Source organism: Oncorhynchus nerka, linkage group LG24 (genome assembly GCF_034236695.1).
Source record: "Oncorhynchus nerka isolate Pitt River linkage group LG24, Oner_Uvic_2.0, whole genome shotgun sequence".
Taxonomy (NCBI): domain Eukaryota; kingdom Metazoa; phylum Chordata; class Actinopteri; order Salmoniformes; family Salmonidae; genus Oncorhynchus; species Oncorhynchus nerka.
The window spans coordinates 40,201,936-40,273,115 of record NC_088419.1 but is presented as its reverse complement, the minus strand read 5'-3'; the positions used below and the strand labels follow the sequence as shown (position 1 = coordinate 40,273,115).

General features: G+C 43.5%; 4 protein-coding genes and 1 long non-coding RNA gene across 6 annotated transcripts; 2 read left to right on the top strand and 3 right to left on the bottom strand.

The window, feature by feature from the left end:
* Nucleotides 1-1,776: 1,776 nt before the first annotated feature.
* On the bottom strand, nt 1,777-5,451 carry LOC135564390 (uncharacterized). Its single transcript, XR_010460981.1, has 2 exons — nt 5,355-5,451; nt 1,777-4,087 (listed from the first exon to the last, which is right to left on the bottom strand). It is a non-coding gene; the product is annotated as an uncharacterized LOC135564390 (long non-coding RNA).
* Nucleotides 5,452-16,348: 10,897 nt separating this feature from the next.
* LOC115107975 (ADP-ribosylation factor 6) lies at nt 16,349-19,227 on the bottom strand. 2 transcript variants are annotated; one of them, XM_029631806.2, is made up of 2 exons: nt 19,105-19,227; nt 16,349-18,932 (listed from the first exon to the last, which is right to left on the bottom strand). In XM_029631806.2, exon 2 carries the CDS (start codon nt 18,128-18,130, stop codon nt 17,603-17,605), a length of 528 nt encoding a protein of 175 aa, XP_029487666.1. In that variant the 5' UTR covers nt 18,131-18,932; nt 19,105-19,227; the 3' UTR covers nt 16,349-17,602. The 2 variants fall into 2 exon arrangements, with proteins under 2 accessions (XP_029487666.1, XP_029487667.1); XM_029631807.2 differs by having other exon boundaries at nt 19,109-19,227.
* Nucleotides 19,228-31,302: 12,075 nt separating this feature from the next.
* LOC115107974 (pre-mRNA-processing factor 39-like) lies at nt 31,303-49,370 on the top strand. The gene is made up of 15 exons (XM_029631805.2): nt 31,303-31,441; nt 37,829-37,977; nt 38,231-38,785; nt 38,933-39,058; nt 39,276-39,394; nt 40,358-40,525; nt 40,726-40,909; nt 41,415-41,522; nt 41,869-42,033; nt 42,515-42,641; nt 47,462-47,730; nt 47,880-48,064; nt 48,211-48,285; nt 48,445-48,547; nt 48,771-49,370. Exons 1-15 carry the CDS (start codon nt 31,429-31,431, stop codon nt 48,861-48,863), a joined length of 2,439 nt encoding a protein of 812 aa, XP_029487665.1. The 5' UTR covers nt 31,303-31,428; the 3' UTR covers nt 48,864-49,370.
* Nucleotides 49,371-53,751: 4,381 nt separating this feature from the next.
* Nucleotides 53,752-55,926, top strand: LOC115107973 (ubiquitin-like FUBI-ribosomal protein eS30 fusion protein). Its single transcript, XM_029631804.2, has 5 exons — nt 53,752-53,858; nt 54,535-54,616; nt 54,785-54,929; nt 55,439-55,494; nt 55,694-55,926. Exons 2-5 carry the CDS (start codon nt 54,542-54,544, stop codon nt 55,817-55,819), a joined length of 402 nt encoding a protein of 133 aa, XP_029487664.1. The 5' UTR covers nt 53,752-53,858; nt 54,535-54,541; the 3' UTR covers nt 55,820-55,926.
* Nucleotides 55,927-57,559: 1,633 nt separating this feature from the next.
* LOC115107972 (peptidyl-prolyl cis-trans isomerase FKBP3-like) lies at nt 57,560-63,585 on the bottom strand. Its single transcript, XM_029631803.2, has 7 exons — nt 63,451-63,585; nt 59,503-59,604; nt 59,289-59,387; nt 58,965-59,100; nt 58,747-58,814; nt 58,381-58,478; nt 57,560-58,078 (listed from the first exon to the last, which is right to left on the bottom strand). Exons 1-7 carry the CDS (start codon nt 63,553-63,555, stop codon nt 58,024-58,026), a joined length of 663 nt encoding a protein of 220 aa, XP_029487663.1. The 5' UTR covers nt 63,556-63,585; the 3' UTR covers nt 57,560-58,023.
* Between the last annotated feature and the right edge of the window lie 7,595 nt (nt 63,586-71,180).

Here is a 71,180-nt window from a genome sequence, read left to right as displayed (position 1 = left end):
TGATGAGATTCTAATGATGATTTGGAAAAAATCTCCTGAAAGGCATGAGCTCTGCTTCGTTTTTTGCGCAGGCTGTACACACTCCAATAGTCTTTCATTCACAATTTGACAAGCTCTTGATAATGCCTCGAATTTCACGGCGGCATCCCCTTTGTGGCCGTAATGTACCCAAAAAAAATCCATGCCTTTTGCGGAGTGCTGCGTTGTAGCCTTCTCCCTCAGTGTGCTGTGCAATCGGAAGCCCTCTCACTCACATCGTTCTCCGTCAAGTCATTGGGGTTTTGTCACAGGCTACAAATGAAGACAGACACATCCGGAACGCAACGGGGCTCATCTTTATCCAATTCCGAGGTGCGTATTGGAAGAACTGTCCGCATTTACTCTTCGTCAGCCAACAAGATGGTCAACAAGATGAGTAGGCCTAACGAACAGAAAAAGTACTAGCCTATGTCAATCTACTAGTACAAAAGTCGACATATTCTATTCTGTTTGAGAAATAAATATTCCATACATAGTCTGGGACAGTTGTGAGATGCGATAGATCCCAAATTAATACAACCACTAGCATCAAAACACATGTTTTTATGCAATGTGGCTGACGTAACAGATCCGAACGTTTACATTAAAATGTTGATAAACCACTAGGCTATTTCTTCACATTATACTACATAGTAGTAGGCTATAAGCACAAATGTTTCATTCGCGGAAAACACCAATTATGCATGTAATGCTTTTATTATAAAAGTGCATTTTTATGGTGGAAATTAGCTTCCCCAAACTTGAAACTCACGCGCTGTTGATATATTTGCCAGTTAGGCTCTACACTCCTTGTAAAGCGGATTAATGTGCTTCATTAAGTTATTTGGCCGCTTTGATTGTGATACAAACCTTAATTAAAACATTTAGGCCAATGGGCTAGCCTACATGAGGTGTGCGACTATGATTTGAAAAAGTCGCAAAAATAGACATCACAAGTGATAATATATAATTTAGTTATTTAACTAGACAAGTCAGTTAGGAAAAAAAATCTTATTTACAATGATGGCCTACCCTGGCGAAACCCTAACCAGGACGCCGCTGGGCCAATTGTGCACTGCCATATGGGACTCCCAATCACGGCCGGTTGTGATTACAGCCTGGAATCGAACCAGGGTCTGTAGTGACACCTCTAACACTGAGATGCAGTGCCTTAGACCACTGCGGCACTCGGAAGCCCATAATTCACAAGTGATAGGCTAATATTGTCACCCATCTGACTTTCCTTGATTTAATTTTTAATACATATACTAAATAATATATGTGTGACATTCATTTTGATTTAGAATGGACCATTATCATGCACCTGTATCAAAACAAGGGCAGCGGGAAAAAATACATGTCATCTTTAAACTTAAATAGCGAATGGAGGACACTTTTCCCCATGGTTTATTTTCATGCCAGCCAGGTAAACTGTACTCCTGTTGTAAATATAAGCAATGTGCTTAAAATCTCTTAAGGATCCGCCACTTTTTTTCAATTGACTAAAATGACATACCCAAATCTAACTGCCTGTAGCTCAGGACCTGAAGTAAGGACATGCATATTCTTGATACCATTTGAAAAGAAACACTTTGAAGTTTGTGGAAATGTTAAATTAATGTAGGAGAATTTAACACATTAGATCTGGTAAAAGATAATACAAAGAAAAAAAACATGCGTTTGTTTGTGTATTTTTTTTATGCAAGTGTAACGGCGTTCTTCGTTTGTAGAAAGAGAGTCGGACCGAAATGCAGCGTGTAGGTTACTCATGTGCTTTAATAAAGGAAATAGCGATACATGAAATAACTGTGAGAATACAAAACAACAAACGGACCGTGAAACTATACAGCCTATCTGGTGAATACACAAAGACAGGTACAATCACCCACGAAATACAACGCGAACTCAAGCTACCTAAATACGGTTCCCAATCAGAGACAAAGAGAAGCACCTGACTCTCATTGAGAACCGCCTCAGGCAGCCAAACCTATACCACACCCCTAATCAGCCGCAATCCCAAATAATACAAACCCCAATACGAAACACAACATATATACCCATGTCACACCCTGGCCTACCCAAACTATTAACAAAACACAAAATACAATGACCAAGGCGTGACAGCAAGAGAAAGGTCAAAATGTATTATTCCAGCCCAGGCACAATTTAGATTTTGGCCACTAGATGGCAGCAGTGTATGCGCAACGTTTTAGACTGATCCAATGAATCATTGCATTTCTGTTCAAAATGTTGTATCAAGACTGCCCAAATGTGCCTAATTGGTTTCTTAATACATTTTCAAGTTCATAACTGTGCACTCTCCTCAAACAATAGCATGCATGGTATTCTTTCACTGTGATAGCTACTGTAAATTGGACAGTGCAGTCAAATTAACAAGATTTTAAGCTTTCGGCCAAGATCAGATATGTCTATGTCCTGGGAAATGTTCTTGTTACTTAATGCTAATCACATTAGCCTACGTTAGCTCAACCGTCCTACGGGGGACCCACCGATCCTGTTTAATATTAGGAAAGTTGAGAAATAAATATAGTAGGCCTAGCCTATAGAAAGCTGATGGGATGCTTGTTTTTTTATTAGCGGCCATCACTCTGTTTTCTCTCGCAATTGCATAGCCTATAGAAATGTTGCACAACATGAGTGTTTGATTAGATTTTCGAATGCATTCTCATTGATGTCAGAGTGATTAGGGTGCTGAGTACCAGGTAGTTAGCTAGTTTGGTAGGCTACTAATGACCAGCAGCATCAGAGTTTGGAGAAGCTTAATTATGTGACTAAATGGTCATGTGGAATTTGACTTCCTTCATGACCACCGGTGTGGCGGTAATATGGTCACCTAGTCACACCCTTTATACACACATCCAGTTGATGTTTAGGTCTTGGAGGATGTTTTGAACCACACACAAAGATTTCAGTTTTAGATGCATTTAAGACCAGTTCATTATTAATAATCCATTCTGATACTGAATGACTCGTTATTTAGAATGTCAGTGATCTCACTGGCTTTGGGTGCTGACATGTAGAGTGTAGAATCATCCGCATACATAGTCATTCTAGCTTTGTGTAAGACCAGTGGCAAATCATTTGTAAAATTAGAGAATAGTAATGGCCCAAGACAACTGACCTGAGGGACAACTCACTGTACATACAGTGCATTCAGAATGTATTTAGACCCCTTTACTTTTCCCACATTTTGTTACGTTATAGCCTTATTCTAAAATTCATCAAATATTTTTTCCCCCTCAATCTATACACAATACCCCATAACGATAAAGCGAAAACAGGTTAAAACATAATTATTCAGACCCTTTGCTATGAGACAAAAAAATTGAGCTCAGGTGCATCCTGTTTCCATTGATCATCCTTGAGATGTTTCTACAACTTGATTGGAGTCCACCAGTGGTAAATTCAATTGATTGGCCATGATTTCAAATCTAATTAAATTTGATTTGTCACATGCGCCAAATACAACAGGTACCTTACCGTGAGATGCTTACTTTACAAACCCTTAACCAACAATGCAGTTCAAGAAATAGAGTTAAGAAAGTATTTACTAAATAAACTAAAGTAAAAAATATATTAAAAGTAACACAATAAAATAACAATACCGAGGCAATATACAGGGGGCATCAATGTGCGGGGGTGCAGGTAAGCCGAGGTCATTTGTACATGTAGGTAGGGGCAAAGGGACTATGCATAGATAATAAACCGTGAGTAGCAGTAGTCTAAAAACAAGGATCAACGGGGGGGGGGTCAACGTAAATAGTCCGGGTGGCCATTTGATTAATTGTTCAGCATGGCTTGGGGGTAGAAGTTGTCAAGGAAGCTTTTGGACCTAGACTTGCCGCTCCAGTACCGCTTGCCGTGTGGTAGCAGAGAGAACAGTCTATGACTTGGGTGACTGGAGTCTTCGAACATGTTTTGGACCTTCTGACACCGTATATAGGTCCTGAATGGCAGGAAGCTTGGATGCCGAGCTGTTGCCATACTAGGCGTTGATGCAACCGGTCAGGATGCTGTCGATGGTGCAGCTGTAGAACTTTTTGAGGATCTGGGGACCCATAGCAAAACTTTTCAGTCTCCTGAGGGGGAAAAGGTGTTGTCGTGCCCTCTTAATGACTGTCTTGGTGTGTTTGGACTAGAGGTCGACCGATTATGATTTTTCAACGCCGATGCCGATTATTGGAGGACCAAAAAGGCCGATACCGATTAATCGGACAATTTTTTTCATTTTTGTTTATTTGTAATAATGACAATTACAACAGTACTGAATTAACACTTATTCAATTTGGTTTAAATAATGCAAAAACAAAGTGTTGGAGAAGAAAGTAATATGTGCCATGTAAAAATGTGTGCCATGTAAAATATGTGCCATGTAAAAAAGCTAATGTTTAAGTTCCTTGCTCAGAACATGAGAACATATGAAAGTTGGTGGTTCCTTTTAACATGAGACTTCAATATTCCAATGTAAGAGGTTTTAGGTTGTAGTTAATATAGTATTTATAGGACTATTTCTCTCTATGCCATTTGTATTTCATATACCTTTGACTATTGGATGTTCTTATAGGCACTATAGTATTGCCAGTGTAACAGTATAGCTTCCGTCCCCTCCTCGCCCTTACCTGGGCTCGAACCAGGAACACATCGACAACAGTCACACTCGAAGCATCGTTACCCATCGCTCCACAGCGATGCAGCGCAAGGGGAATAACTACTCCAAATCTAAAAGCGCATGACTTTTGAAACAGTATTAGCGCACACCCAGCTAACTAGCTAGCCATTTCACATTGGTTACTTGAATTCATAAACAGCGCTGTGCTTGCGAAGAGCTGCTGGCAAAACACACGAAAGTGCTGTTTGAATGAATGATTACGGGCCTGTTGCTGCTCAGTCAGACTGCTCTATCAAATCAGACTTAATTATAACATAATAACACACAGAAATAAGAGCCTTTGGTCATTAATATGATTGAATCCGAAAACTATCATTTCGAAAACAAAACGTTTAGTATTTCAGTGAAATACGGAACCGTTCGGTATTTTATCTAACGGGTGGCATCCCTAAATCTAAATATTCTTGTTATATTGCACAACCTTCAATGTATGTCATAATTACGTAAAATTCTGGCAAATTAGTTCGCAATGAGTCAGGCTGCCCAAACTGTTGCATATACCCTGACTCTGCGTGCAATGAACGCAAGAGAAATGACACAATTTCACCTGGTTAATATTGCCTTCTAAATTGGATTAGTAGTTATAACTAGTGATTATGATTGATAGTTTTTTACAAGATAAGTTTAATGCTAGCTATCAATTTACCTTGGCTTCTACTGCATTCGCGTAACAGGCAGGCTACTTGTGGAGTGCAATGGTTAGAGCGTTGGACTAGTTAACTGTGCGGTTGCAAGATTGGAACCCCTGAGCTGACAAGTTGAAAATCTGTCGTTCTGCCCCTGAACAAGGCAGTTAACCCACAGTTCCTAGAGGCAGTCATTGAAAATAAGAATGTGTTCTTAACTGACTTGCCTAGTTAAATAAAAGGTATAAAAATATATATATATATAATTTAATTTTTTTAATAATCGGAAATTGGCGCCCAAAAATACCGATTTCCGATTGTTATGAAAACTTGAAATCGGCCCTAATTAATCGGCCTGTCTGATTAATCGGTCGACCTCTAGTTTGCACCATGATAGTTTGTTGGTAATGTGGACACCAAGGAACTTGAAACTCTTGACCCGCTCCCCTCCAGCCCCTTCGATATGAATTGGGGCGTGTTCGGCCCTTCTTTTCATGTAGTCCACTATCAGTTGTCCCCTCTCTTCCCACCAGCTGGCAACTCAGTCAAGATGATGTGTTCAGGCTCCACATGACATATGTGACATACAGTATATCTCAATAGAGACACAGAAGAGGCCAGATCGACTGGCTGGCATTTCAATGCACAGAATTGGAGGCGATTTTGTGTAAAAGGAGTCTAATTAAAATGGATCGAATTACAGGGGTTTTCACCGCATTGCCACTGCCCACTGATGAACCACCCCTTAACCAAGTCAACTGCTGTATGTACGGTATGTCAAACAGACACCAAAAACTTTTACATTGATCCACATCTCTTTTTCTGGTCACCCCAATAATTCTTCAATGTGGAATTGGAATCCTTGACTACAGTGTAGAACGCAGATAGCACCCAGGAGTGGAGTCACAGAGAGAGAGACTGTCTGGGAACCATATTTGGAGATATGATTTGAGATCTGACTGTGTGCCTTATTATTGTGATAGTAAGGAATGCATTACTTTTTGCTATCACTATGCAGCCAACTGTTGGATGCAGATTTATTTCAGTCCTAGAACAAGAGCACAGAGCAGCCAGTGGAGAGTTTGTTTTTGGAAACACACCTTTATACACACACACATTTACAGACACACCCATGCAAAGCATAAACATATACTCACATATACTCAATATACTCACAAAGCATATACTCACTACTACCATGTTTTAACTACCAGTCATACGTAACATAAACACACAGATCACACATTCCCCCGCTCTTTCTCAATCTCACATTATTTTTGTCATCCTCTCTCTCTTTCACACACACACACACACACACAGTAATTATGTAATGGCTCTGGAAAGGGGGGGTGAAATATTTTGGGCGGCGAATCATGCTCCACATGCATCATCAATATGTTTCCTGGTTGTGGTTCAGTTATTGGCTGCTAAGGCTGATCTGAATGATGAATGGGACTTAATTTGGCAGACTATGGGAGAAGTAGTAATGATTCAATATTCCCCTCTGATTTAACTCACTTCTCTTCTACAAAATGCCTAGCAGACTCAATTTCTAGTGTCTAATGCTTATGTCCCCCCTCATCTCTCCCTCTCTCTCATGCCATACAGCAGGTGTCAGGCGATAACCAGGGAAACAAGTGCAAACAAAGTAAAGGTAACAGTATTTAGCAGTGCAGTGCTCTCACCTCGTGGCTGAGGGCTCACTAACCTAACAGAGCTTTGGATGCTTTTGGCTGTTCCTTCATATTTTATATGATTTGGAGGGTTATATGTGTGTCAGTAGTTCAGCTGATATGATATGGAGGGTTATATGTGTGTCAGTAGTTCAGCTGATATGATATGGAGGGTTATATGTGTTGTCAGTAGTTCAGGTGATATGATATGGAGGGTTATATGTGTGTCAGTAGTTAAGCTGATATGATATGGAGGGTTATATGTGTTGTCAGTAGTTCAGCTGATATGATATGGAGGGTGATATTTGTTGTCAGTAGTTCAGCTGATATGATATGGAGGGTTATATGTGTTGTCAGTAGTTCAGGTGATATGATATGGAGGGTTATATGTGTGTCAGTAGTTAAGCTGATATGATATGGAGGGTTATATGTGTTGTCAGTAGTTCAGGTGATATGATATGGAGTGTTATATGTGTGTCAGTAGTTCAGCTGATATGATATGGAGGGTTATATGTGTTGTCAGTAGTTCAGGTGATATGATATGGAGGGTTATATGTGTTGTCAGTAGTTCAGCTGATATGATATGGAGGGTTATATGTGTTGTCAGTAGTTCAGCTGATATGATATGGAGGGTTATATGTGTTGTCAGTAGTTCAGCTGATATGATATGGAGGGTTATATGTGTTGTCAGTAGTTCAGCTGATATGATATGGAGGGTTATATGTGTTGTCAGTAGTTCAGCTGATATGATATGGAGGGTTATATGTGTTGTCAGTAGTTCAGCTGATATGATATGGAGGGTTATATGTGTTGTCAGTAGTTCAGCTGATATGATATGGAGGGTTATATGTGTTGTCAGTAGTTCAGCTGATATGATATGGAGGGTTATATGTGTTGTCAGTAGTTCAGCTGATATGATATGGAGGGTTATATGTGTTGTCAGTAGTTCAGTTGATATGATGAGTCATTTGTCTGTTTGTATGTATGTGTGAGTGGCCCTTGCTGAGCAACGTCAGTCTCCCGCAAAGAGCAGTCATTATATAGCAGATGGCTCAGTAGATTCTTCAAGGTTGATCGTTCTCTATGGGCCCACAGACAACAGGCTCCTCTACAGGCTACACAAGGAAATGTAATTGTTTAGTGTAATTTTACAAAAACAATTATGCCGTTGATTGGTATTTCATAATTATTTATTATAGACAATAGGCCACACAAGTACATATGCTCACAAACAGGCACGCATGCACCCACATACGCATACACACACAAAGTCCTTTCAGACAGAATAAGAGAGAGAGAGACAGAAAGCATAGAGTGAAGGAAAAAAAAGAGGGGGTGAAAGGAGGAGGACTAGAGCCAACAGGAAACAGCTTTGTGACAGTTGTGAAGAGCAGCAGTTTCACTCCAGTGCTCGGTGAAGTCACAGAAACAACCTTTGATCCCACAGCAGACGTGACCGGCGCGAGCCGATCTTTAAAGCAACGAGAAGCATGTCAATACACACACGTGTTCAATCAAAGTGACTCTCGTCGAATGGCACTAACATGGTTTAGTGTCCTTCTACTGTATAAAGATTTACTTAATAACCCTGAAACAAGAGAGAGTATACAGCAGTGGAAACTGCTGCCTTGAAATGATAAAACTGTGTGTTAATGCGTTACTCTGTGGACGTGTCTGGAATTTAAAATCTGTGGTCTTCAATGTGACCATTTACTATATTGACATCTAGGGGAAAGTAAGAGCTGCCAATGTGATGGGGGCAATGAGCTCACACACTGAGACAGACAAATATCCTTGTGGTTAAAAAGGACCTGTGGCTAGCCAACAAACTCTCCATTATAACATGTTTCCATAACAGACAACAGATAGCAACTACCAATACACGGTAGTTAGTTACATAACAAAAACAAGATATAACAAGATATTTCTTACTCTGCGTTGAAGATACTGTATCTGAGTGACCTCGAAAATGTTCTCTACCTCTCAACAAAGACATCACAGCACTGTTGCATTCCATCTAGGAAAACAGCCAGTATTGTATGGAATGTAAGACTCCCCTGAGTCATCACCAGCCATGCCTGTGGGACAACAACTGCAGACTAGGCTAGAGTCAGCTGGGAGAAACAGACTGGGGACTGTGTGTGTGTGTGTGTCCAGGCTATTTAAGGATGCAGTGTTTATGTGAGGGTCTGTCTGCAGCAGGTGTGTGTGAATGTGTGTGTGTTTGTGGATAGACCACAGGGAAAGCGACATTTAGAGTAATTGACTTCCTGTTCTCAGTTCCACAGTATCAATAATTTCATTCATAGTGAATAGAAGCCTCCATCGCTATAATCCAAGTGGCAGAGATCTGAAAACAACAATAATAGAGTCACTTTAGTTGGTCTTTGAGTGTATTAGTGTTATTGGGATGAAGGGAATCGCTGTGAATGATTACACCATTCCTCATGGTCTTGCTGAGGTGGCAGAATTCCTCTTAAACTCCTTCCGCATAATTGCAGTCGCTTTGCCAATTAACAAACACAAAACTGGACTGATATATTGGATCTGGATCGAGTAATTCCTAACTGTGGCTTTGATTGTTTTATTTTCAGAAGTACTCAAGTAGATTAGAGAATGTCTGTCTTTTAGTAGATGTAAGGGTTGATATCATAGTACTGTCTCTGGACCTCACAGGAGCCTAATTCCAATTCTCCTCTTTGGCTCATTTCCTCTGTAGCATTGGATTGATCCAATGTTTTATACTGTACCCTACACTGCAGGTGCACCTGAGCCACAGGTGGAGAATCAAGACTGGGCTCCCTTAGGACCAACATAAAAGAGTGAAGCTTCCTGTGAAACTGCATAGGGGAACAGGAAACACATCATTTCTTTTATATTTAGGACCTATAACAACACTTCAAAAATATATCTGTCCTTCCTCCCTTCCCTGGAAGTAATCACTCAGCATGATTGGATAAGCATTGTGTTCGCCTAACCAATCGGGTGATCAGTGATTCCAAGACTGCGTTTACACAGGCAGACCAATTCTGATATTTTTGTTCACTAATTGGTATTGTGACCAATCAGATAAGCTCTGAAAAAGATCTGATGTGAAAAGATTTGAAGTGATTGGTCAAAAGACAAATTTGTGGAAGAAATATCAGAATTGGGCTGCCTGTGTAAACGCAGCCCAAGGAAGCTAGAACGGAAAGGTACATTTTGTAATTAATATGAACAGGGCTCCGATTCCTCTCACATTCATTTAGGTCTGGCAGCTCGCATCACATCCTGTTTTAGAGGGCCAGGGGATGCATCCTTGCCTCAACATACTGCCACCAGATGCACTACGTCCTCTAGGCCCTGTATAATTGTTTGCATATGGTCAAAGGGAAAAGCTCTCTGTGACATTTTCTAAAGAGGCTAGTTGCAGCCTCAAGGCTGAGTGACTCTGTTAAAGCACAGCATGGTTGTTTTATAGAGCTGTGTAAAGCATCCACAGCTGACCAGACTGTGTGTGTGTGTGTCTCATTAGACTAAAGTGGCTTCCTGTCTTTCATCTGCAGTCATATAAAAAAAACTGGGTATAGGTGAAATATTTCACCTATCTTGTGACTTTGCCGTCCGATTCCACGCTCAAGGCTACGGATAATGGAAAGGAGATGAGGAGAAAGGAATTAATTTAGAGTTCAGGGTACTGGGTTTTCAGGGTACTTGCTTAGTTCTTGTCTCATATGTTAAGATGCTGTCTGCTGTTGCTCCTGAACAGGATGTCAGGGGAGTAGAGGAGGCAGATAATTACTATTCATTGAGCAGACTACCTGAAGGTGGAGTCTCGGTATATGTGCCTGTCACCATACAATAGGCCTTCCTTCCCACTGATTCTGATACTAAGTTCTTTCTGTTTGATGTTTTACACATCAGATTGCTGTGTGTCTCTAAGAATGATAGAGTCAAAGGTTGGGACATAATTGAAAGGGATAGATATAGGCCTACTATGTAAAAAAATAAAAATAATAATAGAACAGCCAACAGTAACCTCTAACTTCCCTAATGTCAAACTTGAAGCAAGGGAATGATAATGATCCATGTAAAGCGTTTATTTTTCCGTCATCCGTTACCCTCAAATGTTTACAATGTAATATTTGGAGATCCAGAGACCTAGTTTACATCCAACTTCTCACTGTCCACACAGTGTTGGTGGTCCTCAAAGTGTTTTAGAGAACTTGTCGGGACACCACAACCAGTTTATGCTAGGCCCTGGTAGACGTGGTACATATTTACATGATCCACTTCAAACACACATGCAAACAGATGTGTACAGGCACGTCTATACTAACGAAGAGCTCATCCAAACTCATTGAATACAATCTTGATGTATTCGCTGTTTGACGCAATGGAATAAATCAAGGTGATATTCTGTCAATGGGAGTTTAATTTCGTTACGTCGCTGTTCCAAGGACCCAACGCTGGCAACACTTCTCCTTTCACTTGAGTTGAGAATTCCAGTTCCTTGTTCTATAGAAAGACACAAACTAGAGCTCTGGGTACACAAAGGCATAGAAAGGTATACCAAATGCAAACTCGAAGGAGTTCAGCTAGAAGATTCAGAAAAGATACGTGTTTGAGTATGAAACAGAATCCGGTAGAGGTGTGTCTTGTCTCAACTGCTGCTTGGTTAATGCTAGTGTGGGGTTGGGGGTTCATGTGGGTGTGCGTTTGTGTGTGTGTCGTTTCACAGGTAGGCCCCAGATGTGCAAATAGACCCGGATGAACGTCATTAACACTTATTTGTAACTACAATGAACGCAACGAACATCCCCTTAATAGCCTGTATTTTTGGATTGAAAATGTGTACTCCAGTACAATATAATAAATCATGAATAACCAAAGTAACACTGTCTATGAATGAACAGTTCTGTTTTGTTCAAGGAAGAATTGTTGAGTGTGTGTGTGCGTGCGTGCATGTGTGTGGTTCAACACAGCAGCAGTAAGATTAATATCAGGGAGGAGGCCTGAGTTAACCAATTACAGGGAACTGGTAACAAGGTCCATTTAAACAGTAATGCTGGAGTTCACCCCCTCCAAACGAATGCAATAGATCGGTCCACCCCTACCCTGCGGCAGACAATAGTTTGGCTCAGGGCTAAATCCACCTGGCAAAACCCAAGCAGGTTTGTCTTTACTAACTACATACAGTTGAAATCGGAAGTTTACATACACTTAGGTTGGAGTCATTAAAATTAGTTTTTCAACCACTCCACAAATTTCTTGTTAACAAACTAGTTTTGGCAAGTCGGTTAGGACATCTACTTTGTCTATGACACAAATCATTTGTCAAACAATTGTTTACAGAAAGATTATTTCACTGTATCACAATTCCAGTGGGTCAGAGGTTTACATACACTAAGTTGACTGTGTCTTTAAACAGCTTGGAAAATTCCAGAAAATGATGTAATGGCTTTAGAAGCTTCTGATAGGCTAATTGACATAATTTGAGTCAATTGGAGGTGTACCTGTGGATGTATTTCAAGGTCTACCTTCAAACGCAGTACCTCTTTGCTTGACATCATGTGAAAATCAAATGAAATCCGCCAAAACTCAGAAAAAATATGGTAGACCACAAGTCTGGTTCATCCTTGGGAGCAATTTCCAAATGCCAAAGGAAGAAGTCACTGCTCCAAAACCACCATAAAAAAAGCCTGACTACGGTTTGCAACTGCACATGAGGACAAAGATCGTACTTTTTGGAGAAATATCCTCCGGTCTGATGAAACAAAAATATAACGTTTTGGCCATAATGACCATCGTTATGTTTGGAGGAAAAAGGGGGAGGCTTGCAAACTGAAGAACACCATCCCAACCGTGAAGCAAGGGGGTGGCAGCATCATGTTGTGGGGGTGCTTTGCTGCAGGAGGGACTGGTGCACTTCACAAAATAGATGGCATCATGAGGGAGGAAAATTATGTGGATATATTGAAGCAACATCTCAAGACATCAGTCAGTCAGTTAAAGCTTAGTCGCAAATGGGTCTTCCAAATGGACAATGACCCCAAGCATACTTCCAAAGTTGTGGCAAAATGGCTTAAGGACAACAAAGTTAAGGTATTGTAGTGGGCATCACAAAGCCCTGACCTCAATCCTATAGAACATTTGTGGGCAGAACTGAAAAAGCGTGTGCGAGCAAGGAGGCCTACAAACCTGACTCAGTTACACCCACTCTGTCAGGAGGAATGGGCCTAAATTCACCCAACTTATTGTGGGAAGCTTGTGGAGGGCTACCTGAAACATTTGACCCAAATTAAACAATTTAAAGGCAATGCTACCAAATACTAATTGAGTGTATGTAAACTTCTGACCTACTGGGAATGTGATGAAAGAAATAAAAGCTCAAATAAATCCTTCTCTCCTCTATTATTCTGACATTTCACCTTCTTAAAATAAAGTGGTGATCCTAACTGATCTAAGACAGGGAATGTTTACAAGGATTAAATGTCAGGAATTGTGAAACTTACATATGTATTTGGCTAAGGTGTATGTAAACTTCCGACTTCAACTGTACATGCCTCAAATAACTTTCACTTCTAAACTCATCTTTAAGACATTAGAGGAAAGTGAGTTATTCAATAGTAGTTCCCCTAATCTTGCTGTAAAAAAATGTAGAACCAGAAAAGCAGGGAATATAGCTTCAATGTGTAAATGTGGCAGGTATGTAACTAACTACATGTGTCTACTAGCTTCACGAAGAGGTCTTTATCATGAAGGTCTAAGTCTTAAAGTTCAAAAGCCATCCTGAACGCAGCAGAACACAAACGGTTGAGTTTAACGTGTGGCTACAGGTGAGAATGACAGCAGAGGATGTTCGCTATTGGTCTGTGCAATCCAGGATCCTTGGGTTGTCCCATCACTGATGTTCCCCCCTTTGAAGTTGAAATGTAAAAATGGTCAAGTGTAGGGGTTAAGGTTAGGGTTTAGGATATGGACGTCCCAAGAATCCCAGATAGCACTAACTGTTAGCTATTGGCTATTTATTTTAGATCTGCCAGAGTGCAGTGACAGCTGTAGAGAGGCTTCTGAGCCTGTCTAATTAAACACTACATGGCTGAGTCTCCATAGTCTAGAATGGCTTCTTCTCCTCATCTCCTCTCTGTCTTTGCTGATGTGAGATAGACTGGTGAAAGCAGTGTCCTGCTCAGCATTCAACATGGTCTCCAATGTTTTCTGATTATTTCCAATGAAAATGAAGGTACAGCAGAGAGGAAAAACCAAGCCACCTTAGTCGATTGAAACACAGCCCGAGTTCAACTCCCCTCGCTGTGTATGCTGCGATCTCTAGTTTGCATACCAAGCAAATGGAGACACTGCTTATTCAAACATTTGCCATACAGCGAGAGTGGAGATGTTTTACTTTTGTCTCTAGAATTGAGTTGCGCTTAAAGACCGTTGTAAAAGCATCTGTGGTGAAAGCAGATTTGATTTGATCTTTTATTGAACTAGGCAAGTCAGTTAAGAACTAATTCTTATCTTACAATGACGGCCTAACCCAGACGACGCTGGGCCAATTGTGCGCCGCCCTATGGCACTCCCGATCAAGGCTGGTTGTGATAAAGCCCAGGATCGGACCAGGGTCTGTAGTGACACCTCTAGCACTGTGATGCGGTGCCTTTGAACCATCCCAAGTGGCGCAGCGGTCTTGAGGAGATAGCAGGCAGCTCCATTTGACCTCCCTAGTGTGGATTTCAGTTTAACTACACGTCCTTCGTCCAGCCTGCCCGGGTCACAGGGAAGTCGATTACAACACAGCGATAGCCTGGTCAAACTCCAAACCAACAGACGCAGAACAAACAACACATTAGCCAACATTGTAGCCATGCCTAAATTTCATCAGAGAAAGGCATTCCTTCAGAGACCCATAAGGGCTGGGCACTAGCTGCTGGATTATTGTGTGGTAATACATTTGCACAAACTGCATACGAAATGGCAAATATGTAATACCTTAACCTGCTCATCGTTTTTTCCCCCTTTATCATAAAGGTCCCACTGAACGTTCATATACGCGCTCATCTATAAGCGCTAAACTGAAGCTTAACATTTGGCTGACTGCACGCTCTGGAACAACTGTGCCCCACCTCAAACAACGATCACACTGACATGCATGTCTCCCTCGAGCATTTTCTGCCTTCAGTCACTGATGTCATACCAATACTTCACCCTCCCTCTGTTTTTACATTTACATTTACATTTAAGTCATTTAGCAGACGCTCTTATCCAGAGCGACTTTTTGGGGATGAACTTGTCCATAGACACTTATCTAATGTCAGTTTTCTTATTCCCCCACTCTAATGGTTAATGTTAGGATTTGGGAGCGGGTAAACTGATCCTAGATCTGTACCTAAGGGCAGTTTACCCAGGGCAAGCTGCCAGCCAGGCTGGCTGGGGCCTTTAGTGTGGCTGACACCCCCTACGGGTCACATGAGCATGAAGGATGACATCAATCTCCAACCGAGACGCCAAGCAGGTTCTCATTGGTGTGAACACAAACGCATTACGGTACACTTGCCAAAACAGTAACTTACTTTGAGCAACTAAGGGCATGTTCAAATGTGACCAACCTTTTTCCCTTGCCTTATGTATTATTTACATTTGTGAATGTATACAATTGAAAATATCAACGTACATACTCAAATTCACTGCGTTTAGTTTGTTCTTGAGGACAAGGCTTTGAGTGACCCATTAAAAAAAATGATTTATTTTTATTTTTATCTACCATCTCTGTACACAAGTAGACAGGTGTCAGTCAGTTTCATCCAGTCAATGTATCTCAATCTGTGGCCATTTGAGGCTAACAGACAAGGTAGTGGGGTTCAATCTGTCAAGCAGTCTTCTACGTTCAAACCAACACCAACTTAAGGACTAACTTTCTTCAACTTCAAGTGTGAAAATGTATTTTAGAAACTGAGTTTGACTATAACCCCTTACAAATTCACAAAAGAAAAACAGCTTGGGCATGATTTGCTTACACATCCCTAAATGTCAAAAAGCACTTTGGGTTAAATACACCAGAGACTCCCACTACAGTATTCTAATGGACTATGGGATACATAGAGAGGCCTTGAAAGTAAGGTCTAAGCTACCTGACAATCACAACCCGAAACCAGAGATCTCATCACTTATTCAAAGCCCGTGACTCACGCCATGAAAGAGCACAACGGAAACACACCAAACAGACTTCACAGTTCACACAACAATTTTTTTAACAGCCAAATTTTACTTCCTCTTTCGTGACATTCAAATAGTTTAAGCATGTACATGTTAATCAACTTGTGTTGCAGGCATCATATTGAAAAAGCTCCACTTCCATGTTGATCTGGATATCTTTATTATTTAGTCAGCATAGCAAATTGAACAAAAAAATAAAACAAAGCATTTATCTATACTGACCAGAAAGTACAGTCTTGCCTGACACGAGCTGTACAGCTGATGTGAATGAGCAGCGCAAAGGCCCCAGTTACTGGAGAGCAGAGCACCATTGAAGTGGTATGGTGGTGGTGGGGGGGGGGAGGGGTTGAAAAGTAAACTTACTGGGGTCCAAGAGTCAATCAAGAGTGCACTTTTAGTCAAGGGGCCTATAGTATGTGTCTTCCCATCCTCTCATGGATAGGGTAGTCTCCCCCCCCCCACCTACAGTGCAGACTCAGCTATGAGTGTGCTTTCCGCCATGCTGTCAGTCTGTTGTTGCACCTATAAACTCAGGGCTTCGCAAAAGCCAGCCAGAACTGCAAATGGAAGCGCTTGGAAGAAGAGGCAAAACGAGATCAGTGGTAAAAGATTCTGATCCGAAAACAGAACAAAAATACAACAATATCCATCCATGTCAGTTTCCATATACTCCAGCATCCATATAGTGTCTTTTTAGAAAACTTCCCTAGCAGACATCCTGGATGGAATCACTGTTTAAGGAGTTACGTACTAACACATTTTCTTCAATCTCAGCAATTTTTTAATATTTTTTTTTACAATCAATCAACAGTGAAAAAAGTACTTCTTCATTAGGTCCTTACATGTCCATAATACACCATCTTAATTATAAAAAAAAATACATGGTGGCAGTTATGCTGATGCTGCCCCTTTGTTTCCAGCACAGATATGAATGGGTAACATCCTCAAAAGGGGCATTTCCCATCTTTTGGGTGGAAGTTGGGACATGAGAATACTGTATGAAAAGGCTGTCTAATGTATCTATAGAACCCTGCCATCCCCCAAAACATCATACAAGAGATTTTGTTTTTGAATACGCATCTTTCAGAGCTTCTGAAAGTAAAGTATTGAGTGACAAGAACGTGAGCGAAATATATTACAGAGCCAAGGCGGGAAAAGGTATGAAAGAAAAGCCAGCCAAAACAATAGTAGTTTTGTTTATAAAGAAAATGTGGGTTATAGGGAAGTCATTATCAAAAGAAAAAAAGTAGAATCAAACTTTTCATTTAATCATCTGAGAAGTCATATTATTCATTAATTGCCTCAGCTTGTAATTTTTTTTCCATCTCTTGTTCATTTCACTTCTTTTTTGCTTGTTGTAACTAAACAGTCCAGGCTGAACATAGAAGTGATGAACATTAAGATTTGTAATTGGAGGTGAGCCAGGTCAGACCCTCGTATAGTCCATCACCGGTGGTAGCACACGATGGCTGAACGTACCAATTCCTATCCCTGATCCGGGTCAGGCCCAGCTTCTCCTGGATCTCGTGGGGCTTCATGGCGTCGGGCAGGTCCTGCTTATTGGCGAAGATCAGGATGATGGCGTCTCGCATCTCCCGGTCGTTGATGATCCGGTGGAGCTCCTGGCGGGCCTCGTCTATCCGGTCCCTGTCGGCACAGTCCACCACGAAGATGAGACCCTGGGTGCCGGTGTAGTAGTGCCTCCACAGCGGTCGGATCTTGTCCTGGCCCCCGACGTCCCACACGTTGAACTTCACGTTTTTGTAGGTTACCGTCTCAACGTTGAAGCCGACAGTGGGAATGGTGGTGACGGACTGGCCCAGCTTCAGCTTGTAGAGGATGGTGGTCTTGCCAGCAGCATCAAGTCCAAGCATCAATATCCTCATCTCCTTGTTGCCAAAGATCTTTGAGAGCATTTTCCCCATATTGTAGGCTGTGCATGAGCATCCACTTCCTTAAGAAAAAAATCTAAATTGCTTCCCTATAATTTCAAGAGAGCAGAAATTTATATTTTAAAAAAAGTTACAGGTTTCGTTTCTATTGCGGTAGCAGGTTGCCTGACAGCAGACGTCCACGTGACAGTCTATCAGAGGAAGGTTGACACAATTATCCTTTTTTTTTTTTAAAGACGGTGGCAGTTACAAACGACTGTTCCAAATACTCTTGTGTCTAGAATGGCGGGCAAGCAATGGACAATTATTCACTGAAAGATACAAATATTCCGTTACCTTAACAGCTGTCGGAAAATAACTAGGAACTATGAGAGGTGTGCAAAGGGAAATTGAAGTGGTTGTGAATTTGACGTCTAGGTGCCGGGAGAGGGTGGGGAAATATTTTCATAATCCACAACACTATAATTCAGTCCCTTTGATTCAAACGATTGGCCTAGCAACCCGATATCATTTGAATCTAAATTTCAGGTCCCGGTGCGTACCTTGGTGTTTTCAATAATGTAGAAAGAAATACCAAAAATATAGCCTAATAGTTGCGTTTAAGAAAGTAGGCCCTCTCAAAAGCCCGTAGTAGTTCCGACTTCCTCCTTGTCTGCCGGCTGTCCCCTTGCCCTTATTCCAATCGGCGGATTCAAAATAACGATTCTATTCGGGAGTTCATTGTACCGGAGACAAATAAGATCACCCCCAGTCGTATCTTCGCCGGGACAACCAGGTCTAGAATGCTCAAAAGGTAATTGATTCATCCGACTTTCCGTTCTTCCTCTCTCTCTCCCTGTAACACAAGAGCAATTCAGAAAAGGGAGGGGTGTCAGACAGACGGAGCACAACTTTAATCGGCTACCCTTATGTCAAAAGTGCACTGTTCCACCCTGAAAATAGCGCGCAATATCATTTAAACGATTACACAAAAGGCGTCGCGTTGGAAAATGTCATAGGTAGCTTACCTACAACTGCGGCAACCCCCGGTCCCCAGGTTGATTCTCCCCGCTCTTGCCTCTCTCTTACAGTCGTTCAGTCAAAGCGGTTGCGGTGCTGTGTTACCGGAAAAGGTGCGGACCCAGATCACCCGCCACTTCCTCTCGATTGCTCATGCACTACGCCATTTGGCATGCGCACACCGAGGGACTTCAACAGCAAAACGATCGTATGATAGTTGAAATGGACGCCAGTTGTTGGGTATTATTACGAAAACAGTACGGTTTAATTTTGTGTTGTGATTATCTGGTTCTGTGTTTACAAATCTAGAAACCAATCTGATCTCCCTTTTGTCTACGTCATGTTCCGTGATAATGCGCCTCGTTATGACGTCATGGTTGTTCACTAGACTGTGAGTCTAAATAATGACACAAGTAATGCAAGATTTGTTGCAATGCCCAAATTTAGAGAATCAATGTCAGCTAACTACGTTTCCATCCAGTCTTTAACCGAGTAAAGTCAGACACACACAAAAAAAAATCATTACAGCTGTGATGGAAAACGATAGGTTTGGTAGTTCATGCAGATTGCAGACAGATCATCATTGCAGACAGATCATCGTTTGACAAGGATATTTTTGTGTTAAAAATTAATGATGCGAGAAATGGTGGCAGAAACTTAGTCATGAGATATACAGCACCAGTCAAAAGTTTGAACACACCTGCTCATTCAAGGGTTATTTATTTTCTACATTGTAGAATAGTAGTGAATACATCAAAACTATAAAGTAACACATATGGAGTCATGTAACAAAAAAAGAGTTAAACAAAAATATATTTTATATTTGAGATAGTGCAGCCACCCTTTGCCTTAATGACAACTTTGCACACTTGGCATTCTCTCAACCAGCTTCATGAGGTAGTCACCTGGAATGCATTACAATTAATAGCTGTGCCTTAATTTGTGGAATTTATTTTGTTAATGAGTTTGAGCCAATCAGTAGTGTTGTGACAAGGTAGTGGTTGTACACAGAAGATAGCCTTCTGTGGTAAAATGGTAAGAACATCTCAAATAAGCAAAGAGAAATGACCGTCCATCATTACTTTTAAAACATGGTCAGTCAATTTGGAAAATTTCATGACCTTCAAAAGTTTAAGTGCAGTCGCAAAATCCATTAAGCCCTATGATGAAACTGGCTCTCATGAGGACTTCATGGTCAAACTCACCGCCAGTGATTTATTTAAAATTCAAGGCACACTTAACCAGCATAGCTACCACAGCATTCCGCAACGATACGCTATCCCATCTGTTTTGCGCTTAGTGGGACTATAATGAGCTTTTCAACAGGACAATGACCCAACACACCTCCAGGCTGTGTAAGGGCTATTTGACCAAGAAGGAGAGTGATGGAGTGCTGAATCAAAATACCTGACCTCAACCCAATCGAGATGGTTTGGAATGAGTTGGACAGCAGAGTGAAGGGAAAGCAGCCAACAAGTACTCAGCATATGTGGGAAGGTATTCAAGACTGTTGGAAAAGCATTCCAGGTGAAGCTGGTTGAGAGAATGCCATGAGTGTGCGGAGCTGTCATCAAGGCAAAGGGTGGCTACTTTGAAGAATCTAAAATATATTTGGATTTGTAAAAATAAATTAAACCCTTGAATGAGTAGGTGTGTCCAAACTTTTGACTGTGTTACGTAGGCCTCTTGGAGGGAACGCAACACCCTGCTACATCTCAACTCCCCGTGGAGTGAATAAGTATGTGATCGTAGATGCGGGGAAGGACGACAGAAGCAGAGAAAAATACAGTTGACAGGGAATTTGTTATTCCTAAACACAGTAAAGTGGGGAAAAAGGGCTGGACAGAACCAAAGCAAAGAAATGAAAAGTTAGCACCCCCTCTCCTAACTTCACACTTCTTAGCCAACCTTTAGCACCACCTGGTGCCCTAACCAAAGTTCAGGGGGTGGTCTGCCCAGGTCTTACCTAGTGTACAGAGACAGATTAAATACTACGGGTTATGTAGGCCCGCAGGCCTCAACACTCCCAAGGTGCATTTCCCTTCCCCCCCAGGAACAAATGAAACAGAATGATTACCAAAACTTTAAGTGAAAAATGTCATTAACCAAAAACACTAAGTCCTATTCGCATACACATACCTCTGAAGGAGTGGCTACAAAAATATATTAAACCACTTTTACTGCCCGCCTCCACAACAGCCAACACAAGACATAAAAAGAAGCTCTCTTCCATGACAAAGCAACACTGGCTTTTATCAAGCTGGAGAAGGAGTTAGTAATTGAAGAGACAGCTGTATCTCTGGACGAGAGGGAGGGGTCAGAGCTCCAATCAGCGATGGGGCTGACCAATCAGCTGCTTTAGGGATCCAGGAAGCCATTTTCTGAAATACACACATACAAACCCACAACACAGAAACTGGGGAAAGTAACAACTGGTACTGTAAATGTATATGGTGTGTGTTCCTCTTCCTATGACTCGGGAAACCATGCAGTTTATTAGGCTACAGGTGAAATAAGTTATGATGAACTGTAACGATGTACGCTGAGAGTCGGGAAGCAAGTACAGGGAGTGAATGGTTAGTAAATAAATGGTACATAAAACAAGACCCACAAACACACTGACATGAAAACAGAGTCAATAACACCTGAGGAAAGAACCAAGGGGAGTGACAAATATAGGGAAGGTAATCAAGGAGGTGATGGAGTCCAGGTGAGTGTCATGAGGCGCTGCCTGGTGACCTAGAAATCGGAGAGGGAGCACACGTGACATGAACTTAACAGGTTGGTGAAAGTGCAAGGTGATGAGCTTTGTGCTCCTTTCCAATAAATATTGAGGGTCTTATTCTTGTAGCATTAAAATATTGCTCTTTCATACATAATATTCTCACCAGCACTATTTCTGAGAAGCTGTTGGCTAGAGTGCAAGTGCCAATACTACATTTTGTGAGAAAACCATCAGTAGAGTTAAATGCGATGGAAACACATGTATTTTTTTATTTGGTACATGGGAATTTAACCGCAAAAAGTAATTTGTCATCACACACAGCCTTTAATCAACAACAAGTACATTTGACTAGATTTGTCACGTATGCTCCTTCGGCCTCTAGGTCACCAGGCTGCTCCATATGGCGCACACCACAAGCCATGGTTATGCGCATAATGACACTCACCTGGACTCCATCACCTCCTTGATTTACATGCCCTATATATGTGTCACTCTTTGGTTCCTTCCCCAGTCAACATTGTTTCGGTTTCATGTCTGTGCGTTGTTGGTGTTTTATATTATGTTTCGCTTATTGATAAATCACTGACTCGCTTCCCGATTCTCAGCACACATCCTTATAAGGTTCAGTTTGCTTCTACCAGAACTTGGTTAGGAGAACTTACATACTCCCTTAAAAAGACCTTCGCTTGAAGAATGAGGGGGAAGAAAGCAGCAATATTACTATTTGTCCCTCTTGAGACACTGTAGCAACAACATAGCTTGTGACACTTAATCAAATTAGTCAGAATTAAAAGATGAGCTATGCAGAAATCATTCCACCATTTCCTGGTTGCAAAAAATTGTTTGCTTAATTTCAGTTGGTGACAAAACCGCTGTGAAATATACACTGCTCAAAATAATAAAGGGAACACTTAAACAACACAATGTGAAATCAAAATCACTTAGGAAGCAACACTGACCGACAAATTTCACATGCTGTTGTGCAAATGGAATAGACAACAGGTGGAAATTATAGGCAATTAGCAAGACACCCCCAATAAAGGAGTGGTTCTGCAGGTGGTGACCACAGACCACTTCTCAGTTTCTATGCTTCCTGGCTGATGTTTTGGTCACTTTTGAATGCTGGCGGTGCTTTCACTCTAGTGGTAGCATGAGACGGAGTCTACAACCCACACAAGTGGCTCAGGTAGTGCAGCTCATCCAGGATGGGACATCAATGCGAGCTGTGGCAAGAAGGTTTGCTGTGTCTGTCAGCGTAGTGTCCAGAGCATGGAGGCGCTACCAGGAGACAGGCCAGTACATCAGGAGACGTGGAGGAGGCCGTAGGAGGGCAACAACCCAACAGCAGGACCGCTACCTCCGCCTTTGTGCAAGGAGGAGCACTGCCAGAGCCCTGCAAAATGACCTCCAGCAGGCCACAAATGTGCATGTGTCTGCTCAAACGGTCAGAAACAGACTCCATGAGGGTGGTATGAGGGCCCGACGTCCACAGGTGGGGTTTCTGCTTACAGCCCAACACCGTGCAGGACGTTTGGCATTTGCCAGAGAACACCAAGATTGGCAAATTCACCACTGGCTCCCTGTGCTCTTCACAGATGAAAGCAGGTTCACACTGAGCACATGTGACAGACGTGACAGTCTGGAGACGCCATGGAGAATGTTCTGCTGCCTGCAACATCCTCCAGCATAACCAGTTTGGCGGTGGGTCACTCATGGTGTGGGGTGGCATTTCTTTGGGGGGCCGCACAGCCCTCCATGTGCTCGCCAGAGGTAGCCTGACTCCCATTAGGTACCGAGATGAGATCCTCTGACCCCTTGTGAGAACATATGCTTGTGCGGTTGGCCCTGGGTTCCTCCTAATGCAAGACAATGCTAGACCTCATATGGCTGGAGTGTGTCAGCAGTTCCTGTAAGAGGAAGGCATTGATGCTATGGACTGGCCCGCCCGTTCCCCAGACTTGAATCCAATTGAGCACATCTGGGACATCATGTCTCGCTCCATCCACCAACGCCACGTTGCACCACAGACTGTCCAGGAGTTGGCGGATGCTTTAGTCCAGGTCTGGGAGGATATCCCTCAGGAGACCATCCGCCACCTCATCAGGAGCATGCCCAGGCGTTGTAGGGAGGACATACAGGCACGTGGAGGCCACACACACTACTGAGCCTCATTTCGACTTGTTTTAAGGACATTACATCAAAGTTGGATCAGCCTGTAGTATGGTTTTCCACTTTAATTTTGAGTGTGACTCCAAATCCAGACCTCCATGGGTTGATAAATTTGATTTCCATTGATAATTTTTGTGTGATTTTGTTGTCAGCACATTCAACTATGTAAAGAAAAAAGTATTTAATAAGAATATTTCATTCATTCAGATCTAGGATGTGTTATTTTAGTGTTCCCTTTATTTTTTTGAGCAGTGTATTTTCCACAACCCCAAAAATATTGTATTTTCAGCTTTTGCAAACTGGTGTACAAAACCGAAAGTAAAAGATGCAGAAACTAAACTTAAGAACGGGAAGTATAGAAATAAAACAGATCTACCACTTCTTAGACTCACTTTCAATGAGAATGACAGATAACGCATTTCCATGTGAAGTTGGTCAGGTAGCCCGAAGACCAAAACTAACAAAAAGGTCAATTTTGTCACAACATACAGTTCCTTTGGAAAGTCAACCATATTTTGTTACGTTAGACTTATTCTAAAATTGATTTAATTGTTTCTTTCCCCCTCAATCTACACAAAATACGGCATAATGAAAGGTTTTTAGAAAAAAGTTTTTTAAAATTAAAAAAAAATTATCCTGAATTTCGTGGTATCCAATTGGTAGTTAGTTAGTCTTGCCTCATCGTTGAAACTCCCGTACGAACTCAGGAGAGGCGAAGGTCGAGAGCAGTGCGCCCTCCGAAACACAACCCAACCAAGCCGCATTGCTTCTTGACACAATGCCCACGTCACCCGGAAGGCAGCCACACCAGTGTCGGAGGAAACACCGTACACCTGGCGACTGTGTCAGCGTGCACTGTGCCTGGCCCACCACAGGAGTCGCTATTGCGCGATGGGACAAGGATATCCCTGCCGGCCAAACCCTCCCCTAACCCAGACGACGCTGGGCCAATTGTGCTCCGCCCCATGGGTCTCCCGGTCTGGACTCGAACCCAGAATCTGTAATGGCACAGTTGGCACTGCGATGCAGTGCCTTAGAACACCATAAAAAATGGAAATATACTCAGTACTTTGTTGAAGCACCTTTCGATGTGGTATTCGCTGGCAGTCTTCTTGGGTATGACGCAACAAGTTTGGCACACTTGTATTTGGGGAGTTTCTCCCATTCTTCTTCTCTGCAGATGCTCTCAAACTCTGTCAGGTTGGATGGGGAGCATTGCTGCACAGTTACTTTCAGGTATCTCCAGAGATGTTAGATCAGATTCAAGTCCGGGCTCTGGCTTGGTCACTCAAGGACATTCAGAGACTTGTCCTGAAGCCACTCCTGTGTTGCCTTGGCTGTGTGCTTAGGGTCATTGTCCTGTTGGAAGGTGAACCTTTACTCCAGTCTGAGGTCCTGATTGCTCTGGAGCAGGTTTTCATCAAGATCGCTCTGTATTTTGCTCCGTTTATCTTTTCCTCGATCCTGACTAGTCGCCCAGCGCCTGAAAAACATCCCCACAGCATGATGCATGCCACCACCATGCTTCACTGTAGGGATGGTGCCAGGTTTCCTCCAGACGTGACGGTTGGCATTCAGGCCAAAGAATCTTGTTTCATAGTCTGAGAGTCTTTAGGTGCCTTTTGGCAAACTCAAAGCAGGCTGTCATGTGCAGCCTCCTTTTACTGAGGAGTGGCTTCCGTCTGGCCCCTGCTACCACAAAGGCCTGATTGGTGGAGTGCTGCAGAGATGACTGTCCTTCTGGAAGTTTCTCCCATCTCCACAAAAGGAACTCTAGAGCTCTGTCAGAGTGACCATCGGGTTCTTGGTCACCTCCCTGACCAAGGCCCGTCTCCCTTGATTGCTCAGTTTGGCCGGGCGGCCAGCTCTAGAAAGATTTTGGTGGTTCCAAACATCTTCCATTTCAGAATGATGGAGGCCCCTGTGTTCTTGGGACCTTCAATGCTGCAGAAATGTTTTGGTACCCTTCCCCAGAGCTGTGCCTCTCCACAATCCTGTCTCGGCGCATCTACAGACAATTCATTCGACCTCATGGCTTGGTTTTTGCTCTGACATGCACTAATAACTGTGGGACCTTATATTGACAGTTGTGTAACAATCAAGTTATAGAAACATCTCAAGGAGGATCATTGGAAACAGGATGCACCTGAGCTCAATTTCAAAGTCTCATAGCAAAAGGTCTAAATATTTATGTAAATAAGTTATTTGTTTTATTTTTAATACATTCGCTAAAATAAAATAAACAGTGTTTGCTTTGTCATTATGGGGTATTGTGTGTAGATTGCTGCTTTTTTTTAGAAAAAAGCTGTAATGTAACAAAATGTCTGAAAAATTCAAGGGGTCTGAATACTTTCAGAAGGCGCTGTATGTGTGTCATGTATACTCCCTCTCTGGCCTCTAGGTCACCAGACTGCTGATTATTACGCACACCTCCCTAGGCGTTATTGTGTCGGTTTTATGTCGTTGCACTGTTTGTGGTTCTTGTTTTGTTCCTTTATTACATATATTCACTCCCTGAACCTGCTTCCCGACTCTCAGTGTACAGTGTTACAGAATAACGCCTCACCCAAGAGAAGCATCAGGGAGTGTTTTTGTATTTTTGTGTTGGAGATGTTTGGCCTGCTCGCCAGGCTTTTCATGCCTCAGCTGGTACATCGGGTGTCAAGACTTGGTTGGCGGGTCAAGCGTCTGTTGCTGACTCTACCGAGGATGCCTCAGCTAGCTCGTCAGGTTTTCAAGACTCGGTAGGCTCGGCAGGTTCCCATGCCATAGCTGGCTCGCCAGGTTCCCGCGCTTTGGCAGAGGTGGCCGATCCGTTCCTGATCCCCGGGACGTCCCTGCGGCTGGAGCCGTGCGTCAGGGAGGGGGTACTGGCACGTACATTCCCTCTGGCCACTAGGTCACCAGACTGCTGATTATTACGCGCACCTGTCACCATCGTCATGCGCACCAGCGCTTATTGATACTCACCTGGACTCCATCACCTCCTTGATTAGCTGCCCTATTTATGTCACTCCATTTGGTTCCTTCCCCAGGCATTATTGTTTCTGTATCGGTTTCATGCCGGTTCGCTGTTAGTGGTTCTTGTTTTGTTTGTTAATCGTGTTCACGCCCTGAACTTGTTCCCGACTCTCTGCATACATCGTTACAATGTGTGAACTGTTTTGATTTGGAAGCTTGCTTCCAACTCTGAAATGCATCCACATTTTCTGTGTGTTTGTAGTTTACCTACTTACCTAATGTGGATGCATTTCAGAGTAGGCTACTGGGTTAATAGCCATGACGATTTTGAGAAATCTTGATGTTACAATTACTGAAATACTTGTCCCTGCTGTGTACCTAAACATTCATTTAACGTAACAAATTGCGTATAGTGTAAGGCTTACGTGCAAACTCCAATGCAATTAATTATAAATCCCAATACACATGGTTAGGCTAATTCTGTTTGCATGCTCTGGATTATTTTAAAGGGGCAGTGAAGTTAAAAACATATTTTTTAATGATATTGTGAATATTATGATAATGCCCTTTTTGTGTAAGAGCTATTTGTGTAAAAAAAAAAGTGTGGGAAGGTGGGATGGAGTTTTTTGCCCAGATCATGACATCACAATCTAATCTGAATATTCTGACCAATGATCAGTCATCTTTTATATGCATATGTACCTCCTACTTTGAAAGGGTAAGCATGTAGGTTTTAGAGTCTAGATCAGGCATCTCCAACAGATAGATCACAAGCTACGATTAGCTTGCAGCCCACCTATGAGGAGCTTGCCATTTTTCAACATTAAGCTCCCTGCTACTATACAATCAAGCCATATTGACATGACCCCAATAGTTAGCCACTATTGCCTTAAAAAGCCAAATGTAACACTGCCAATTCATTTCTACCTGTTTGTTTTGATGTGCACGTTTGTCTATCACTCTGTATGTAGCCAATTAGCCACTTTTTAAAATATTTTTTTATTAACTATTTAACTAGGCAAGTAAGTTAATAATCAATTCTTGTTTACAATGACAGCAAAACCCGGACGACCCCGGGTCATTTGTGCACCGCCCTATGGGACTCACAATCACAACCGGATGTGATGCATCCTGGATCCGAACCAGGAACTGCAGTGATGCCTCTTGTACTGAGATGCAGTGCCTTAGACCACCACGCCACTCGGGAGCCCCAATGATGATAACTGTCTTGTGGGTAGATAAAGACCTTTCTCAAAAACCTTCTCAGTTGAACGTTAACGGCAAAGATTCCTTACCTGACAGAATCATATCATGATTTGAATGAATTGGGTGCCGATTGTTTTGCAAACTCTGCCATGGTATGTTCTGCAGCAGTAGGCCTAACATCGCTAGATGACACATTCCAATCTCGTTAGATCATAGACATTATTTATAACCAGGAACCTGATGCACAATTAAAGGGGAATTACACCAAAAAAATACCTAAATTGGTCTAACATTTCCATTGTTTCTCTATGAATAATTGTAATATTTAGTGTGAAAAAAGTCCAGGAGAGAAAAAACAGAATGCAGGAAAATACGTAATATAATTTTATGGGGCCCCTTTAGAGTTGTTTATTAACCATTATTTTACCAGGCATATTGACAGAAAATACATATCTTCTACCCCAAGGACCCAGGGAAGAGTTGCAGGGTAGAGGAGAAGAGAAGAATGTGCCTATTTGAAAGCGATAAAAAAAATGGTGTAGCGACTGCACTTGAAGAAACATTCAACATTCTTGAAATGTTCCAAATTGACTGACCTTCATATCTTAAAGTAATGATGGACTGTCATTTCTATTTGCTTATTTGAGTTGTTCTTGCCATAATATGGACTTAGCCCTATTTGGTAAAAGACCATCTTCCGTATCCCAACCCTACCTTGTCACAACAACTGATTGGCTCAAACACATTAAGAAGGAAAGAAATTCCACAAATAACAAAGCACACCTGTTAATTGAAATGCATTCCAGGTGACTACCTCATGAAGTTTGTTGAGAGAATGCCAAGAGTGTGTAAAGTCTTCATCAAGGCAAAGGGTGGCTACTTTGAAGAATCTCAAATCTAAAATATATTTTGAATTGTTTTACACTTTTTTGGTTACTACATTAATCCATATGTGTTATTTCATAGTTATGATGCCTTCACTATTATGCTACAATGTAGAAAATAGTCAAAATAAAGAAATAGCCTGGAATGAGTAGGTGTCTCCCTCAATGTGAGCAAGACAAAAAGGAGCTGATCGTGGACCACAGAAAAAGTAGGGCCGAACACGCCACCATTCTCATTGAAGGGGCTGTAGTGGAGCAGGTTGAGAGTTTCAAGTTCATTGGTGTCCACATCACCAACAAACTATCATGGTCCAAAAACACACCACGACAGTCGTGAAGAGGGCACTAGAACACCTATTCCCCCTGAAGAGACTGAAAAGATTTGGCATGGGTCCTCAGATCGTCAAAAGGTTCTACAGCTGCACCATCTAGAGCATCCTGACTAGTTGCATCACTACCTGGTATGGCAACTGCACAGCCTCCGACTGCAAAGCACTACAGAAGGTAATACGTACAGCCCAGTACATCACTGGGGCCAAGCTTCCTGCCATCCAGGACCTCTATACCAGGCGGTGTCAGAGGAAGGCCCTAAAAATTGTCAAAGACTCCAGCCACCCTAGTCATAGACTTTTCTATCTGCTACCGCACGGCAAGCGGTACCGGAGCGCTAAGACTTCTGAACATCTAATCAAATGGCTACCCGGACTATTTGCATTGCCCCCCTCTTTTACACTGCTGCTACTCTGTTATTATCTTTGCATAGTCACTTTAATAACTCTAACCACATGTACATATTGCCACATTTACCTCGACTAACCGGTGCCCCTGCACACTGACTCTGTACCGGTACCACCTGTATATAGCCTCGCTATTGTTATTTTCCTGCTGCTCTTTAATTATTTGTTACTTTTATTTATTTTATTTTTTTATTAGGTATTTTCTCTTAACTGCATTATTGGTTAAGGGCTTGTAAGTAAGCATTTCACTGTAAGGTCTACACCTGTGACAAATAAAATTGGATTTGAGTCGTGCATGGCCACGCAGTCGTGGGTGAACAGGGAGTACAGGAAGGGTCTAAGCATCTACCCCTGAGGTGCCCCAGTGTTGAGGATCAGCATAGCAGATGTGTTGTTGCCTAGTCTTACCTCCTGGGGGCGGACTGTCAGGAAGTCCATGATCCAGGTGCAGAGGGAGGTGTTTATTCCCAGCGTCCTTAGCTTAGTGATGAGCTTTGTGGGCACTATGGTGTTTAACGCTGAGCTGGAGTCAATGAATAGCATTCTCACATAGGTGTTCCTTTGAGGTGGGAAAGGGCAGTGTGGAGTGCGATTGAGATGGCATCATCTGTGGATCTGTTGGGGCGGTATGCAAATTGGTGTGGGTCTAGGTTTTCCGGGATGATGGTGTTGATGTGAGACATGACCAGCCTTTCAAAGCACTTCATGTTTACTGACGTGAGTGCTACGGGGTGGTAGTCACTTAGGCAGGTTACCTTCGCTTTCTTGGGAACAGGGACTATGGTGGTCTGCTTGAAACATGTAGGTCAGGGAGAGGTTAAATGTCAGTGAATACACTCGCTCGCCTAAATTGGATTTGTTCTATTATTTCGAATCTAGACCTTAGTCAAATCTATGCTCCTATTCCAATTATTCTACAGTTCAATGATAAATTAATGTTTGTTTTTTAAATCATGTAAAATAGTGGCAACAAAGCCAATGACAAATAGGTATATTATTATCTTATTCTTATTCACCATTTTGCATAAATCCGTGACTGCAGCCTCTACTGGCTACGTTTGTTAGATTCATTACGAAGTAGCCAGACAAACACAAGTCGCCAGATATACAGTGTAAACATTCTTGGTTACTTTGGGCTTGTTCGACATTGGAGCCGACTGACTACTCAACAAAGAACATTGTGTCATATATAACTACTCTTTATTTTATGTAGATCAGTCAGTCACAATTTAGCCATGATTACATTACGGTTTTGATCCTCTCGAACACAGCCATTATCTTAGTGGATCCACCCCCCTACAGTACGCATGGGTCGTCACTAGTTACTACAGCCACAAATACATTATGGCTAAACTCCGCCTCTTTCTACAATGAATCTTCTTAAAATCTGATTTTAAACATAACATGAAATACACTGCTAACCTTATACCTGACCGAAACCTTAAACCAAAAGCAAATATTTACGATATAGCCATTTTGACTTTGTGTTTGTGGTAACTATTGAGAACGTTACGCATGCGCACATTCTGTCTGCCCTTCCGAAGCCTCCTCAAAGTTGTCGCTGGAGAATGAGAGTAGAAACGCGGCTACATGTTGTTGGTTAGATACGTTTAAAGTAACAGAAATACACATTTGTCTAAACTGAATTTCATGGAAGATACTGGTAAGTTGGAAAAAAATATTTATACATGTTTTCCCCTGAACTTGTTAACACTCCGCTTGTTGTAATGTGAAGATGGTGGTGGACGTGTGCGGTCTGGCTATGCTAGCAGCTAACGTCGTTAGGCCCAAACCGAGGCAGGGTTGAAGACATCACTACGCTGTGGTACTGTTTAAGACCTTCAGCCAATTATTGGATTAAAATTAAACGGTCGCCTTTCCTTACTATCATTACAATGACACACAGCATATGTGAACTTTACTAACGTCTTATTTTCGAGGATATACAGTCAGTGGGTATATTAGGTATTTAGATCCGTTTGAATTAACTAGCTACGGTTAGTTAGGTTACTAAGCCAACTTCACTGTTGTGTTTACCGCGTCGTGCTTCAATGGGGGTCTGGCTAGCTATCATTACAAGTGGGCTAGCTAGATAGATATTTTGGTCGTTGTTGATTGAGCAAGTAAAATGTTTAGTTAGATATGATAGCTGACGTTACTATACGCCATCACGCGCGCCTGTGCTAGCTAACATGCTAGATATGTTCCTTAACACGGAAGTACGCATGCTTGCACAAGTCGATGTGACTGAAGAAGTCAGGAGCTGCGGTCGGTGGGGATTCTTTGGTTTACAACTACTTGAATAAAGTTGAGCATGACTTGAATGGTTCAGGTTACTAATCTGGAGTATGTATGAAATGAATTTTGTTATATATATATATATATAAAGTAAACTGAAAACGAGTAACAAAATAGGAACCTATAACCCTGCCTAAACATCAAATTGTTACCGTGGTTTCTCCATTGACTTTCAGTCTGACCAAAGACGCAATAGTCTTTACAGGCCAGAATGTTGAATAAAAATATTTATCGTACTTAACCGGTTGTACATGCTCTTGGTCCTTTTTGGTGGTAGGACGTGGAGATAATGTTGTTTATCCACATTTTTTGCGTTACTGTGCATTCGAGAAGTGTTCAGACCCCTTCACCTTTTCCAGATTTTACAGTGTTATTCTCAAATGTGTTTTCTCATCATTATACACACAATACCCCGTAATGCGAAAGTAGGTTTTGGGTAATTTTAGCAACAAAAAAAAAACTTTATTTCAGACCATTTGCAATGAGACTCGAAATTGTGCTCAGGTGAATCCTGTTTCCATTGATCATCCATGAGATGTTTCTACAACTTGACTGAAGTTCACCTGTGGTTCATTTAATTGATTGGACATGATTTGGATAGGCACTCAACTGTCAAGTCTCCAAGTACAGGTCCCACAGTTGACGGTGCATGTCAGAGCAAAAACCAAGCCATGAGTTCAAAGGAATAATCTGTAGAGCTTCAAGACAGGATTTATTCAAGACACAGATCTAAAAATGTTCTGCAGCATTGAATGTCTCCAAGTACAGTTGCTTTCATCATTGTCAAATGGAAAAAGTTTGGAACCAGCAAGACTCTTCTTAGAGCTGGCCGCCCAGTCAAACCGAGCAATTGGGGGAGTCGGGCCTTGGTATTGGGGGGTGACCAAAACCCCGATGGTCACTCTGACCGCGCTCCAGAGTTCCTCTGGTGATGGGAGCATTTTCCAGAAGGACAACAATCTCTGCAGCACTCCACCAATCAGGCCTTTATGGTAGAGGGGCCAGTTGGAAGCCATTCCTCGGTAAAAGGAGGCTGCACATGACAGCCCGCTTTGAGTTTGCCTAAAGACTCTGACCATGAGAAACAAGATCCTTAGGCCTGAATGCCAACCGTCACGTCTGGAGGAAACCTGGCACCATCCCTACGGTGAAGCATGGTGGTGGCAGCATCATGCTGTGGGGATGCTTTTCAGCAGCAGAGGCTAGGAGACGAGTCGGGATAGAGGAACAGAGTGGGGTGAAGGTTCACCTTCCAACAGGACAACGACCTTAAGCACACAGCCAAGCCAACACAGGAGTGGCTTCGGGACAAGTCTCTGAATGTCCTTGAGTGGCCCAGCCAGAGCCTGCACTTGAACCTGATCGAACATCTCTGAAGAAACCTGAAAGTAGCTGTGCAGCGACACTCCTCATCCAACCTGACAGAGCTTGAGAGGATCTGCAGAGAAGAATGAGAGAAACTCCCTAAATACAGGTGTGCCGAGATTGTAGCGTCATACCCAAGAAGATTCAAGCCTGTAATCGCTGACAACGGTGCTTCAACAAAGTACTGATTAAAGGATCTGAATACTTATGTAAATGTAACTTCAGTTAATTTTTTTGCCAACATTTATAATCTGTTTTTTTTGTATTGTGTGTAGATTGGGGGGGTGGAACTATTTAATCCATTTTAGAATAAGGATGTGAGAAAGGTGAAGGGATATGAATACTTTCCGACTGCATTGAAGGTTCTGTAGCTTGTATTTTCAATCTCTTGAGGCATTGCACATGATGCACAATTTATGTATACAATAAACAAATGTAGGGGACTGAAGCATGTTTCCTCGCAATCAGCTGGAAGATTTGGCATTCCTGTCTGTGGTTTGGTTAGACTCAACCATATTGTGCAGGTGCTTGTATAAGTGCGAATTTCATTTGTATTAAAAATTCTAAAACGGAAATACAAACCTATATACAGATCAGCGTACTGAAAGTCATGTTGATAACCCTTCCCTGTAAATATTTTGTACCATATTACCTCTATGTTGCCGAAATCAGAGGGCAACAAGTAAAGTTGGAATTAAGTTTGTTCAGCATTCTTACTTGTAATGGACTGTTCAGGGATGCTGAGCCTACATGTTAGTATTTCACTCTTGGATTCTAAAGGAGGCTACCCATAATCCAGGCATGTCAATGTGATCTTTGGCGTTGCTTTTTATGTCAACACTGTCTGGATCCACTTCCTACTCCAAGTGCTGGGTGACCATATCGTATTAACTAAAATTCATGTGTTAGAGCGTTTTTGCAAGTATCAAGGTTTTCATTTTCCCGCCTTAATCATTTTTGTCTCCTTCGCTCCTTCTGTGCCGTAGGCACCTTTACACAGACACCAAGCCCCTGCCACACACAACGACAACAGATAACTTCTTCCTCTCTGACAATGAACAGTTTAAACACGCTATTTGCATTTGAGTTTTGGTCCAACAGAATTGGGCATATGGACTCCGAAACACTTGGACATTATTTTACTGTAATAGTTGAGAATCCTTTCTAACGATATTTTTTTTGTTTTTGTCTCAACTCCCAAAATGTAGAACAGAGAACATGGTTGTGGAAAGTGTATGCTCAGTTTCTGTCTCACAACGTACTGCTAGAAGCATTTTAGCCAAATACTTATGTGCTAGATGTCTGTGTTTTATAAATGTGCAATGAGCATAAGATGCATTTATAGAAGACATTGGCAACTCGTTCTCATTCTGAGAACATATTTTTATACAGATAGGCCACTTTCAGTGTCTAAACAAAGTGAACAGGCTAAATTGTTAGTGATGGACTGGTGTATTTGTAAGTTTAACTATTCTACCTTGTTGGCAAGCAAGTAGATCCAAGTTGGCTAGACTTTAAATATAAAGTTTAGCTGGTTACTCACTTGAGTGTTTATGGGACCTGTGTTCATTTTCTATAATGCCTGCTGCAAGAAGTTGGTCATGTGGCTGTGCATGGTTCTGGTTAAATTTGTAACAAAAATGGCGTTTTCATAGACTTTAAAGCCAGATCAGTGATTATTGCAAAAAGCAGATCCAATTTATTTTGTTAAAATAATTACAATATTAGTGAGTCTTATGGTTGTGGAAAGACTATATTAAGTCAAGGTATAATTTTACAAGCCCTGAATTAGTTACATTATTCCTGGCTGTTTGAAATGCAGTGTATTGACCTTTTATTGTATTAACCTGTCTAGGTTCTGCTAGAGGAACCCCTCGCCAATTAAATTGCAGGGCGACAAGTATTAGGCACCATTTTAATGATAAATTCTTGTTAATCCAGCCACAGTGTCTGATTTCAAAAATGCTTTACAGAGAAAGCTCCACAAACAATTGTTAGGTTACCACCAACTCACAGAAAACCCCAGCCATTTTTCCAGCCAAAGAGAGGAGTCACAAAGCAGAAATAGAGAAAATGAATCATTAACCTTTGATCTTCAGATGACACTCATAGGACTTCATGTTACACAATAATGTATGTTTTGTTCAGTAAAGTTCATATTTATATCCAACAATCTTATTTTACATTGGCGTGTTACGTTCAGTAGTTCTAAAACATGCAGTGATATTGCAGAGAGCCACATGAATTCACAGAAGTACTCATTATAAATGTTGATAAATTCAAGTGTTATGCATGGAACTTTAGATATACACTTCTCCTTATTAATGCAACTGCTGTGTCAGATTTCAAAAAAACTTTACGTAAAAAGCATCATCTGAGAACGGCGCTCAGAGCCCAAACCAGCCAGAGAAATATCCGCCATGTTGGGGTAGTCAAAAGTATTCCATAAATAGCATTATAAATATTCACTTACTTTTGATGATCTTCATCAGAATGCACTCCCAGGAATCGGTTCCACAATAAATGCTTGTTTTGTTCGATAATGTCCATTTTTTGTCCAAAGAGCTACTTTTGTTAGCACGTTTGGTAAACAAATCCAAAGCCATGAAGCGCGTTCCCTAGTTGCAGACGAAATGTCAACGTTCCGTTACTGTCCGTAGAAACATGTCAAACAATGTATGGGATCAATCTTTAGGATGTTTTTAACATAAAACTTCAATAATATTCCAACCGGAGAATTCCTTTGTCTTTAGAAAAGCAAAGGAATGCAGCTACCGCTCATGTGAAATGCACATGACCAGCACGTGACTGCTGGCAGACCTCTTACTCATTCCTCTCTTTCGGTCCCACTTCACAGTAGAATCCTCAATCAAGTTTCTAAAGATGGTTGACATCTAGTGGAAGCCTTAAGAAGTGCAACATAACCAATATTCCACTGTGTATTCAATAGGGGCTGGGTTGAAAATCGACCAACCTCAGATTTTCCACTTCCTGTTTGGGTTTCTTCTCAGGTTTTTGCCTGCCATATGAGTTCTGTTATACTCACAGACATCATTCAAACAGTTTTAGAAACTTCAGTCTTTTCTATCCAATACTGCTACTAATAATATGCATATATTAGCAACTGGGACTGAGGAGCTCTGGGCACCTTTTATCCAAGCTACTCAATACTGCCCCTGTAGCCATAAGGAGTTATTGCACACTTCAGAGAAGGTGTTCCCTAACGGAAATATGCAAATGCATGCTAGAACGCGCCAGTTGAATCTCCAACCTCCTTCCTTGTTCTGCCCACTGACTTTGTTCCCGTTGGAAAAGACAGGCTGTGGTCATTCTTGGGTTAGTTATAAAAAAAAACTTTGTACTTTTAAGATGGTAGAATTCTGCTCTGGCTTAAAATATTCTGTTTTTTCCTTTACAACAAAGGTTGCTGATTGATATGCTGCTGTTGTGTTTTAATACTTTTATTTTATTTTTATGTTGTATTTCTACTAAATGTCTTGGTATTTTACAAACAGTACTTTTTTTTATGGAAAGAGTGGTCTGCGTGCAGGCTGCACGAAGCAGCTCGATTTATTTGGTTGACAGTTCTGGTTGCCTTGTGATGGACTTTAGTCCGGCTTCAGAAGTGGCGTTCCTTTACAGACAAGTAAAATGTCTGTTCATATCACCAGAGAAGGTTTTGTGCTGGCATAAAACAATAAAACCGTAGGGTAGCCTACCCTAACAGACACATATGATGCAGCCGAGGCACTTTCATGGGGCCACATTCCATTACGCCTGAAAAGCGTAATCGATACATGCTACCGGTAGCCCACTGATTTCATGCCGCAAAAACTGAGCAGGCTACACTGTGATTGAACACACACTTGCATCATTGGTGAAGAGACAGCGCAGGCAAGCCAGTGTGACGGAGGGATTGAGAGCGGCAGAAGAAGAAGCGTGCTCATATGTTTTGATAATCTGCATCTCGCAATATCTTGTCTTGCATGCTTTGCAAATTCACCAAGTAGCCTGAAGTTTGCCTCTTCCTCTGTTTTGTTTTTAAATTACACAATCTCCACAGGCCTTCATAGTCTATCGGCTATAACACATAAAAAAATATATATTTTTGGTGTGTAACTAAACTGTGATTTTAATTAAGTGCAGTGGGGGAAGATACCATTTTTTTTGTTTTGGTTAGGGGTTTATATTAACGTTATAGATCCCAACTTTGTTTTAATGTTCAAACTCCTAGTACGGACATTTTCTGGGATTTCATGAAACATGGGACCAGCCATATCACCCAGTCATACGTGATTCCACATCAATTTTCTGTAATACTAACTAATAATTACTGTCCCTTCTCGATCTTGTGATATTGACGTGCAATATGTTTTCCTCTCCCCAGACCTGCACCTCTCAGACGAGCCCATGACGGGGATGTTGGACACAGACAGCCCTGAGAGTGTGGAGTCCCCAGCCATGGAGGGCAACGAAGAGGACTTCCTCCCTGACCTGCCTGTCCTCACGCATGCTGCTGAATGGACCATGGATCAGGTCAGTGTGGGAAATGCACGTGGGGTTTGACCTCTTTTGCCCTGGATGTAGTTTTAATGACAAGGCCAATGTATCCCTTTTGTTATTATTCTGTAGAACAACATTGCAAATGCTATTTTGTCTGCCTGCATTACTAGTAGGTCTAAACACCAACACTTTCATCTTTCAACAGTGGTGCTCTCTCAAACATGAGGCAGTCCTTTCCTATTTTCTTAGTTGCTTGTTGGTAATAATTTCCTTCCCCCTTGACCAGGATCCCCATAACCTCACCACGGTTATCCACGACTCGGACTCAGAGTCAGATCAGTCGTCGCCAGAGGTAATAGAGCAGCACCAGGTCCAGCAGTCTGATCTAGGATCTGTTGAACAGGCGGTGCAGCACTTCCAGCTAGCGAGCGCTGAACTCTTCCAAGAGGAGCGTCGGGAGCATGAGGATTCAGATGAGCAGTCTCGTTCTCCACGGGCAGAACAACAGAACCAAATGGAGGCATCGTCAGACGAGAGTCAGGATGGACACAACAACACAGCCACAGAGCCTTTGATACAGAGCGAGAAGTTGTCCGACACTGGAGAACAGCAACAAGATCCAGTCCAAGCCCAGCCACCAATGGTTGCAGAAGATAGTAGCCCAGCTAACATGGAACTTGAAGAATCCAAAGAGGAAGAGCAGGTGGAACCTGTTGAGGAACCAGCTGTCCCTACAGAGCCTCTTATCCCTTCTGAGTATGAGAAGCTGGCTAAAGGGTGTGAGGAAAACCCTGAAGACTTCAATGGTTGGGTCTACCTGCTGCAGTATGTGGAGCAAGAGGTGAGTGTGGAAAAGTCCTGAAATTTTTATGTTGACCCTTGCTTGTATTGTGACTAGGTTTTATCTGCTGTATTGAATACTACATGTAAACATTGAGGTTTTTCTGTCAGGAAGCAAGTTGGAAATGTAATTTTTTTGCCGCCTCAGAATCATCTTGGTGTGGTGAGGAAGGCGTTTGATGCGTTTTTCTTGCGCTACCCCTACTGCTACGGCTACTGGAAGAAGTTAGCTGACACTGAGAAGAAACATGGCAATGCACAGGTGGCAGAGGAGGTAAGTCTCTTTGTGGCTGGGCTCATGTAGTGGTGTTTAATTGTGTAAATGGACATCTCCTCCTATCCTCTGTCCTGATCTGAAAGGGCTTGACAGGGTTAGGGGCTGGAGCTTTGTGCTGTCTACTGTTTGGGTCCTTGCTGTGACAGTCATTCATTCAGTAATTGTCACACTGGTTGTCTCATTCTCCAACGTTGTTTTTGCCTCCTATCCCCAGGTGTACCGGCGGGGTGTGCATGCCATCCCCCTGAGTGTGGACCTGTGGCTCCACTACCTGTCCTTCATCAAGGACAACGCTGACCCTGAAGACCCAGAGACACCGTCACGCATTAGAGCGTGAGTGAAGAGCTTTGTCCTCACCCGGGCCTCCCGGGTGGCGCAGTGGTCTAGGGCACTGCATCGCAGCGCTAGCTGTGCCACCAGAGACTCTGGGTTCGCGCCCAGGCTCTGTCAAGCCCGCTGCGACTGGGAGGTCCGTGGGGCGACGCACAATTGGCCTAGCGTCGGCCGGGTTAGGGAGGGTTTGGCCGGTAGGGATATCCTTGTCTCATCGCGCACCAGCGACTCCTATGCCGGGCGCAGTGCACGCTAACCAAGGTCGCCAGGTGCACGGTGTTTCCTCCGACACATTGGTGCGGCTGGCTTCCGGATTGGATGCGCGCTGTGTTAAGAAGCAGCGCGGCTTGGTTGGGTTGTGTTTTGGAGGACGCATGACTTTCGACCTTCGTCTCTCCCGAGCCCGTACAGGAGTTGAGACGAGAGTAACTACTAATAATTGGATACTACAAAAATTGAGAACAAAGGGGGGTAAAATATAAAAATGAATATTTAAAAAAACACAACCTGTGTGTGAGAACCTTGTGACACTTCCAAAACCAAGTGTTTTACAGGTCATAGTGTATTGTTAACAGGGTTCGGGAGTAATTTGTTTTCCAAGAAATAACTAATCAGATGCTATTGAATAATATTATTAATATTCAGAAAATATGTTTGCAGAATTTTTTTTATTGACAACTTTTTGTTTTCTCAACGATCTTCAATTCAGCATTGAAAAAAAGTGCACGTTTAATTTTGTTCCGCCTGAGCTAGTCTGACCACAAGTCAAAGACCACTATGGTGACAGGCATGGATCCTTTTTGTCTTCTTCTAATGCCTTTTTAAAGGGACAGCAATCAGATTACGTTACTTAGCTTGGGTAACCCAACAGTTACATTACTGATAAATGTGGACCGGTAACTAACGGATTACATTTAGAAAGTAACCTACCCAAAATCATGTCGTCTGTGTCCTATCCTACAGTGCGTATGAGCATGCTGTGTTGGCAGCAGGGACAGACTTCCGCTCTGACCGTCTGTGGGAGGCCTACATCAACTGGGAGACGGAGCAGGAGAGATTGGCCAACGTCACGGCCATCTACGATCGTATCCTGGGCATACCCACCCAGCTCTACTCACAGCACCTCCAGAGGTATGACTGGTCAGCTCATTCATAATAGTTTTGATAAACCGTCCATGAGGGTTATGGTCAACATCTCAGGTAGTGGGTAGCTCATAGAAATCAAACACAGACATTAGTTCTAACCTTGTCAGCCACACTTACTTTCAGGGGCACTATTTTCTGGTAGTACTTTTTGTTCTCTTAGTGATGTACTGATTGTCATTCTTCAGGTTCAAAGAGCATGTGCAGAACAACAACCCCAAACACTTCCTGTCAGAGGAGGAGTTTGTCCAGCTCAGGGTGGAGCTAGCCAAAGCCAATGCAGTCACAGTCAATGAGGATGGAGAGGAAGCAACACCCGCAGAGCCTGAGGGACTCCCAGCCGGCACCGAGGACCTCCCAGATCCTGCTAAGGTACGACTCTGCTGCCTCACCTTCAGGGGGGTTGATGTACCACAACATACCAGAGAGTTAGGAAGGAGGCCCTTGTCTCTTTATCATCACCCATGGAGACATCATCCATGGGGTGAAACACAAATCTGTGCAGGTGTCTTTCCGTCAGCAGCCAAGCCAATCAGTACGTGGGCATCATCCAGTCAGGGATTTGGAGTGGACAAATCGTGGCTGGCTGGCCTAGTCGAGTGGCCCCTCCTCGTCCTCTCCAGTCCCCAGCACCAGGACTGGCCTACAGACAGGGTGGATATGGTACATATCCTGCCCCGGGTTGGGCCTCGTTCCCTGGGTAGGCCACCTTCGACAGGCAGAGCCCCTGCTTGTCTCTGGCTCTCTTTCAGCCTCAGGGTGATGTAAATAACCTTGGCAGCTGGACATGCAGTTTGCACATCAGTGGAGAATGAGATGGTTACGAGATTGTGTTTTAAAGTCAAGCAGTTAATGTTGAGTGTCTTGTTATGTTTAGAGAGTGACGGAGATTGAGAACATGCGCCACAAGGTGATCGAGTCGCGTCAGGAGGTGTTCAACCAAAACGAGCAGGAGGTCAGCAAGCGCTGGGCCTTCGAGGAGGGGGTGAGTACTGACATCTGTCTTTAATGATCAGAATATCATCCAATTGTATTTCATATTGTTAAAAGGAATAGTTCACCTCAAAGTTTTCATACCTCTAAAGTGGGCTTTGTCAAGCTGGGTGGAGATGGAATTGGATGGTGCCACTCTTTCCCATTCATTTGGGATTGAGGCCTACAGATGTCTACACAATAGATGGAATACGAGGTATGAAAATATTTGACAAATGTTGATTTTTGGGGTGAACTATCCCTCAATTTCCTTCCATTGTTAATAACGTTACTTTTGAAATGGTTGTACATTTTGGTCCGCTGCCATTTTGAATGCCGTGTTTCCCTTTTCCCCTCAGATAAAACGGCCCTACTTCCACGTTAAAGCCCTGGAGAAGACCCAGCTCAGCAACTGGAAGGAGTATCTGGAATTTGAGATCGAGAATGGCACTCCCGAACGCGTGGTCGTTTTGTTCGAACGCTGCCTCATCGCCTGTGCTCTCTACGAGGATTTCTGGATGAAGGTAACCCAACCATAGCCTTTGACCTTCAACCCCACCTCAAAAATAATGACCCCCGCACTTCCCCCATCAACGATTGCATCACTTCCTGACAACAGTAAATCGTCCTGAACATCTCTTCTTTGCGTGTAACGTTGATCTGTTAACCACTGTATCTGTTGTATTAGGGGATGGCCAGCTTTGCCACACAAGATTTGACTCCAGCATTTGCCAACTACTACGTTGCATCTTCTCCGTCTCCCACTACCTTACAGAAACTTATCTTATTGGTTCCATGAAGGTGCTGATGGGTTTACAAAGAACATTTCTAAAAACACGATCTTGTCAATGAAGAAATTCACTGGTTGAGCAAACCGGAAATAAGTGTTTTAAAATGTTGTTGTCACCTTCCCTTCCTCGTCTTCTCTCCACCTCCTGCTCTCCATCCACCCCGTCCTCCCCTCTTTCTCCAACCCTCCTCTCTTTCTCTTGCTTCACACTGAAGTACGCAAAATATCTAGAGAGCTACAGCATTGAGGGAGTGAGACATGTGTACAAGAAGGCGTGTACCATCCACCTATCCAAGAAGCCCAACATTCACCTGCTGTGGGCTGCGTTCGAGGAGCAGCAGGGTGAGTGGTGTTTGTAGTTCCCACTTAACATCACATTCACATAAAGCTGTGATGGTTATGGAGTTTTGGGTAAGGATTAATTGTCAAGCAAATTACCATGGTTGTCAATTTTGTTAAATGGTTTTGAGAATGATGAAAATTGGCTACTACATGCATACTTAATGAGTGCAACACAGCTTTGGTAACTCCCTCCCTCCCGTCTAAATTAAATGTTTTTGACCTGTTTTTGAGAATCTCCTCTCGACTGCCGTTTTTGCTTGTAAAAGAACATGTACCAACCTTACCCTCTTCCTGTACAGTTGAAGTCGGAAGTTTACATACACTTAGTTTGGAGTCATTAACTCATTTTTCAACCACTCCACACATTTCTTGTTAACGAACTATAGTTTTGGCAAGTCGGTTAGGACATTTACTTTGTGCAAGTCATTTTTCTAACAATTGTTTACAGACACAATGAATAATCTCTCACAATTCCAGTGGGTCAGAGGTTTACATATACTAAGTTAACTGTCTTTAAATAGCTTGGAAAATTTCAGAAAATGATGTCATGTCTTTAGAAGCTTCTGATAGGCTAATTGACATAATTTGAGTCAATTGAAGGTGTGGATGTATTTCAAGTCCTACCTTAAAACTCAGTGCCTCTTTGCTTGACATCATGACAAAATCAAAAGAAATCTGCCAAGATCTCAGAAAATAAATTGTAGACCTCGAGTCTGGTTCATCCTTGGGAGCAATTTCCAGAAGCCTGAAGGTACCACGTTCATCTGTACAAACATTAATATGCAAGTATAAACACCATAAGACCATGCAGCCGTCATACCTCTCAGGAAGGAGACGCGTTCTGTCTCCTAGAGATGAACGTACTTTAGTACAAATCAATCACAGAACAACAGCAAAGGACCTTGTGAAGATGCTGGAGGAAACGGGTACAAAAGTATCTATATCCACAGTAAAACGAGTCCCTATATCGACATAACCTGAAAGACTGCTCAGCAAGGAAGAAGCCACTGCTCCAAAACCGCCATAAAAAAGACAGACTACGGTTTACAACTGCACATGGGGTCACAGATCATACTTTTTGGAGAAATGTCTTCTGGTCTGTTGAAACAAAAATAGAACTTTGGCCATAATGACCATCGCTATGTTTGGAGAAAAAAGGGGGAGGCTTACAAGCCGAAGAACACCGTCCCAACTGTGAAGCACGGGGGTGGCAGCATTATGTTGTGGGGGTGCTTTGCTGCAGGAGGGACTGGTGCACTTCAAATCAAATCAAATTTTATTTGTCACATACACATGGTTAGCAGATGTTAATGCGAGTGTAGCGAAATGCTTGTGCTTCTAGTTCCGACAATGCAGTGATAACCAACAAGTAATCTAACTAACAATTCCAAAACTACTGTCTTATACACAGTGTAAGGGGATAAGGAATATGTACATAAGGATATATGAATGAGTGATGGTACAGAGCAGCATACAGTAGATGGTATCGAGTACAGTATATACATATGAGATGAGTATGTAGACAAAGTAAACAAAGTGGCATAGTTAGTGGCTAGTGATACATGTATTACATAAGGATGCAGTCGATGATGTAGAGTACAGTATATACGTATGCATATGAGATGAATAATGTAGGGTAAGTAACATTATATAAGGTAGCATTGTTTAAAGTGGCTAGTGATATATTTACATCATTTCCCATCAATTCCCATTATTAAAGTGGCTGGAGTTGGGTCAGTGTCAATGACAGTGTGTTGGCAGCAGCCACTCAATGTTAGTGGTGGCTGTTTAACAGTCTGATGGCCTTGAGATAGAAGCTGTTTTTCAGTCTCTCGGTCCCAGCTTTGATGCACCTGTACTGACCTCGCCTTCTGGATGATAGCGGGGTGAACAGGCAGTGGTTCGGGTGGTTGATGTCCTTGATGATCTTTATGGCCTTCCTGTAACATCGGGTGGTGTAGGTGTCCTGGAGGGCAGGTAGTTTGCCCCGGTGATGCGTTGTGCAGACCTCACTACCCTCTGGAGAGCCTTACGGTTGAGGGCGGAGCAGTTGCCGTACCAGGCGGTGATACAGCCCGCCAGGATGCTCTCGATTGTGCATCTGTAGAAGTTTGTGAGTGCTTTTGGTGACAAGCCGAATTTCTTCAGCCTCCTGAGGTTGAAGAGGCGCTGCTGCGCCTTCTTCACGACGCTGTCAGTGTGAGTGGACCAATTCAGTTTGTCTGTGATGTGTATGCCGAGGAACTTAACTTGCTACCCTCTCCACTACTGATCCATCGATGTGGATAGGGGGGTGTTCCCTCTGCTGTTTCCTGAAGTCCACAATCATCTCCTTAGTTTTGTTGACGTTGAGTGTGAGGTTATTTTCCTGACACCACACTCCGAGGGCCCTCACCTCCTCCCTGTAGGCAGTCTCGTCGTTGTTGGTAATCAAGCCTACCACTGTTGTGTTGTCCGCAAACTTGATGATTGAGTTGGAGGCGTGCGTGGCCACGCAGTCGTGGGTGAACAGGGAGTACAGGAGAGGGCTCAGAACGCACCCTTGTAGGGCCCCGTGTTGAGGATCAGCGGGAGGAGATGTTGTTGCCTACCCTCACCACCTGGGGGCGGCCCGTCAGGAAGTCCAGTACCCAGTTGCACAGGGCGGGTCGAGACCCAGGGTCTCGAGCTTGATGACGAGCTTGGAGGGTACTATGGTGTTGAATGCCGAGCTGTAGTCGATGAACAGCATTCTCACATAGGTATTCCTCTTGTCCAGGTGGGTTAGGGCAGTGTGCAGTGTGGTTGAGATTGCATCGTCTGTGGACCTATTTGGGCGGTAAGCAAATTGGAGTGGGTCTAGGGTGTCAGGTAGGGTGGAGGTGATATGGTCCTTGACTAGTCTCTCAAAGCACTTCATGATGACGGAAGTGAGTGCTACGGGGCGGTAGTCGTTTAGCTCAGTTACCTTAGCTTTCTTGGGAACAGGAACAATGGTGGCCCTCTTGAAGCATATGGGAACAGCAGACTGGTATAGGGATTGATTGAATATGTCCGTAAACACACCGGCCAGCTGGTCTGCGCATGCTCTGAGGCGCGGCTGGGGATGCCGTCTGGGCCTGCAGCCTTGCGAGGGTTAACACGTTTAAATGTCTTACTCACCTCGGCTGCAGTGAAGGAGAGACCGCATGTTTTCGTTGCAGGCCGTGTCAGTGGCACTGTATTGTCCTCAAAGCGGGCAAAAAAGTTATTTAGTCTGCCTGGGAGCAAGACATCCTGGTCTGTGACTGGGCTGGGTTTCTTCTTGTAGTCCGTGATTGACTGTAGACCCTGCCACATGCCTCTTGTGTCTGAGCCATTGAATTGAGATTCCACTTTGTCTCTGTACTGACGCTTAGCTTGTTTAATAGCCTTGCGGAGGGAATAGCTGCATTGTTTATATTCACATGTTACCAGACACCTTGCCCTGATTAAAAGCAGTGGTTCGCGCTTTCAGTTTCGCGCGAATGCTGCCATCAATCCACGGTTTCTGGTTTGGGAATGTTTTTATCGTTGCTATGGGAACGACATCTTCGACGCACGTTCTAATGAACTCGCACACCGAATCAGCGTATTCGTCAATATTTCCATCTGACGCAATACGAAACATGTCCACGTGATGGAAGCAGTCTTGGAGTGTGGAGTCAGCTTGGTCTGACCAGCGTTGGACAGACCTCAGCGTGGGAGCCTCTTGTTTTAGTTTCTGCCTGTAGGCAGGGATCAGCAAAATGGAGTCGTGGTCAGCTTTTCCGAAAGGGGCAGGGCCTTATATGCGTCGCGGAAGTTAGAGTAACAATGATCCAAGGTTTTACCACCCCTGGTTGTGCAATCGATATGCTGATAAAATTTAGGGAGTCTTGTTTTCAGATAAAATATATGGCATCACGAGGGAGGAAAATTATGTGGATATATTGAAGCTCAAGACATCAGTCAGGAAGTTAAAGCTTGGTCTCAAATGAGTCTTCCAAATGAACAATGACCCCAAGCATACTTCCAAAGTTGTGGCAAAATGGCTTAAGGACAACAGTCAAGGTATTGGAGTGGCCATCACAAAGCCCTGACCACAATCCTATAGAAAATGTGTGGGCAGAACTGAAAGTGTGTGAGAGTATGGAGGCTTACAAACCTGACTGTTACACCAGCTTTGTCAGGAGGAATGGGCCAATATTAACCAAACTTATTGTGGGAAGCTTGTGGAAGACTACCCAAATGTTTGACCCAAGTTAAACAATTTAAAGGCAATGTTACCAAATACCAATAGAGTGTATGTAAACTTCTGACCCACTAGAAATGTGATGAAGGAAATAAAAGCTGAAATAAATCATTCTCTACTGTTATTCTGACATTTCACATTCTTAAAATAAAGTGGTGATCCTAAGACGGCATTTTTACTAGAATTAAATGTCAGGAATTGTGGAAACTGAGTTTAAATCTATTTGGCTATGGTGTATGTAAACTTCTGACTTCAACTGTAAAAAAAATTATGATTATTAGGTCAACTTTGTCTATTTGAAAATAAAAATGAATCCCCACCCTATTAAAAGGAATGTATTAAGACAATTCTGACAAAACAATTGTGGTTAATGGTGGTTGTCCATAGTTGTTGGTTATATGATTATTGTGCCAGCCCCACGATTCACACACCTCACTTGTCAGACCTTTACCTGATGTGATTTACAGACAAGTGCATTCGACTAACGAGGCTGAGACGATCACGTAATAGAAGTTCAAAAGCCTTGGTAGCCCCTCTATACAGACTAGTAAAACATTCAACCCCGTTTTTGTGTTTTGTTTCCCTGCAGGGAACATAGAGGAGGCGCGCGGCATCCTGAAGTCTCTGGAAGAGGTGGTACCGGGCCTGGCCATGGTGCGTCTGCGGCGGGTCAGCCTGGAACGTCGCCACGGCAACCTGGAGGAGGCAGAGGCCCTGCTGAGCGAGGCGATGGCATCGGGGAAGAACGCCAGCGAGACGTCATTCTACGCCGTGAAGCTGGCCCGGCAGCTGCTGAAGGTGCAGAGGAGCCTCACCAAGGCCCGCAAGGTGTTGCTGGAAACCATAGACAAGGACCAGGTAAGATCACAGCGCTAGATGAATAGAATCACTTGTTTCAGGATCTTGATATTGAGATACAGTACATGGTGTCAAAGGGAGTTTGATTCAGAGAAAATGTGTTTAGAGAAACCATTTGAGTTCATTAATCTGTGTGTGTGTCTCTCCAGACGAGTCCTAAGCTGTACCTGAACCTGCTAGAGTTGGAGTACAGTGGGGACGTGCAGCAGAATGAGGCTGAAATCTTGGCCTGCTTCGACCGTGCCCTGAGCAGCCCGCTGCCCCTCGACTGCCGCCTCACCTTCTCTCAGCGCAAGGTCGAGTTCCTCGAGGACTTTGGCAGCGACATCAATAAGTCAGTTCACCTACAGTACCTACACCCTCAAACAATGAGTACATTTTCACTGACCAGTGTTCTGATTAGTCAATTAATGACAATGAATCCATATGGCATGCTTGCACTCCTAATCTCAACCATGTACTCTTTTTCCGTCCTCACAGGTTAGTGACTGCATACGATGAACACCAGAAGCTTCTGAAAGAACATGAGTCGACAAAGAGGAAAGCAGAGAATGGGTAAGATTTGAAATTGTTCACTTCTCTCACTGTTTAACATTTACGACATTGAGTACAACACAGTAGGAAGCTTCATAGCAGGTTGTGAATCGCCATACCTGAATTGATTTAGTTGGGTGCTCTTGATTGACATGAACCTGTTCCTTCGTGTCCCTGCAGCTCCCAGGAGCCCGAGTCGAAGAGACAGCGTACAGACGACCACCCAGGCTCAGGGCACATGATGCAGGGAGACAACTCTGCCTACAACTACAACTGGTACCAAGTGAGTCCTATGATAGAGCAGAGTTAAACATTGTTATACACGTCACCTTTCAATACAAATTGCAAATGTTATACCATCCCTGACAAAGGCGTTCCATGACAAATGGTTCTCACTAGATTTAAAAAAAAAAATTAAAATGGGAGGACGATAGGGTTGAACTCTCATCTGGTGACGCTGACAGGAATGCCAACTAACCCTGTCTTTCCTTGCTTTCCTTCTACAGCAACAGTACAATAACTGGGGACAGCATTCCTGGGGACAGTACAACCAGTATGCCCAGCAGTATAACCAGTACTACCCCCCTCCACCAACATGATGTTTCAAAGACTGATGGACAGAGATCCTTCTGAAGGAGGAAATTCAGAGGAAGCATCTTTCTACCCAGCCCAACTTCTCAGCTCCTCTTTGATTTGTTGTTTATGTCCTTTTGTTTCCATTGGCCATTTGACATATTCATTGTAATCACCATCTCACCATCATTCATTGACTGGCTGTTTTTTGTGTTCTTTACGCATGTGTTGGTAATGCGGACTTCAGATTATTATTTGTTTTCCCCCCACAGTCAAAATGACGCCAAATTATATTTTTAATTTTAGATTGGTTCCTCTTCGATATCTCTGTGTGGGGAAACTAGTTATGTTTGATACAGATTATAGATTCGTATGGAGGTAGTGATACCTGCTGTGCTCAGAGTCCTCCCTCAGCCTCTTCTCTGCTTTCCTAAGATTATTATTTTTTTTTCTGGGACAAGAACAGAAATGAATGAAGATTCTTTTTTTGTGTTTTTTTTTGGACTTAATTTCATAATAAAGACATTATCCTATTTCTTGTTTTGTTCCCTGAATTAACCATTTTTATACAATATTATTATCACTGCAATTGCAGCGTAACCGTTAAGATTGGAGAGCAAATGACCTTTTCCCACCCAATCATAAGTTTCTGTAATTTGCATGTACTTACTCCTTGTACACATTTTATAGATGAAAGCATAGGTCATACTCCGCAGACATCAACCATGGTCATAGGGTGGTACAGTAGGATGTGGCGTATGCTGGCTTTTGTCCCAAGTCTAACCCACCACTACAAAGCTGATGTAGTTTATGGTCTTAATCAAGCAGTTCTAATTGGATTTTTATGTTGTGGATGGGAGTGATCTCAGCCAGTGCACTACATAAATTCAGCAAAAAAATAAGAAACATCCCTTTTTCATGACCCTGTCTTTCAAAGATCATTTGTAAAAATCCAAATAACTTCACAGATCTTCATTGTAAAGGGTTTAATGCTGGTTCAATGAACCATAAACAATAATGAACATGCACCTGTGGAACAGACGGTAGGCAATTAAGGTCACAGTTATGAAAACTTAGGACCCTAGAGAGGCCTTTCTACAGACTGAAAAACACCAAAAGAAAGATGCCCAGGGTCCCTGCTCATCTGCGTGAACGTGCCTTAGGCATGCTGCAAGGAGGTATGAGGACTGCAGATGTGGCCAGGGAAATAAATTGCAATGTCTACTGTGAGACGTCGAAGACAGGACAGACAGCTGATCGTCCTCGCAGTGGTAGACCACGTAACAGCTGCACAGGATCGGTACATCCGAACAGCACACATGCGAGACAGGTACAGGATGGCAACAACAACTGCCCGAGTTACACCAGGAATGCACAATCCCTCCATCAGTGCTCAGACAGTCCGCATAGGCTGAGAGAGGCTGGACTAAGGGCTTGTAGGCCTGTTGTAAAGCAGGTCCTCACCAGACATCACCAGCAACAGCGTTGCCTATGGGCAAAAACCCACCGTTTCTGGACCAGACAGGGCTGGCAAAAAGTCCTTCTCTGACAAGTCTCGGTTTTGTCTCACCAGGGGTGATGGTCGGATTCGCGTTTATCGTTGAAGGAATGATCGTTACGCTGAGGCATGTACTCTGGAGCGGGTTTGATTTGGAGATGGAGGGTCCGTCATGGTCTGGGGCGGTGTGTCTCATCGGACTGAGCTTGTTCTCATTGTAGGCAATCTCAAAGCTATGCGTTACGAGGAAGACATCCTCCTCCCTCATGTGGTACCCTACCTGCAGGCTCATCCTGACATGACCCTCCAGCATGACAATGCCACCAGCCATACTGCTCATTCTGTGTGTGATTTCCTGCAAGAAAGGAATGTCAGTGTTCTGCCATGAGAATTTTCTGTTTTAAAGTTTACATTTACATTTAAGTCATTTAGCAGACGCTCTTATCCAGAGCGACTTACAAATTGGTGCGTTCACCTTAAGACATCCAGTGGAACAGCCACTTTACAATAGTGCATCTAAATCTTTTAAGGGGGGTGAGAAGGATTACTTTATCCTATCCTAGGTATTCCTGAAAGAGGTGGGGTTTCAGGTGTCTCCGGAAGGTGGTGATTGACTCCGCTGTCCTGGCGTCGTGAGGGAGTTTGTTCCACCATTGGGGGGCCAGAGCAGCGAACAGTTTTGACTGGGCTGCGCGGGAACTGTACTTCCTCAGTGGTAGGGAGGCGAGCAGGCCAGAGGTGGATGAACGCAGTGCCCTTGTTTGGGTGTAGGGCCTGATCAGAGCCTGGAGGTACTGAGGTGCCGTTCCCCTCACAGCTCCGTAGGCAAGCACCATGGTCTTGTAGCGGATGCGAGCTTCAACTGGAAGCCAGTGGAGAGAGCGGAGGAGCGGGGTGACGTGAGAGAACTTGGGAAGGTTGAACACCAGACGGGCTGCGGCGTTCTGGATGAGTTGTAGGGGTTTAATGGCACAGGCAGGGAGCCCAGCCAACAGCGAGTTGCAGTAATCCAGACGGGAGATGACAAGTGCCTGGATTAGGACCTGCGCTGCTTCCTGTGTGAGGCAGGGTCGTACTCTGCGGATGTTGTAGAGCATGAACCTACAAGAACGGGCCACCGCCTTGATGTTAGTTGAGAACGACAGGGTGTTGTCCAGGATCACGCCAAGGTTCTTAGCGCTCTGGGAGGAGGACACAATGGAGTTGTCAACCGTGATGGCGAGATCATGGAACGGGCAGTCCTTCCCGGGAGGAAGAGCAGCTCCGTCTTGCCGAGGTTCAGCTTGAGGTGGTGATCCGTCATCCACACTGATATGTCTGCCAGACATGCAGAGATGCGATTCGCCACCTGGTCATCAGAAGGGGGAAAGGAGAAGATTAATTGTGTGTCGTCTGCATAGCAATGATAGGAGAGACCATGTGAGGTTATGACAGAGCCAAGTGACTTGGTGTATAGCGAGAATAGGAGAGGGCCTAGAACAGAGCCCTGGGGGACGCCAGTGGTGAGAGCGCGTGGTGAGGAGACAGATTCTCGCCACGCCACCTGGTAGGAGCGACCTGTCAGGTAGGACGCAATCCAAGCGTGGGCCGCGCCGGAGATGCCCAACTCGGAGAGGGTGGAGAGGAGGATCTGATGGTTCACAGTATCGAAGGCAGCCGATAGGTCTAGAAGGATGAGAGCAGAGGAGAGAGAGTTAGCTTTAGCAGTGCGGAGGGCCTCCGTGATACAGAGAAGAGCAGTCTCAGTTGAATGACTAGTCTTGAAACCTGACTGATTTGGATCAAGAAGGTCATTCTGAGAGAGATAGCGGGAGAGCTGGCCAAGGACGGCACGTTCAAGAGTTTTGGAGAGAAAAAAAGAAGGGATACTGGTCTGTAGTTGTTGACATCGGAGGGATCGAGTGTAGGTTTTTTCAGAAGGGGTGCAACTCTCGCTCTCTTGAAGACAGAAGGGACGTAGCCAGCGGTCAGGGATGAGTTGATGAGCGAGGTGAGGTAAGGGAGAAGGTCTCCGGAAATGGTCTGGAGAAGAGAGGAGGGAATAGGGTCAAGCGGGCAGGTTGTTGGGCGGCCGGCCGTCACAAGACGTGAGATTTCATCTGGAGAGAGAGGGGAGAAAGAGGTCAGAGCACAGGGTAGGGCAGTGTGAGCAGAACCAGCGGTGTCGTTTGACTTAGCAAACGAGGATCGGATGTCGTCGACCTTCTTTTCAAAATGGTTGACGAAGTCATCTGCAGAGAGGGAGGAGGGGGAGGGGGAGGAGGATTCAGGAGGGAGGAGAAGGTGGCAAAGAGCTTCCTAGGGTTAGAGGCAGATGCTTGGACTTTAGAGTGGTAGAAAGTGGCTTTAGCAGCAGAGACAGAAGAGGAAAATGTAGAGAGGAGGGAGTGAAAGGATGCCAGGTCCGCAGGGAGGCGGAGTTTTCCTCCATTTCCGCTCGGCTGCCCGGAGCCCTGTTCTGTGAGCTCGCAATGAGTCGTCGAGCCACGGAGCAGGAGGGGAGGACCGAGTCGGCCTGGAGGATAGGGGACATAGAGAATCAAGGGATGCAGAAAGGGAGGAGAGGAGGGTTGAGGAGGCAGAATCAGGAGATAGGTTGGAGAAGGTTTGAGCAGAGGGAAGAGATGATAGGATGGAAGAGGAGAGAGTAGCGGGGGAGAGAGAGCGAAGATTGGGACGGCGCGATACCATCCGAGTAGGGGCAGTGTGGGAAGTGTTGGATGAGAGCAAGAGGGAAAATGATACAAGGTAGTGGTCGGAGACTTGGAGGGGAGTTGCAGTGAGGTTAGTGGAAGAACAGCATCTAGTAAAGATGAGGTCGAGCGTATTGCCTGCCTTGTGAGTAGAGGGGGAAGGTGAGAGGGTGAGGTCAAAAGAGGAGAGGAGTGGAAAGAAGGAGGCAGAGAGGAATGAGTCAAAGGTAGACGTGGGGAGGTTAAAGTCGCCCAGAACTGTGAGAGGTGAGCCGTCCTCAGGAAAGGAGCTTATCAAGGCATCAAGCTCATTGATGAACTCTCCGAGGGAACCTGGAGGGCGATAAATGATAAGGATGTTAAGCTTGAAAGGGCTGGTAACTGTGACAGCATGGAATTCAAAGGAGGCGATAGACAGATGGGTAAGGGGAGAAAGAGAGAATGACCACTTGGGAGAGATGAGGATCCCGGTGCCACCACCCCGCTGACCAGAAGCTCTCGGGGTGTGCGAGAACACGTGGGCGGACGAAGATACATGATATACATGATGATACATCGCATGCCTTTTACTTTTCTTCATAATTAAAAGCATGCCTCTCTCTACTGCCATTCATTCCCAACTAGACCAGTTTGGAATTTCTCCCTGACCAAGATGGCTGACATTCACGCTGCAATACGCAAAATTGAGGGTTTGTGACACGACTCCTCTAGTAATTTAATAGGATCTCCATGGTTCTCTTCTTGTCGACGTCACACATTGACACATGCGCAGCGCCGACGCTCCCTCAGTCCTTTTTTAACATAGTGTTGAACGACTAGCATCAAACGAGGTAAGGCCTGTGCAAAATGAGAGGAAATGTTTAATTTGATACACTTTAGAGACAACATATCAGGTCGGAATATTGGTCGTAAGTACTTTACCATCCACGACGAACAATAGTTTTTTTGGATTGCCTTATATTTGGCAATTTTTTATAATTTTTCTGAAACCGCATGCCTCGTGGCTAGCTTACGCTAACTAACATTAATCAAGGAACTGTCGCTAATCAAACACGTATGGATGCTTAGCTAGCGAACTATAATTGTGTAGTATAATACATATGGTCCTATAATCAAACTTATTTTCACATATTTGTCATGTTGCTGATTTGAAAACGTATTGCCGGGCTAACTGTCTTAACTACAACTTAAGCTAACGTTAGCCAGTGAACTTCATCATTCCTCAACCTTACTGCGATGCTAGCTAGTTGGCTATTTAACTAGCTAGCATTGCTCTCGTTCCTGCAAAGTTGTAGTTATTGGTTCCTAAATGGCTATCTATTGATTTGTAGATATCTACAAATAGTTTGACATATTGCCTGCTTAAGTTGTCTCTCTTCAAGCCTAGTTCAGTCATGATTGCTTTTTAGAGGGGATTCAAGTCACATGTGGACTAATGATGACACCCCACTTCCTGCCTGCTGTTTTCATACTGGAAGCTAACTGGCCATCTCTTCCTATCCACAGCATCAAGATGCAGCTCTTCTTGCGTGCCCAGAACACTCACACCCTTGAGGTGACAGGACAGGAGACTGTCCGAGATCTCAAGGTGAGGCCAAGCTAGGGTACATCAATGAAAATGTTAATTGTGTAATGGTAACTGGTGTACTGTTTGGAGTCTACAATACCACAGCCACCAATCGTATTCTGCATGCTCTTGTCTGGATTGTTACATGTATGTAAATTGTCTGGATCAAACCATTGTGTGTGGTTTCAGGTCCATGTCCAGAGTCTGGAGGGTCTCCTAGTGGAGGACCAGGTGTTGTTGCTGGCCGGCTCCCCCCTGGAGGATGCTTCCTCTCTGGTGGAATGTGGCATCTCTGAGCACTGCACCCTGGAGGTGGCCGGCAGACTGCTGGGAGGTCAGTTCTCAAAATGACGGCGCATCAAATATGGCCTGATTTTTTGAATACTTTGAAAATGCTTCCTTCCCACCCTGAAAGTAATCACACAAGAGGATTGGATTGTTGAAAGAAATAGGGTGGACACCTTGTTTTTACTTATTAATAGGATTTCTGGTACTTGTTTTTATTGTCAATTGCACAAACAGCCCAACCGAAACTTGACTTCTGCTTGTAACAGAACCTGTCTGAATCTGGGAAATTCAGGGGGGCTACCACATTGGGGAGCTGTTGTGGGGGCTTAGGTGTCTTGCTCAAGGGCAGAACAATAGATTATTCACCTTGTTGACTCAGATTTGAAAAGGCAACCTTTTGGTTACTGGTGCAATGCTCTAACCGCTAGACCACCTGCTGCACATACAGTTCCAGATCAGTAGTTTACTTAAAGATACTATGAATTTCTATTGTCATTAGTTCCATTGCTGTATGTTCACTTGGAATAATCACTCTTTGGTTTCTCTCTCCACCAGGAAAGGTCCATGGCTCCCTGGCCCGTGCCGGTAAAGTGAGGGGACAGACACCCAAGGTCAGCAGACACTTTCTGCATTTAAAATATAAATATTTAGATTGTTAGTTGGCTATGATTTTGTAGTTGATCTTGTGGCAGTTGTAACATTGTCTGGTTGTTTGAAAGTCATCACAGCTCCTGGATTAGTGTCTGCTAAATGTAATGTATTTCTGCAGAGTAGTGACCATAGTAGCACTCTCTCTTCTTATCACTTCAGGTTGACAAACAGGAGAAGAAGAAAAAGAAGACTGGTCGTGCCAAGCGCCGCATCCAGTACAACAGGCGCTTCGTCAATGTTGTGCCCACCTTCGGCAAGAAGAAGGGCCCCAACGCCAACTCCTAAAAACACTGTCCCCCAGGAGAATGCTTGTGATCACACCCTTTCATTTTGACCCACTGAAAGGTTTTCCTCCTGTACAGAATAAAAATTTGGCTTAGACTAAAGAACAACTTGTGTAATTTCTTGGGTGATTATGCATTTTGACACAGGGTTGCTTGATAATATAGAAATAGAAAGGATTGTTCGGACAAGTGATTGAGCCTGGCTGCAGTACTGCTGGTTTGCTGTTGTATGATAATTGCACCCACCGTGTCCCAAATCTAAATCTGTCCCTGATTAGAGGGAAAACATTTAAATATGCAGTTGAACTGGCTTGGGGGCCAATGTGAATTATCCTGTTCTAGTTACTAATGATTTATTTGGAAATGTAATGTTTTATTAGTACATATGGTGTATAACCAAACTAGACTACCTTGAAGCCAGTTTCACAGCATTTAAAAAAATGTTTATTCCCCTCTAATCGGGACTGATTTAGACTTGAGACAACAGGCGGGTGCAATTCAGGTAGAACAGAACCAGCGGAATCTGGACCTCCATAGGGTAAGAGTTGAAACTGGCTTCAAGGTCCAGAGTTGAGTTTGAGGAGTATACACCGGTCCAACGAAATGCTTACAGGTTCTATATCGACAATGTTCATACATTTGTTTTCTTATTGTTGCAAAGTAAATGGCTCAGAAGTATAATACAGGTAGTAACAATATTTACATGTATCAGAGAAAATGTTTAAGTTGTGTAGCATTACTGATGGCTTGGAGAATGACCTTCTGAGCCTGTTGGTATCAGAGCATGAGGTCTGATACCATCTGCCTAACACTAAGGGCTGAACAGCTCATGTGGGGTCCTTGATGCTGCGGGACTTCCTTGGGCACCGTTTCAAGTGGGTGGGAACCTGGGCCGTCTTCACCACCCGCTGGAGGGCCTTGCGGTTGTGGATGGAGCAATTCCCTTACCAGGCCATGATGCTCTCGATGGCGCAGCGGTATTTGAAGAGGACACTGGTTGGCATGCCAAATTTCTTCAGCTGCCTTAGGAAGTAGAGGCGCTGTTGGTCCATGTCAAGTCCTCTGATGTGGACACTAAGGAACATCAAACTGGAAATACCAACACCATGTGATAGTCCAAGAGGAGTTATATATAGTTCTGACAGCTATCCAAAGTGACTTGAGGGTAGACTTCTCGTGTGTAGTATAAATCTTCATACTAAAAATAGTATTTCAAGTATACATTTCCAAAAAGAATTAGGCCATGTTCAGCAGGAGTCAAAGCACAACGTTTGTCAACACAACCAGTGCTGTTTAAAAAATATATATTGTGGCCCAGATGGCAATTGTGTGCTACTACTACATGAAACTGCCCACCTTCAGTTTAAAAATGCCAGGTATGACATCTGATGACATACCATTGGCGCTGTCAAGTTAAGTTGTCACATGCACAAGTGAAATGCCTTTCTTGCCAGCTCTAAACCCAACAATGCATTAATCAATACATTTAAATTAGAAATAAGAGGAACAAAAAAGCAAGCATACTATATACAGGGTCATTCAGTTCCAGGAACATATTTACAATGTTCAGTGAAAAGAAATGCGTCTCTCTGTACTTGTGCATGTGACATTGAAACTTGATCATACGTCTGATTTCAAGTGCAGGAACTTACTTCCAAACCATTCACTGATGCCCAGTTTTCTTGACCATTCAAACACTTACTGAAGGTGCACAATAAAACCAGACTTCAGATGCAATATGTCAATTTAGTCTCCAAAATTGGTTTAATCTTTACAAGAACATTATACATGCAATAAAAACAAACAAAAAACAGGAATAAAACCTCTGCGGTGTGTAACTTGTCAGAAAGGATGCCCCGCCTGTACAGTGTTGCCCGGTCGTCACCATCTGGCCATGCTGGAAAGGGCAGAAGTAAAGCACCTACCTAACTAGGCACAAATAACCCTAACCTGGTCCCACGTCTGTTCCTGCTTCAGACAATATGCCAAACATGCCAAGACAATGATAAAGGACTTGGCTTAAGCAGAAAAAGACTTGAAACAACCAGACTAAAACCTTTAAATGTAAATTAAGACCATATATTACAGGTTCTTCAAAGTTCTGACAATGAAAGCCACTTCTGTCCTTTTGCGCATGGCCATCTGGTGACTACCGCGTTTTCCCCGTCCACGGAGAGAAGTGCGCCCTGGAGTTGGTTTCTGCCGTTAATCGACAGCCACCAGCTCAACCTCGAAGATCAGCTTTGCGTTGGGTGGGATTCTGGTGGTGGGAGAGTTAAGGGAAGCACACAGGAAACAGTTGCATATCGATTCGAAGAGGGAGACATTCACTTTATAGTTCCACTTTAAAAGACTTGGTGGTTAGAAATCCAGCTCAAATTCAATTAGTATCGACAAAGCTACGATAGAGCCATCGTACAGGAGAAGACTCCTCTCGGAGGATTGGCAATCGTCCTGACCATCACTGGTGGTGTAAAACATAGCAGAAAGTGAAGCCTCAACTTGAATCTCCTAGTTAAATATTAGCCCATAGTTCCCATGATGTTCCAATGTAAAGGATACTTTGAGTCAGGAAGTCCCTTCTTCCCGTAGGCCCATTCTGGTTCAATCTCCAGTTTGGCCGTCTCACCTTTGCTCATCGTTAGGATGCCTTCATCCCACTGCGGGAGAAAAACATTTATCATAAGACTTAGTGATAACTGTTGCAATCTATTTTTCACAAGGGAAATGGTTGCAATAAGGCACATACATATATATATCAGATTGAACCTTTAACTAGGCAAGTCAGTTAATTGTGCGCCGCCCTATGGCACTCCCAATCACGGTCGGATGTGATACAGCCTGGATTTGAAACCACTGAGATGCAGTGCCTTAGACCGCTGCGTCACTCAGAAGCCCGAAATATAACATCAATCTCCCCTCTCTTACCCCTCTGATGACCCGGCCCAGGCCAACTTTGAAGCTCAGTGGCTTGCTCTGTTTCTTCTTTCTGGCAGCTGGAGAGGGGAGGGCAGAGGAAACAGTAAAATCACTATTGGCATCAATGAGAGAAAGGCAATTGAGGAGGAGGGAGTGCATGTGACAGTGACAATATGTGTGTTTGAGACAGAGATAGTCTGCATGTGTGTGTAAGAGAGAACACTTACTTGCAGGGATGTTGGTGTCAAACACCGTGCCGTCCTCCAGGGAGCCAGTGTACCAACAGCTCACATTGTCTCCCTTCTTAGGGAAGTTAGTCTTGTCTCCTTTCTTCAGCACAGACTTGAAGAACTTAGGAGGACCCTGGGAATTGAAATGCATAACACAAGTGACCATTTTAACAATACAATTATTCCGACCGCCAGTGGAGTTTGGATGTAGTGGAGATGCAGTAACTTCCGAGATTTGTTCCAACTTAAATACAAAATGTAGCACTTTTACCCCGATGCTTATTTCAGCGGGAAAAGCTTTTCAAACATTGGGTCGTTTACCTCGTCCGCGACTTCCACGACTTCTTTGGGCTTGTCGTCAATCTTCACATTTTTCACATGCTCCGTCACATCTTCAATGGGTTCCGACCCTAAAAACCTCTGGTAGTTGCACAAACAAACAAAAAACAATGTTGTCATTCATAATGGACATCTTATAATGTCATGCCATATGCTTCTAAAATATGCATCACTCCCAGCCATCTTGTCCACCTACCTTGCTCTCGAACAAGTCGTTGTAGGCAATAATCAGTTGCTCTTTCTTTGCCGTTTTTGCAACATTTTTGATATTTCCCATCAGCTTGTGCTCGGCAAGAAACTGGAAAACAAAAGTAATGATGTCAAAGAGGGTAGTTGTGGCATGAAAGTAACAGTCAACCCTTTGGTGCAAATTGACGCTCTGGCATTATCCTTTCCCAAAATTGGCGACCAAAAAACAAGCCTGACTCATGGGACACATTGACGTCGATTTAGGTGTTAGCGAGCCCATTCATAGACTAACTACTTTTTGTGTCTATTAATGAAGGTATCTTCTGGACAGGGAAGTTAAGAGCCCCTGCACTTAAAAACGCATAGCTTGTAGTACGTTTTTGGAAACATAAGGAAAATATTTTTCATATCAGTGCAATATTTTTTATTTTCTTCAAAACAAAAAAGTTCAAACATGAAATTAATAAAAACTGTTAAGGTTTGGGTTCCCACAGACATATTACAGCACGTTTATGCAAAACAGACGGAAGACAGAGGACTAACACTTTGAACACACCGACAGCGTCCTTGCACTAAGTAGTATGCGCTACAGAGGGGTCGAACTACTGCCATCCAGGAACTCTATACCAGGCGGTGTAATGGTTAAAGACACAAGTCATAAACTGTTTGCTGTGCTACCGTACGGCAAACGGTACCGGAGGGCTAAGTCTGGGACCAAAAGGCTCATGAACAGCTTCTACCCCCAAGCAAACAGCTACCCTTACTATCAGCATTGACCCTTTTTGCAGTAACTCTTGACTCTACCACCACACTCACACCGACATATACACTGCTGCTATTGTCTATTATCTATCCTGTTTCCTAGTCACTTTAACCCTACCTATATGTACATATCTACAGATCATTCAGACTTTTTCCACATTTTGCTACATTATGTTACAGCCTTATTCTAAAATGTATTCATTTGTATTTTTTTCTCTCTCCAATCTACACACAATACCCCAAAATGACAAAGCAGAAACAGGTCTCTATACATTTTTGCAAAGATAAATAAACTCAGCAAAAAAATAAACGTCCTCTCACCGCCAACTGCGTTTATTTTCAGCAAACTTATTAACTTGTGTGAATATTTGTATGAACATAAAATTCAACAACTGAGACATAAACTGAACAAGTTCCACAGACATGTGACTAACAGAAATGTAATAATGTGTCCCTGAACAAAGGGGGGGTCAAAATCAAGAGTAACAGTCAGTATCTGGTGGGGCCACCAGCTGCATGAAGTACTGCAGTACATCTCCTCCTCATGGACTGCACCAGATTAGTCAGTTCTTGCTGTGGGATGTTACCCCACTCTTCCACCAAGGCACCTACATGTTCCCAGACATTTCTGGGGGGAATGGCCCTAGCCCTCACCCTCCGATCCAACAAGTCCCAGACGTGCTCAATGGGATTGAGATCTGGGCTCTTCGCTGGCCATGGCAGAACACTGACATTCCTGTCTTGCAGGAAATCACACACAGAACGAGAAGTATGGCTGGTGGCATTGTCATGCTGGAGGGTCATGTCAGGATGAGCCTGCAGGAAGGGTACCACATGAGGGAGGAGGATGTCTTCCCTGTAACGCACAGCATTGAGATTGTCTGCAATGACATCAAGCTCAGTTCGATGATGTTGTGACACACCGCCCCAGACCATGACGGACCCTCCACCTCCAAATCGATCCCGCTCCAGAGTACAGGCCTCGGTGTAACGCTCATTCCTTCAACGATAAACGCAAATCTGACCATCACCCCTGGTGAGACAAAACCACGACTCGTCAGAGAAGAGGACTTTTTGCCAGCCCTGTCTGGTCCAGCGACGGTGGGTTTGTGCCCATAGGCGACGTTGTTGCCGGTGATGTCTGGTGAGGACCTGCCTTACAACAGGCTTACAAGCCCTCAGTCCAGCCTCTCTCAGACTATTGCGGACAGTCTGAGCACTGATGGAGGGATTGTGCATTCCTCAGTGTAACTCGAGCAGTTGTTGTTGCCATCCTGTACCTGTCCTGCAGGTGTGATGTTCGGATGTACCGATCCTGTGCAGGTGTTGTTACATGTGGTCTGCCACTGTGGTGCTGTCTTAAGCATCTCACAGTACAGACATTGGAAGTTATTGCCCTGGCCACATCAGGGACCCTGGGCATCTTTCTATTGGTGTTTTTCAGAATCAGTAGAAAGGCCTCATTCGTGTCCTAAGTTTCCATAACTGTGACCTTAATTGCCTACCGTCTGTAAACTGTTAGTGTCTTAACGACCGTTCCACTGGTGCATGTTCATACATTGTTTATGGTTCATTGAACAAGCATGGGTTAGGGTTTAAACCCTTTACAATGAAGATCTGTGAAGTTATTTGGATTTTTACGAATTATCTTTGAAAGACAGGGTCGTGAAAAAGGGATGTTTTTGTTGTTGTTGCAGAGTTAATAATAAAAAAAGTAAATATCACATTTACATAAGCATGCAGACCCTTTACTCAGTACGTTTGGCAGCAGTTACAGCCTCAAGTCTTCTTGGGTATGACACTGTAAGCTTGGCACACCTGTATTTGGGGAGTTTCTCCCATTCTTCTCTGCAGATCCTCTCAAGCTGTCAGGTTGGATGGGGAGCGTCACTACACAGCTATTTTCAGATCTATCCAGAGATGCTCAATCGGGTTCAAGTCCACACTCTGGCTGGGCCACTCAAGGACATTGAGACACTTGCCGAAGCCACTCCTGTGTTGTCTTGGCTGTGTGCCTAGGTTCGTTGTCCTGTTGGAAGGTGAACCTTCACCCAAGTGTGAAATCCTGAGCGCTCTGGACGTTTTCATTAAGGATCTCTCTGTACTTTGCTCTGTTCATCTTTCCCTCCATTCTGACTAGTCTCCCAGGAAGAGTATTGGCAGTTCCAGACTTCTTCCATTTAAGAATGATAGAGGCCACTGTGTTCTTGGGGACCTTCAATGCCGCATACATTTTTTGGTAAGCTTCCCCAGATCTGTGCCTCAACACAATCCTGTCTCAGAGCTCTACGGACAATTCCTTCTACCTCATGGCTTGGTTTTCGCTCTGACATACACTGTCAACTGTGGGACCTTATATAGACAGTGCCTTTCCAAATCATGTCCAATAAATTGAATTGACCACAGGTGGACTCCAATCAAGTTGTAGAAACAGGATACACTGGAGGTCAATTTCGAGTCTCATAGCAAAGGGTCTGAATACTTCTATAAATAGGTTAAAAAAATAATTACAATTGTAAAAACCTGTTTTCTCTTTATTGCTATGGGGTAGTGTGTGTAGATTGAGGAGGAAAAATATATTTAATACATTTTACAATAAGGCTGTAACTTAACAAAATGTGGAAAAAGTAAAGGAGTCTGAATACTTTCCGAATGCACTGTACCTACCTACATATACCCTATGTATATAGCCAAGCTATCACTGCTCATTGTGTATTTATTCCTTGTTTTCCCCCCAATTATTATTATAAATTATTTTTTAAATATATTCTGCATTGTTGGGGAAGGCCTATACGTAAGCATATTACTGTTTAGCCTACACCTTGATTTGAGGTGTTAGCCAGACTAACCCAAAACACCATCTCTGATTCGTAGCTTGTTGTTTACGGTCTGGTGCAACAACGCATTTGCTACCGGTTGGCCCAACGGCGAAGAATATATTCAAAGTTAAATAAGTAGTCGTATCAAAAAAACTTGACACAGCATGGTGATATACAGAACGAATGGGACTAAACATGCATGCCATTTTGAACTGTTACATGCTAGGCTAACAAGCTAGCATCAAGCTAAATTGGCAGTGGTGCACCAATGCGGAGGTAACTGATATCACCATGCGTGCGCACTAAAAGTGAGCAATGGCGTTTTAGATAGCGCTGTTAAATCAATGCATGCATTGATCAAACATAAAACATACCGAGTGGGCCGCATTGTCCTGAATGAACTTAATAACGTCTTTTTTGGATAGATCATCACTTTTGAGCTGCTCATCGCTCCACTCTCTGGTCAATTCAGCCGCCATTTTACAAGGCGCACTGCTGAACTTTCACCTCGGTTGTGGGAGGACCGGAGGCGCAATCTCTCACTTCGATACAAAGTGATTTTCGTAGCAGGTTAGGAGAGCATTTTCGCTAACCCTAACACCAACCATAACCTCCGTCTCATTACCTGCTGCTTAAATTCTCCTAACCTGCAACAAAACAGTATTATTTTTGCGGTTTGGCTTGCCTTGGTGCAAAGGGAGATCATCATCATTAGTGCTCTGCTTAATAAATATATTTTACAGGACCATAAAATAATTATTTAGACTTTGATTGCAAAATCTGACAAAGAAATCTGACATTAGATGCAGTTCTTTGTATTTTTTCATTCATGTTGAATATTGCAACTTAATAATGTGCATTTAATGAAACCACCTGTAAGAAAATTTCAAGTGATAATGTGGTCAATTATATATATGGACATGTTTTCAAGACCGTGCATGGGGTTGCAATTTATTGTAAATCAAATTCCTTCCGATGCCACCTTGTGGTAGAGATGTGTGAGAGAAACCACATCAGTCCTTTTCCCGGCTTTGCCTGTGTTCTGAACTCATTCTTCCACAACTGAAGTGTAATAACGAGTCCCACCTTAGTCTGTATAATCAGTGAATCCCTTACAGAAATATTTACAACATTTTTGTGGTAAATCTTTGTATAGCAGTTAATAAGTTGTATTCCGTCAAGAGGCAAAGCTATAGACAGACAACAGTTTTTTTTATTCATCTTTTGTAAAAACAAAAATAGACAAACGTTAGTGACTACTTTTGCATTGACTCCTTCCTACTACAGTTTGTAGCTGAAATAATAGTCAAGAAACCATGAACACATTACCTGAGGTTTATAAATACTTGTTTTAGGCCTGATACACTGATATAACACGTGTGTCTGTCTACTGATGAAAGTATAAAATGATATGAAAATAGGAATGAGAACTATCAACAAACTGATTAAACAGCATGATCATTACACAGCTGGGTGGTGAGGAGTATTTATGTCTGTAATAAAGCCCTTTGAGTGGAAAAACTCATTCTAATTGGCTGGGCTTCCAAGTGGGTGGGCATATGCCCTGCTAGGCCTATGCACTCCCCTGCCCAGTAATGTTAAATCTGTAGATTAGGGATTAATTTATTTATTTAAATTGACTGTTTTCCTTATATGAACTGTAACTCAGTAAAGTCTTTGAAATAATTGCATGATGCTTTTATATTTTTGTTCAGTATACATCGACTGGCAAAAAAACTATAACGACAACCAGGGATTTAATGAATGCAATGAAACGTAAACACAGCTTTAAAGCGTCAATAAAATATACGGTCAACAACAATATACTTTGTTAGCCTGGCTACCAACATATCTTGTTTATTATAGCATATACACACTACATAACTAAAAGTATGTGAACATCTGCTTGTTGAACATCTCATTCCAAAATCATGGGCATTGATATGGAGTTGGTCCTGCTATAACAGCCTTCACTCTTCTGGGAAGGCTTTCCACTAGATGTTGGAACATTGCTACGGGGACTTGCTTCCATTCAGCCACAAGAGCTTTAGTGAGGTGGGGCACTGATGTTGGACGATTAGGACTGGCTCGCAGTCACCGTTCCAATTCAGCCCAAAGGTGTTCGATGGGGTTGAGGTCAGGTCTCTGTGCAGACCAGTCATGTTCTTCCACACCGATCTCAACCAACCATTTCTGTATGGACATCACTTTGTGCATGGGGGCATTGTCATGCTGAAACAGGAAAGGGCCTTCCCCAAACTGTTGCCACAAAGTTTGAAGCACAGCATGGTCTAAAATGTAATCAAATCAAATCAAATACACATGGTCAGCAGATGTTAATGCGAGTGTAGCGAAATGCTTGTGCTTCTAGTTCCGACAATGCAGTAATAACCAACAAGTAATCTAGCTAACAATTCCAAAACTACTACCTTATAGACACAAGTGTAAGGGGATAAAGAATATGTACATAAAGATATATGAATGAGTGATGGTACAGAGCGGCATAGGCAAGATACAGTAGATGGTATTGAGTGCAGTATATACATATGAGATGAGTATGTAAACAAAGTGGCATAGTTAAAGTGGCTAGTGATACATGTATTACATAAAGATGCAGTAGATGATATAGAGTACAGTATATACGTATATATATATGAGATGCATATGTATATGATGGCCTTGAGATAGAAGCTGTTTTTCAGTCTCTCGGTCCCAGCTTTGATGCACCTGTACTGACCTCGCCTTCTGGATGATAGCGGGGTGAACAGGCAGTGGCTCGGGTGGTTGTTGTCCTTGATGATCTTTATGGCCTTCCTGTGACATCGGGTGGTGTAGGTGTCCTGGAGGGCAGGTAGTTTGCCCCCGGTGATGCGTTGTGCAGACCTCACTACCCTCTGGAGAGCCTTACGGTTGTGGGCGGAGCAGTTGCCGTACCAGGCGGTGATACAGCCCGACAGGATGCTCTCGATTGTGCATCTGTAGAAGTTTGTGAGTGCTTTTGGTGACAAGCCGAATTTCTTCAGCCTCCTGAGGTTGAAGAGGCGCTGCTGCACCTTCTTCACGATGCTGTCTGTGTGGGTGGACCAATTCAGTTTGTCTGTGATGTGTACGCTGAGGAACTTAAAACTTACTACCCTCTCCACTACTGTTCCATCGATGTGGATAGGGGGGTGTTCCCTCTGCTTTTTCCTGAAGTTCACAATCATCTCCTTAGTTTTGTTGACGTTGAGTGTGAGGTTATTTTCCTGACACCACACTCCGAGGGCCCTCACCTCCTCCCTGTAGGCCGTCTCGTCGTTGTTGGTAATCAAGCCTACCACTGTTGTGTCGTCCGCAAACTTGATGATTGAGTTGGAGGCGTGCATGGCCACGCAGTCGTGGGTGAAGGAGAGGGCTCGGAACGGCCCCTGGTGGGGCCCCAGTGTTGAGGATCAGTGGGGTGGAGATGTTGTTACCCTCACCACCTGGGGACGGCCCGTCAGGAAGTCCAGTACCCAGTTGCACAGGGCGGGGTCGAGACCCAGGGTCTCGAGCTTGATGACTAGCTTGGAGGGCACTATGGTGTTAAATGCCGAGCTGTAGTCGATGAACAGCATTCTCACATAGGTATTCCTCTTGTCCAGATGGGTTAGGGCAGTGTGCAGTGTGGTTGAGATTGCATCGTCTGTGGACCTATTTGGGCGGTAAGCAAATTGGAGTGGGTCTAGGGTGTCAGGTAGGGTGGAGGTGATATGGTCCTTGACTAGTCTCTCAAAGCACTTCATGATGACGGAAGTGAGTGCTACTTGGGAACAGGAACAATGGTGGCCCTCTTGAAACATGTGGGAAAAACAGACTGGGATAGGGATTGATTGATTATGTCCGTAAACACACCAGCCAGCTGGTCTGCGCATGCTCTGAGGGCGCGGCTGGGGATGCCGTCTGGGCCTGCAGCCTTGCGAGGGTTGACACGTTTAAATGTTTTCCTCATGTCAGCTGCAGTGAAGGAGAGTCCGCATGTTTTGGTTGCGGGCCGGGCCGTGTCAGTGGCACTGTATTGTCCGCGGGCAAAACAGTTATTTAGTCTGCCTGGGAGCAAGACATCCTGGTCTGTGACGGGGCTGGTTTTCATTTTGTAATCCGTGATTGACTGTAGACCCTGCCACATACCTCTTGTGTCTGAGCCGTTGAATTGAGATTATACTTTGTCTCTATACTGACGCTTAGCTTGTTTGATTGCCTTGCGGAGGGAATAGTTACACTGTTTGTATTCGGTCATGTTTCCGGTCACCTTGCCCTGATTAAAAGCAGTGGTTCGAGCTTTCAGTTTCACGCAAATGCTGCCATCAATCCACGGTTTCTGGTTTGGGAATGTTTTAATCGTTGCTATGGGAACAACATCTTCAATGCACATTCTAATGAACTCGCTCACCGAATCAGCGTATTGGTCAATGTTGTTGTCTGACGCAATACGAAACATATCCCAGTCCACGTGATGGAAGCAGTCTTGGGTTGTGGAATCAGATTGGTCGGACCAGTGTTGAACAGACTTTACCATACTTACCATACTTCCGGCGCCGACAGAGATGGCCGCCTCGCTTTGCATTCCTAGGAAACTATGCAGTTTTTTTTTTTTACGTGTTATTTCTTACATTGGTACCCCAGGTCATCTTAGGTTTCATTACATACAGTCGGGAAGAACTACTGAATATAAGAGCAGCGTCAACTCACCATCAGTACGACCAAGAATATGACTTTCGCGAAGCGGATCCTGTGTTCTGCCTTTCACCCAGGACAACGGAATGGATCCCAGCCGGCGACCCAAAAAAACGACTTCGTAAAAGGGGGAAACGAAACGGTCTTTTGGTCAGACTCCGGAGACGTGCACATCGTGCACCACTCCCTAGCATTTTTCTCGCCAATGTCCAGTCTCTTGACAACAAGGTTGATGAAATCCGAGCAAGGGTAGCATTCCAGAGGGACATCAGAGACTAACGTTCTTTGCTTCACGGAAACATGGCTCACTGGAGAGACGCTATCGGAGTTGGTGCAGCCAGCTGGTTTCTCCACGCATCGCGCCGACAGAAACAAACATCTTTCTGGTAAGAAGAGGGGCGGGGGCGTATGCTTCATGGTTAACGAGACGTGGTGTGGCCACAACAACATACAGGAACTCAAGTCCTTCTGTTCACCTGATTTAGAATTCCTCACAATCAAATGTTGACCGCATTATCTACCAAGGGAATTCTCTTCGATTATAATCACAGCCGTATATATTCCCCCCCAAGCAGACACATCGATGGCTCTGAACGAACTTTATTTGACTCTTTGCAAACTGGAATCCATATATCCGGAGGCTGCATTCATTGTAGCTGGGGATTTTAACAAGGCTAATCTGAAAACAAGACTCCCTAAATTGTATCAGCATATCGATTGTGCAACCAGGGCGGGAAAAACCTTGGATCAATGCTATTCTAACTTCCGCGACGCATATAAGGCCCTGCCCCGCTCTCCTTTCGGAAAAGCTGACCATGACTCCATTTTGTTGATCCCTGCCTACAGGCAGAAACTAAAACAAGAAGCTCCCGCGCTGAGGTCTGTTCAACGCTGGTCCGACCATAATTGTATGCTGTAGCGTTAAGATTTCCCTTCACTGGAACTAAGGGGCCTAGCCCGAACCATGAAAAGCAGCCCTAGACCATTATTGCTCATCCACCAAACTTTACAGTTGGCACTAACCCAGATTCGTCCGTCGGACTGCCAGATGATGAAGCGTGATTCATCACTCCAGAGAACGCATTTCCACTGCTCCAGAGACCAATGGTGGCGAGCTTTTCACCACTCCAGCCAAAGCTTGGCATTGCACATGATGATCTTAGGTTTGTGAGCGGCTGCTCGGCCATATTTTTCAGGCTTGTTTGGCATATACTGTCAGAAGGGACAGCATCCTCTGAATAGAACAAGGCGTTCATCCACTGTAACATGAGGACCAGGATTGTACAGAATTTCCACCCTTCCGTATAACCGTGATACCAGACCCGGTCAATGTGAAAGAGACAAACTAGCTGAAATCAGATATGTATGGGACAAACGGATGGAAATTCTACAGTTACTGTACAATCCTGGTCCTTGTGTTACAGTGGATGAACACCTTGTTCCATTCAAAGGATGCTGTCCCTTCCAACAGTATATGCCAAACAAGCCTGAAAAATATGACATCAAAATATGGGCAGCATGTTATGCCAAGTCAAGCTATGCATGGAATATGCAAGTTTTACACTGGGAAGCCACCCAGGGAGTGCCTGAGAAGACTCAGGGGATGCGGGTGGTGCTGGATATGAGTGAAGGGTTGCGAGGTCATAGCATTATGTGTTATGCAACAAACCAGAACAAATCGAACTTTGCAAGATTGAGCCTGTGATTTTGTTGTAGGCAGAGCTAGAGCGCAACAGAGTATAATTATATTGGCGGGTGTAGCCCACGAGTGGTCTTTCAATCACCCGCGAGTGAATACCTTTTCAGATCAGCGCAGAGCCACGGGTGTGCACATCTCTTTGCTAGTTAGCCAGTTATTAGCTGGATGATAGATAAGTATTGGTCAGCAATGGGGAGTTACTGCTAATTACAAGAGCACAAAACGTGTAGGCTACATTTCAAGCTGTCTTTGAAAAGTCAGTCAGGTAAAAAGCTTGTCTTAATTGAAGGGGCAGGGTTGTATTTTGAGAAAGGCATGAATATGCAAATAAGTCAATAGGCAGAGGGGTAGCTTACATTGTCGAATTCTCTGGTGTGGTAATAATAATACACTCTTTTTTGTGGTTTCTTACAACACAATGAAATGCAATTTACAGTCACCTATTTGCCCAATGGTGTTACAGACCAAGTAAACAATAATTAATTCATGTCTGGCCCTTCATAATGTAATATTTTTTTTTTTTAAAGTCTCATGCAATGTAGGCCTGCATTGAACACGTCATTATTGTAGCTATTGTAGGCTTTAATATCATAAAAATCAAAAGCTATTTCCATGTGAAAATGTTCTGGGATTTGCTCCATTGGTTTTGTTGGTAGGCCTATATTATGCTCAAATAGCCACAATAGCCTATTGGCTACTGTCTAAAACTGTAAGGGTACAGCCTCAGTGTTCACTGCTAATTAGAATTAGAGTGAACATTGGTCGCAGCCCCCACTTTTGCCCTCAGAACAGCCTCAATTCGCCGGGCAATTTGGCTGGATGTCCTTTAGGTGATGGACCATTCGTTAAAAACCTAGCAGCATTGCAGTTCTTGACACAAACAGGTGAGCCCGGCACCTACTACCATACCCCGTTCAAAGGCACTTAAAAATATGTCTTGCCCATTCACCATTTGAATGGCACACATACACAATCCACATGCCTCAATTGTCTTCTCGTAAATTCGCTTCTCATACAGTACATTCTCACACTGCACAATGCATAAGGCAGATTGGTGGATAAATGGACTCAGAGGGGCATAGAGAGGGACAATGAGGGTGGAACAGAGAGATGGGGTGAGGGACAGGGGGAAGGAAAAAGTGAGACAAATGTAGAGAGTGCGGAAGAGAGAAATGACAGACGAGATATACAGTAACCTCCATAATTATTGGAACAGTGAAGCATTTTTTCTTCTTTTGGCTCTATTCTCCAAAAGTTTGGATTTGAAATCAAATCCTCTTCATCCATATCGGGTGAACCGTTTAGAAATTACAGAACGTTTTGTACATAGTCCCCCCATTTTAGGGCACCAAAAGAATTGGGACAAATTCAAATTCAAATTGGCAGTAATAAAGCCTCTCTTGAAAAAGCCAAAACTTGATCCAGAAAATATTTTAAAAACTAATCGGCCTATATTGAATCTTCCATTCCTCTCAAAAATGTTAGAAAAAGCTGTTGCGCAGCAACTCACTGCCTTCCTGAAGACAAACAATGTATACGAAATGCTTCAGTCTGGTTTTAGACCCCATCATAGCACTGAGACTGCACTTGTGAAGGTGGTAAATTACCTTTTAATAGCATCAGACCGAGGCTCTGCATCTGTCCTCGTGCTCCTAGACCTTAGTGCTGCTTTTGATACCATCGATCACCACATTCTTTTGGAGAGATTGG

What these genes read in the sequence shown, in the direction of transcription:
- LOC115107975 (XM_029631806.2), bottom strand. Translation starts at nt 18,130, where the DNA reads ATGGGGAAAATGCTCTCAAAGATCTTTGGCAACAAGGAGATGAGGATA.
- LOC115107974 (XM_029631805.2), top strand. An exon ending in TGCAGTATGTGGAGCAAGAG is followed by an intron (nt 38,786 to 38,932) that starts GTGAGTGTGGAA and finishes TTGCCGCCTCAG; the next exon opens with AATCATCTTGGTGTGGTGAG. An exon ending in ACACCGTCACGCATTAGAGC is followed by an intron (nt 39,395 to 40,357) that starts GTGAGTGAAGAG and finishes CCTATCCTACAG; the next exon opens with TGCGTATGAGCATGCTGTGT.
- LOC115107973 (XM_029631804.2), top strand. Translation starts at nt 54,542, where the DNA reads ATGCAGCTCTTCTTGCGTGCCCAGAACACTCACACCCTTGAGGTGACA. An exon ending in AGACTGTCCGAGATCTCAAG is followed by an intron (nt 54,617 to 54,784) that starts GTGAGGCCAAGC and finishes GTGTGGTTTCAG; the next exon opens with GTCCATGTCCAGAGTCTGGA. An exon ending in TGAGGGGACAGACACCCAAG is followed by an intron (nt 55,495 to 55,693) that starts GTCAGCAGACAC and finishes TTATCACTTCAG; the next exon opens with GTTGACAAACAGGAGAAGAA.
- LOC115107972 (XM_029631803.2), bottom strand. Translation starts at nt 63,555, where the DNA reads ATGGCGGCTGAATTGACCAGAGAGTGGAGCGATGAGCAGCTCAAAAGT. An exon ending in TGACACCAACATCCCTGCAA is followed by an intron (nt 58,815 to 58,964) that starts GTAAGTGTTCTC and finishes TCCCCTCTCCAG; the next exon opens with CTGCCAGAAAGAAGAAACAG. An exon ending in AAGGGACTTCCTGACTCAAA is followed by an intron (nt 58,079 to 58,380) that starts GTATCCTTTACA and finishes TCCCACCACCAG; the next exon opens with AATCCCACCCAACGCAAAGC.